This window comes from Stegodyphus dumicola, chromosome X1, assembly GCF_044657685.1.
Source record: "Stegodyphus dumicola isolate Sdum_Otavi_A_Nest chromosome X1, ASM4465768v1".
NCBI lineage: Eukaryota > Metazoa > Arthropoda > Arachnida > Araneae > Eresidae > Stegodyphus > Stegodyphus dumicola.
In genome coordinates this window covers 66,195,477-66,267,565 of record NC_140780.1, presented here as the reverse complement: position 1 = coordinate 66,267,565, position 72,089 = coordinate 66,195,477, and the positions used below count along the sequence as shown (strand labels likewise).

General features: G+C 32.0%; 1 protein-coding gene across 1 annotated transcript; it reads right to left on the bottom strand.

Moving 5' to 3' along the window:
• Window positions 1-19,102: 19,102 nt before the first annotated feature.
• LOC118184354 (uncharacterized) lies at window positions 19,103-44,221 on the bottom strand. The gene is made up of 2 exons (XM_035354009.2): window positions 43,870-44,221; window positions 19,103-19,932 (listed from the first exon to the last, which is right to left on the bottom strand). Exons 1-2 carry the CDS (start codon window positions 44,219-44,221, stop codon window positions 19,274-19,276), a joined length of 1,011 nt encoding a protein of 336 aa, XP_035209900.1. The 3' UTR covers window positions 19,103-19,273.
• Window positions 44,222-72,089: the final 27,868 nt, after the last annotated feature.

Below are 72,089 nucleotides of genomic sequence, written 5' to 3'. Positions count from 1 at the left end.
ATACAGCATAACATTAAAATCCTTTCAAAGTTTACTTAGAAACTTCAGAAAGACTCAAGCATTTTTGTTATTTTCCCATTGTACCCAGATGCATCTAGTGGACATAACGCAGATGTCATTTTTATGCTGTAAATGTCATGTATACGAAAAGTTCAAAAAGTCTGATACAAAAAAATTTAAAGTGCGATATTTGTAAGAAAGAGCACAAAATCTCGTCTATCCCTGGGCGAAGAATGGATTTAAAGAACACTTTTACATCACTTCTTTTGCAGTTGCCAGTAGCTTACATTCGCACTTTGAAAGAAGATGGGAACTTTTCGGAAAGCTATGGCCTTTTATTTCCGAAACACTGGTCACTCTATATTTTGAAAGCATCATTTTTATTTTAAACATCCAAATTGTCACAGGGGCTGAAGTTTTGTGATTTCTTTTTATTGATATCTGAGTAGCAGGAAATGTTGAATATTTTGTTTTTTCTTTTGTATTTGATTTAATACACCGCATAAATGTGTACACTTTTGAAGAAGAGTAAGAAAAGTAGAAGAGAGAAACTTTGTTAATCGAATTAGTCTAGTTTAAGAAATTTAAATAGAATATCTGGCTGCCATACCTAAGAAAAAGCTGACACCCGAAAGAAGAAATTAAATATCTTTCAATAAACGGATATCTAACTAATCACAAAACATTTCATGATCACGTGTTTCATCTTATCGTAAATCGTGAGACGGAGGAGAATGCTGCTTTACAGCGATGGGCAGTGATTGTTCCTCCATTTTATGACGATTCATTGTACAATGAATAATATATTCTCAGCATAATATATTCATGTGAACACTCTAGTTGCATGCATATAATTTGTGTGTCTACTGTCATGCATAGCCCTACAGTGGCCGAGAAGTAAAATCGATGAACAATAATAAAACAACTCCGGATGAAATCCCGGCAATTGGGTTGGCAACAGCGGGGATTTCTACAGTTTTCTACATGTTTAAAGTGAATAAGAGCAGTTAACTTCAGAAAATTCTTCCCAAAAGCACCTTTGCCTTAAGCTGTCAGCCTTAGTATGCTTTGCTGATGAAATGGCTGAGTTAAACTTATGCGTAAGCTGGTCTGTGAAGTTCATTTTGTTAAATTAAATATCTACGAGCATTAATGATAATAATAACATAATTATTATTGTTATTGAAAGCGGTGTTCTCAAAGGTATTCTTTGAGTAGGTATACAACATACTAAAAAAAGGTGCACAACGAAATGTGCCGGGAGATTCGTTAGGCTTGCAAAGAAACTTCTAAGACATTGCGATGTTGCAGGTAAGATAATATTACTCAGTGTCAAATACAAGGGGGGGAAGAGAAATGTACAGGTAGCCCTCCTACAACACGGCATCCTGTAACACGGTTTCGCTATAATACGATTCATAAACTGCCAGAACCCTCCTAGTACACGATTTTCCTATAACACGGTTTCTCTCTAACACGATTAAGAAAATTGTCCAAGCAATCCGAATAAATTTAATGAACTCCGCAAGAAGATTTTCCATATTGAACAAAGCACCCGTATAGTCATTTAACACATAAAAATCCTCGTTTCATAAGTTCTGCCGGCTGTCTTCCAAGATCCGGTACCCTTAAGAACAAATGTCCTTACGGAGACGTGCCACGTGGTGAAGAGCAACCGTTGAATTTTACGGTAACGGAAGAAAATCGTTTACTTCCATAATCTTCAAAGTACAATTGCACAACAGGAAATAATACCCAATCTCAAGAGAGCACAATCGTCAGATAACAATGAAGAAACCTCACTATCGTAGAAGGTGAACAACATGAGCACGCTCGGCTTCCAAAATTCGAATTCTCATCTTCGTGGTCTGAAAACAAAAGTGTATATATAACTTTTTCATCTTTAAGACATTAAGTTTCAGTCCCAAAACATGTCTGATAAAGATAAAAAATAATGTTTAAGAGGAAATTCATTTCATTAGAAGAAAAGATACAAATTGTATACCGTCGTTTAAAAGGAGAAAAGGCATCTCACATTGGAAAATGTTTTAATTTGAATGAAGTAACAGTCCGGAATATTAAGAAAAATGAAAAAGAAATAAGAAAATGCAGTTACTGCAGGATCTTCGACATTAGCAAAACGTGCAGTTTGCCCTCCCCTGGGCGCCAGTAATAGAGAAGACGGAAAAGGCACTCAACATTTAGATTAATGATAGCTGTCAAAAAAGAATTCTGCTGGATGTTAATATCATTAAACAAAAAATACTCAAAATTTTCAAGCACTTTAAAGAACATAGAGAATCTTCTGTCAACCAAGATTTTCTGGCAAGTAAAGGTTGGTTCGAAAATTTCAAAAAGCGTCTTGCAACTCAAAGCATAAGAATTCAAGGAGAATCTGCATCGGTCGATTATAAAGCCGCCAGGAAGTTGGTTATGAAGCTAAAGCTTGGCTTTTAAATTTTTTGTGCCAGACGCTAAACGTTAGTTACAGAAAAATTTGAGCTTCAAAGCTCTATTACTATTAAATAATGCTCCATGTCCCCCACAAGATTTGAATCATCCCAACGTCAAAATACTATTCCTACCACCTAACACTACTTCGTTACTCCACTGGATCAAGATATTATTTATACCTTTAAAACATATTACATAAGAAGAGCATTACAGTGGGTTTTGGACGAAACCGATTCAGAGTCAATGTAATGGAAGCTTGCAAGACATTTTCAATCAAGCACTGTATCGACATCGTATCTTTGTCTCTGAAAGAACTGAAAGCATCAACGTTAAATGCAAGTTAGAAGAAATAGTATATCCCTCTTCAGATGAAATAAAAAAACGTGCGTGAATCGTCAAAAAATGAAATTATTGGAATTATTGAAAAAACTTGCTAAATCAATCAGAGGTGAAGGTTTTGTCGACATGGCTATTGAGGACATTCAAGACTTATTAGCGGAAGAAGAAATGGACAAAGCAGCTTTAATGGAAATAGCATCCGAAGCCGTAAATCAAATCGATTTTGAGGACACTAGCACTGATGAAGCTAGTGCAGTTAATAATTTAACATTAGAAAAATTTTAAAAAGGCCTTATCTGAAAATCTCGAATCATTTTTCTTGAGTACAGACCCTTCCGCTGAAAAAAGCCGAAATTTGAGCTGCAAAACTGTCTAGCTCCATATCGAGAAATTTACATTTACCCGGTAAGGACTAGTAAGGAAATAAAATTACAGATTTTTTAAAGAGGGAAGAAAATGTCAGAGCTTTTAAATGAAGAAAGAAATTCCGAAAGTCAAAGCGATCTCATTCCACCGAAAAAACGTTCTCGGTTGATTATACTGAGCAGTCACAACGAAAAAATTTATTAAAGTTGAGTTAAATTAAAATATGTAAAATTTTTTGTTTTGGGTTGTACATATATATATATATATATATATATATGTTTAATAAAAATTAAGTTGTTTACGTAGAATTAAAAAAAAATTAAATAAGTTTTGGGAAGGTAAACCCCCGTTTTTATACTAGCTCTGGGTCTCAAACAACACGGCATTTTCTAAGAACCTATCTACCGTGTTATACGAGGGTTACCTGTATTCAGGATCTTAATCACATTTATTTTTCAGAAGATTTATTGGATTCCAAAAAAAGATTTTAGTTGTTATAAGAAACCTGAGTTTGCCATTTTTACAAGAAAATCTAATGGAACTGAAGACAATTCATAATGGAACATTAGCACGTATTTTTGTATAATTGATAGAAGTCTTACAGGCTTCTCATCTTTAAACTAAGGCTTGGATTTATAAACTAAAGCTTGGAAAGTTCTGCTTAAAAATTTGCGTAACGCAGTTGCGAGAGATAGCCAAACTAACATCTGACATGGATAATAACGTGAATGGAAAATCACAAACTGTAAAGCACTATTGAAGGAATTCTGATTTTGTAACAGAAATCAACACTATGAAGCGCATAATAATTGTTAGTTATTTTCTGTAATAAAACCACACTTAACCAGTAGTTGACTTACCACTGGTTAACAGTGGTAAGTCAACCACTTGAGGGTAAAACTTAAGCTTAAAATGATTAGGCTTAAATTTAAGCTTAAAACGGTTTGGTTTTGGTTTTATTAGATTACGGCAAAGCACTCGAGGGCTATCTGCCTTAAGGGAGGGTTGCCTTCGTAGAGGACTTTCTAAGGGAAACTGGCTCGTATACACGTTACACATGAGGAAAACCACGGAAACGCCCATGCAGCCAGTCCGTTCGCGGGATTCGAATCTCGAACCGAACTACCAGTGTTCAGCGACTTTACCGCTCGGCCGCTGGTGGGCCTTAAGCTTAAAACGATTACTATTTTCAGTCTAATCTAAACACAGACGAAACCATAAATGATAAAAGAAGTGAATAGATTACGCCTTTAAGTAATGATTCCCTTTACGCATTTCAGTAAAAGATGTGTAAGGAAAATTAAAGTACTTATAATGCACGAATCTTTAGATGTAAACAACATTTCTCATCTTTTACTTAATGAATTTTCATTTAAAAAAGAAAAACACTGATAATTAAGTAAACTCAATATGTGCGATAAAAATAGATGAGCCTTACGTTAATTTTTTAAGCAGATTTTAATCAAAAGTTAATTGTAACAAGATATTGAACTGGGTACGTAAACTATTCCGAATGGATTGTGCTTTATAAATTCGTGTTTTGTTACATAAGAATATAACAAATTGAAATTTCATAAAACTTTACTATTTTATCTATTTGTTTACTTAGATAACATTTAAAAATTTCAAATTTTCTTAGTTTCCTTGGCTTAGGATCTTCCCCTTCTGTGGCAAGGCCTAGTGATTTTAATTTTTTTATTTCATACGTATGACTACCTTTTTTATCTTGCACCTCAGGAACAAAAGTTGATTACAATACATTTTAAAAGTATTTCATAATAAAATATTTTTAAAAATAAATCATTATTTAAATAAAAATGTTTGTTAATTAAGTTGTCGAGTCATTAGGTTATTTTGAAGTAGGATATAAGAAAAATGTACAGTGCCCTCGCCAGGAGTCGAACCTGAACCTCATGAATACGCGCCTAGTGCGCTACTGTTACACCACGGAGGCATGCTGGAAGCAGAGAGAATATACCTTACATACTCCCCCTTTTAAAGGACGAATGGGGATTACGGAACCTAATCGCCAAATCCTAGTGGTGACGAATGACTGTCCACAACCATTTAGTTCGGGCGCCACTGTAAAGTCATTAGATGATTTTGAAGTAGGAGGTGTGAAAAATGTACAATGCCCTCGCCGGGACTCGAACCTGGAACTCTCGAATACGCGCCGAGTGTGCTACGTTACACCATGAAGGCATGCTGGAAGGATCGAGAAAATACCTTATAAAGTAAAAGATTGTAAGGAAAGTGTTTTGAACATATCTCCCTTTAAAATAACAAAAGAGTATTTTTTTAATAACCTTAAAAATGAAAGTAAAATTCTAAAGCCAAATTAAAAATCACGTTTTCAGAAACCCTATTTTTAAAATCAAAAGACTCTCTGCACACTAGTATTCTTTCATGGATGTTTTATCTAATCACTTTGCTATGTTGTATATGCGAAATATGAGCTTTAAAATATTTATTTTTTGTCTAAAATGTCTATTTTATTTTCCTTGATTTAAGTAATTTTATTCGCACGCATTCTAAAGATATAAGAGTAATTCAAACCGCAAAATTTCTTATTTGGAACTCAGAAATCCCCAAGGAGATAGAGAAGAAAGCAAATTAATAGGTTAATCAGTTTCGTGTTCTAGTGCTAGATCCCAATGAAAACTTGTTAATTACTTTAACTTGTTCCATTTAATTATATTCAAACTTTGCTTAAATCTTCTGTTTAACTCAACTTGGACCGTGCTCAACTGAAGGTGGTGTATTTGCAAATAACCTACTGTCACGATATTCATGATCAGTTCTTAGTTTCAATTAGCTTCAGTAGCTTAGAAATTCTATAGCAACTTTGCCAAGATCTGCTTTAATTTCCTATTAAGTTCAAGAGAACCTTGTTAGTAGCTTCCTACTGTTTTATAAATAGAGAAAGCACCAGATTTTCTAGATTGTCACTTTATATTACCCTAATTAGATATGAACATGAATATTGAGATGAAACAGAAATTATATATTTCACACAATTCTCATTTCTTTTTGTTAGACTTAATAATTTTCTGCTTTCAATCGCGTTATTTTCCGCTTGAGATTAGTTTAAGCTTAAAAGTTAAATGCAAACGTATTTTTCCTTCATAATAGCAATGGATCGGTTCATCAGCTAGAGATACTTCTCAAATTTTTATGAAACAACTTTTACACATTTTATAATTTTATTATTGTATTTGGTAATAGGAAAATAAATAAATAAATAAATAAAAAGACATGTACAATAAGGGGGGAACTCCTTTCTCAGACTTGTCGTTATTTTATTTTGAGAATAAAACTAAAAAGGGGGCTAAAAAAAACTACTGAGTATTCGAGATTCAGTCTGGGGAATAGAGCCGTATATGTATTACCAGGTTAACATTAAAAGCAGAGACACGCGTTACTTTTATTGCATTCTTTTTCACCTTTCTGTAATGCGTTTTGCATGCGGTGCAAGACATCTCTAAATTAAATCCTGGAAAATAATGATCGAGAACTGTATGTCAAGCAACAAAGAGGGAGGAAGTAAAAAAAAATTCAAAGCACAGTGCTCTGGAATACTTGGGTGAATTATGACATAAAAATGCTTCCAAAACACAGAGAAACTACTTAAGGGACTTGGAGGGAGCTCTTTGGAAGGTAACATGGTTTAATCTGGCACTGTTATAGAGTTCACAAAAAATAATCACAAGTTGATAAATGAAAAAATATAACACCACAGGAGAGATAACACATTTTTTGTATCTCTAAAAGCATAAGACAAGTAAAATTAAAGAACACCTTTTAAGGGCTAAGGTCACAAAAATAAAATAACTCGATTTTCACTTGCAAATTCATATTTATTGTTGTTTTCGGACGGCAAAGGTTGTTTAAAGACTTTAATGCACTGTAACCCTTTAAAAAGAGACAGTGTTTTAGGTTATATATCATAATTGTGTTATCTAAGCAGGAGCCATAAAAGACATCGCATATTTCAACTAATTGGTTCAAACTTTCTGGGCTGTTCGATATGGCTCAACGAATTGCATAACAGACATACAGAATGTCTTTGAAATCTGACTGTAAAATACACTTGATAGAGATATATAGTAAAGAACAAATCAAAAGAAGTTTCTTTACCTAGATGTGTAAATTCTCTAAAAGCGGATTGATCATCAACCTTAGAACAAATAAGTTATGTGAAAATTAAGCAAAAAAGAAACTTTAGCTTGGCGTAGATTTTGAATAAAACTCTATCGATTTCAAAAAAGATCAAACACAAATCCCTCTTTTTAAATTTTTACTTTGGCATATTTCTTTTCCATTTAAGTCATGTTACTGAGATTTAAAGAAAACGCAGCATAATGGAACGGGAACGCTGCACAAATTATGAAGATTATTTCTACAAATACTGTTTCTAAATTACATATTTTATTATTATTTATTTAATATAACCAGGTCTGTAATTCAGCCGGAGCTAGTTAAGCCCGCCTTCGGCACTTAATAGTTAATAGTATTTTCTATTAATTTATATTATGGATTAATCTCTTTCCTATTCCTTTTTAAATACCCTCAAATTAAGCACGCACGTCATCCCCGTTATTACGCCGGTATATCGAGAATTGACTGCTACTATACGCAATAAAACTTTACGACATATGCCTCTGAATATAAATAAATATATCGAAGCATATGTAAATATAAATTCATTATATACAGGGTTATTCAAAAATATCTAATAAACAAGAAATATACGAGGTGATTCAAAAATATAAAAGCAGGTAGAGGAGACTGAATAAGCATATTTCTAATGCGTGCAGAAATGGTGCGTTGAGGTGGTAGATGACGCTGTTGAGATCGGTAGATAAATGCAGTTAGCTGGCAAGAACGTCAGGCGAAAAGTGAGTGTCTCGACGAGAATGTTCAAACTTCTGTCCTCGCGCTATGACGAGCGCGCCTGCACATTGCTCAGCAAAAATGGATGTTGTCACTCGCGGCCTATACTTGTCCTTCTTACTTCAAAGGGTTAAATAAAGTTGTACATGTTTTTAAAAATGTATTACAAACATTCTCGTAAAATATGCAGTCTAATACTATTAAACATTAGTATCATTGTTATTATACACCATTTAAAGTAGATATATCAAATTTTAAAAAAGCTCAAGTAATTAATACTTTTCTAATATTAATCTTTGAGAATTATCTTCAATAGAAATTTATCTTAGAAATTAAAACAATTTTGCCACAAATAAGAAGGTAACAAAAAAGTACATCAAATATATGCAGGACACATGAGAGATTAGTAAATGAAATATTTATTACCTACCATTAGATGGACTTGGAGAAAGCACCAAAAATACAGATGGAGTAATGCAATTATTTCAAGATTTCTACTAATAGTTAAACGACGTTCCATAGGAGTTGAGATATATTTAAGAACAGTATAACTCCTCTCTCCCGACTGCGCTAAAAAACTTTTATCAGGCTTTCCTTTCAAAGCAAAAAATAAACATACAAATAAGGTAAAACTTACTTATCTGAAACTTCGAATGAATCGATATTCTCGATAACTCGAGCTTTTCTTTATTGCCTGATTTGTCATGCAACGTAACAAAACATCACTATCTGCATTGCAAAACATACCTTCTTAAATGATTTTTTTTAGATTAGTCAAATACGTCAAGTTCAGTTTTTTCTACGGGAAGTTAAAACTTGCTATTATAGTGGTGTAAAATTTAAAATTTATACAATTGAAGCAATGAAAAAAATTGATAATAAAAAGAGGCAATGAAAAATGCAAAAATGAAGAATGATAAAAACTATATATTAATCACACCTACTTAATGTTTATATATATATATAATTTATTATATGAAAGAAATTTAGATATTTTTACCATATTCACAAACAAATTTCAATGGTTAACTGCTTTCTTTTTTTCAAACGTGGCAGTTATGCAAGTTTGTGGACTGATGCGATCGTATGGCATACCAAATACCAAAAGCAGAAAAAATGAAGTAGGTATCTTGTATTGGCTTTTGCAGCTTTATTTATGACACTCTGTACAAGACAAAAATGAAATCTCTTTTTGAGCTCGAAAAGCATATCATGTAGTAATATATTACATTTTACATGAATGGAAGTATAACCAACGTAGCGTAAATGGAAGAGTAATAACAATGAGGAAGGAAAAAATACCCGTCTATTAAAATAAGAGTTAATTATTTCATAATTAAATCTTCTTCTGAGAATGAATATAGCATTAAATGGTAAATATGTTTTTACATCTACTCCTACATACAGTGCACTGGTACAGGAAAATTATAATTTTATCTTCAGTGCAGAGAGAATATATCAGGATTAAAATTAATTACACAGATATTACAAAGGTACTAATTTTTTACAAAATCACTTACATTTTATGGGAAGGAGGACATGTAAATGAAAAAATTTTGAGCGTAATGGCCTTGTAAATGCCAAAAGCTTTTATGTTAGTCAACCTAACTATTTTATCAGCTTGCCTGTAGTTTCACTTTTGCTTTCTTCCGATACCAATATTTTTTTTGTTTTTTAGTTTGACAGAGAGCATTTTAGCAGCTTTTGCCGACAGTTAATCTATTATACTTTCTTGCTGCTTGAAGTGATTTATCAGCATTAGCCTTGGAAAGCCGCACTTCTTCACGAATACTTAGGCCTTGAACTAAAGTTATTCAGGCTCGTTTTAAATTGTATTTCACATTTAATTTGAATTGAACGTTTGTTATGCTTTATTTGCAAGGTGCAAAAATTGTTTTGGTTATTGAGTTTGTGTAACCGCTACGTTGATGTGTTAATAAATAGGTTTAATTTAACTCTTCACTTTGTGTCTGCTATCTTTGCAGTTAGAAGGTAAGACGGGACTCATCATCATCTGACTCATTAAATCATCTGACTGTATTTATGGTTCCATCAGATTGGCATTTTGAAGCAGAGCTGAACAATATAATATTTCTTTTATGCATTTAATTGAAACTTATTTCTGCAGAATTCTTCTTAAAGAGAAATTTGACATATAAGTTACAATTAAAATGTATATTTTCTTCTAAAAGTCCTTGATTTTTTTATATAGCTAAAGGAACGAAAGGACGATATCCCGTCCCGAGTCCGGTTTCTGTTACTAAACGATTTGACTGCATTGGATGTTCGTAATTTTCCCCGTGTGTGAAGTTGATATGAGCCAGTATTTTTCCTTGGAAGTTTCTTCAAAAACATATCTGTCCCTCCGACAGTTAATCCCATCGCATGTTCCCACAGTTAAAGAATCCTCTTCTTAAGTTAACTGGACTAAAGGGAAGTTTAAAGTAATAAGCTTCAAAAACTTATGGAGAAATTAACACAGAAATAATACTTGTCTTACTGCTCTGATACTGAAATTAAAAGTGTCTTCAAATTAATAAGACTTTTTATTATCATTAAGACTATTTAATTACAAAAAATTACTAACACTCTTTTAAACTATTTAAAAAGAAAAAAAGATTCTTCATGTAAAAGTTGCAAACCTCTTTCTGTCACTAAATTCTTAAATGATTGCTATATATTCTTCGTAGCGTCCATCCTTTAAGTCTGGTTATTTATTAGATACATTTTGAATCTCGAAAGAATTTAATGAATCGAAACATGAGTTTTTAAGGAGATAACTTTATTTTGTTCTGAGAAACCAGTGTGCATCAAGCCCTTCAATATTAATACAGTTAATTACATATATATTTCAATAACGCCAAAAGAGATCAAGTCGTATTGTTAATTTTTTAAATTAAAGAATTCGCTTCTCTTTCAATCCATAATCGTTAGGTTTTTGAAAAAAAAAAAAAAAAAAGTAGTAAATACTCCAAGGACTTCTGCTACGTCTTTTTTCTCTACATGGCTTGTTTTTAGCTGATTGGGTCATGGAATCGATGAGAATAGAGAGTCAAAAGGGTATCTTAAGTATTGAATACTTACGAATATTCATTATTTGACACTAGATTTAAATCTATGCATTAGTGCATGAAACTGTGCTGCTGATTACAATAAATGGCTAAAATAACGTTGAAGGAAATTTTTATTGAACAATGTTTTTCAAAATGGTTATTTGGATAAATAATGTAAATAAATATAACGAACCTAATAGAAGAAGTCAAATTTTCAGCCATAAATTTCAAATATTTAGTTAATTTACAGAAATAAACTCGAAGAAACACCTCGCAGTTAGTTGATGTTTTTCTAGATTTTCAGACCAACTCAACCTATACTATGTAAAATCTACATACTTTTAATGGTACATATGTTTCTAGTCTTTTCAAAACATAAGTTTAGTTGTAGAGTCATTAGGTTTGTTTCAAGCAGGCCGTCATCGAGATTAGAACTCTGAACCTCCTGATATTAGCCGAACGTGCTTCCATTTACTCCAACAAGACATGCTGTAAGGAGGGAGAAAATAACTTACTTATCCCCCACTTAAAGGGAGACTGGGGAGGGGGGACTCAATTGCCAACCTCCTAGAGGTCACGAGTTATCCTTCACCACATTTTAGTTCAGGCGCCACTGCAGTCATTAGGTTTATCGAAGCGGATGATGTGGAAAATGTGCAGTGCCCTCGTTGGGAATCGTACTCTGGACATTCGATTGCCAGCCAGACATCTTTCCAACTCCACCACGAAGATAAGTGAAAGAATACTTTACATAGTTAAAGTAAGGAAATATTTTTTAATTGTTTCTGGATCGCGTTCGAAAAGCTGCAAATTGATATGAACATATGAGTGTAATTCCAATTAGGAAACTTTCCAACTAGAAAGCCGAAAACTAAATTAAAGAAAATTAAGGAAAAATTCTTTAACATTATTCAGCTTTTTAATGAAATTTGGTAGAAATAATTTGAATCTACCTAGCTCTTTTTCTCTTTACGAAAATATATTTCCTTTTACTGACAGTGAATAATTATTAGTTCAAGTTATTTTTAACACTCAATTATTATCTATATTTTCTTGCTGTTGGGGTCCAAATCTGATGTTAAATAGACTGAGTGAAGGAGGACGTGGGCACCACCCCTCTACCATATTGGTTAATTGGTATAGCGTCTCGTCCACCCTTATCTAAAGCAACCTTGGTACATTTTAGGTACACATTGTTGAATGCTTAGTACACATTACTGAGAATTTGAAAGTAAAAACTTGCTTAATTATAATTACTATACATTGCTGAACACATTTCTGAATGCTTAGTACACATTACTTAAGATCTGAAAACAAACACTTGCTTAATTATAATTACTATACATTACTGAAAATATTATTGAATGCTTAGGTGCACATTACTTAGGACTGAAAGTAAACACTTGCTTAATTATAATTATTATATATTACTGAACACATTGCTGAGGATATGAAATTTAACATTTGCTTAATTATAATTATGCTATTTACACAGATATGTGCACCTATTCGTTTGGAGACTTATTTTATGCGTACAGCTATCTACGGATTTAAATTTATACACTTGCAAGATTTTAGCACAGTCCTATATATACTTTGTTGTGCACCTGATTATTGGATGCCTACGGAAGCATAGTACACGTTACTGGATTGAATACTTAGTACACATCGCTGGAGATTTGAAAATGTGCGCTTGGTAATTTAATTTCATGCTGTATGCACATTGTTGTGTACCTATTATTTGGACTCTTATGTAAGCGTAGTACGTTCTTTGGTACACATTGTTGAGCCCATTATTGAATATTTAGTACATATTACTAAAGATTAAAAAATAAACACTCGCTGTATAGTATTAATGCTATATACACATTGCTGCACCTGTTGGTACATTATATTAGTGTATTATTCGCATTTTTGCATCTGTTGATATACATTACAGAGTATATATTGAGTACTTGGTATTATTTGCTTGGTACTCTTGCAGTATTGCAAAACATATTTTTGAGTACTTGGTGCTCATTGCTGGAGGATGAAGATGTACTAACTATTTAATATAAGTGCTACACACACTGGTGAACCTGTTCGGTGGATGTTTATGTAAGCATAGTTTATTCCACAGTTGCCCCACATATGCAAGTGTCCGTATACATAACATATTTGTTAAAGTAGACCGGGAATGGCCCATGGCCCGAAACATTGTTGAGGTTGTATAACAAGACGTTCCGAATCTACTTTGGGGATGTGATAGCAGGTTCTCCTGCCCTTTTCACTCGTGTCCCATTCTATCTGCCATTTGGATTTCGATATTTGTTGGAGGTTCCGTATTAGATGGGCCATTTGATGGAGATTGGGATTGCCTCATTACCTTCTGCTGCCTCCTTTGCTAATCTGTCCGCTATCTCATTCCCATCGTGCCCTTTGACCCACTCGAGTTGTATGTTTGAGGATCTTACGTCCCGTAATTCCTCTTGGATTTCCATTATGATGGAAGATGGGTGTTTGGGATTTTTAAGGGCATAAAGGACTGACAGACTGTCGGTCTTGATGGTAGTAGTGATCCTAGTGCTGGTATTGCAGTGTTTTATGGCTTGGGCTGTTGCGACAGCTTCCGCCTGTAAGACACTGTTGTTCTTATGGAGGTGTCCTTTTCAAGTGTGGACTACGTTGTTGCTAATTATGGAAACAAATGCGCTACCTACATTATCGTCGATCTTCCAGCCATCCGTTGTTGATATGATCTAGCAAACGGCATTGAAGAGGAAGATAATGAAAACAAGGAGTTTATCTATCGCTATGTGGCGAGGGAAATGGCTTTTTAGTAGTCTCAGAATGCTTAGCATCATGCTTTAATATTTATGAAAACGCTGAAGAAACACAACACACAGAAAGCGAACTCCTTACCACAGCAGATGCCAAAGCTATGGATATGTGTGATTAATAAGTTGCAAGATGGTTCAGATGTGATTGGCACTGATCCCCCCTTCCCCCAAAAAAAGCCTCTACTGCGAATGAAAAAGTTAAACATGTCACCCTGCCAGCTTACTTTCCAGAGTCGATGCACAGCATCAAACCAGCAGAAAGATTAATTTTGTCTTCAGAAATTCGTCAGTACGTTTTGGTATTCATTTTCGATAACTTTTTATTTTTATGGACAAAACGATTATTCGTAATTTTAAAAGTGTATTTAATAAGAAGACCTGTAATTGGGAGAAAGAAACCTCACTTTTATGCCAAGTAATTTACTAGTGGGATAAAACTGAAAAAAAAAAAAAAAAAAAAAAAAAAAAAAAAAAAAATATTTGCAGGCAACAATAATTGCAATTAACCCTTAGAATTATTTTTAGTTATAGCAATTATTCCTTTCCTTTGGGACAATGTGGCAATGCTAATCAGTTCATTTTTATGCTTCATAATTCAATTTTTACCTAGTTTGCTAGATGATCCATTTTTTTCTTTATCGAATCGGACATAACGAAAAAAACTTGAGATCTGCAGTGGCTCGAAATTCCGGGGACCGACTTTATTAAATGGAATAGAAGGGCCGTTCAGACTAAGCCTTTTCTTGACTTATATGGATCTGGTACAACCGACACTGCTCCCCGGATCCCCCATTCCAGTTGAAAAATCTTTGAACGTACAGCAGAGCTAGTCGACACATGGAACCTACTTGGGTAGGTCTGATAAACCCCAGCGTAAACAGTCTTTGATAGTGTCATCCTTTTTCTGGTTTGCCATGATGTTATGGAACATACGTATGAACTGTATGTTACAAAAACAATAGAGTTACAAAAAATATGCTATTTAGTGCGAGTTTAAAGGAAGCTATTCAAATTAGAACAGATGCATTAAAACACCATTTTAAGATTACGTGTCAACGCAGATTTAACGAAAAAGAGAATCTTTAGTTAAAAATGAGATTGAAAGGATTTAAGAAACAAACTTATAAATGATTTGTATTTAAGCTTCATTTTTACCTTTTGATCTGACGCTACATCCCTTTTTTACTTCCTTGTGCGAAGTAAAAAGGAAGTATTGTAATCGCGAAAAGTTTCAGGCAGCATATTTCAACGAAAATATCCATTTTGACCGTTATCAAATCAATTTAACGATGTCTTTGCGTGATATCTGTACGTAAGGACAGAATAAAATACTCTTTTCCTTCAAAAAAATTATAAAACTGCTTTAAAATTAATTCTGAAGAGAATTTTTCGTGGCGTCTGTACGAACGTATGTATGTTCGTGCGTACGTACGTATCTCGCATAACTCAAAACGAGTAGCCTCAAGAACGTTGAAATTTTGTATATAGGACTGCTATAACATGTAGATGTGCACCTCGTAGTTTGGTTGCAATCGGCCGCACCAAACGTATATAAATATATTTATATATATATCCACTTTGTTACCCGGCTCAGTGATCTCTGTTTCTTTACTCTTATATGTTGGTAAACTGTACATTTTTTGCTTTAAAAATGATTGAATTATGTTGTTTTTATCTTCCGGTTAAGGATTTTATGCCTTTAGTAAATCTGTGTGCAATATTTTTAGAATTATCAGCAATTTTAAAGTTGTTTAATTGCCGCTAAGCCTTTTTTAATGGCGGCCATTGGTGTTTACATTTGAAACAGGAGACTAGTGGATTTGTTGCCAATCTAGAGAAACTTAGCTTCGCAACAACAAAGATAACTCCTTCAATTATTATTTAAATCATGCTTAATCCGCTCTGGAATTTTTTCGAGGAAATAAACGTTTAAGATTTATTTCGTAATTTTTAATATAGATATTTTGAGTTCTTATATATTTTTGCCTTCTCGCGAAGTGAGAACTGAATTAATTAAATGAGAAATACTCAATCGTCTGTGAAAAACTGTTTCTTTTTTGTTTTGTTTGCTTAATTTCTTTTATACAACATTCTAGCTTTATTATAGTATTTGAATAGAACATGTGGTAACGATTAGATAATTCTATTCTTTAAATGATATAAATTTTGTGCATTATGAGTTATAATATGAACGAAATATATAAGTTAACTGTTATATAATTATTGGATTATATAACAGTTAACTTAGTTTCCGTTATAAAATTATTATATAAGTTAACTGTTATATAATTATTAATACTGTTAAGTGAATCTAGCGCCAGAGTGTCGCTATCGTAAACAAGTACTAGAGTGAATTTTAAAGAATGCATTTATTCTATTGTGGTTTATGCGCTGTCGGCGAAATAGATTTAATTCAATCCAATAAGTTTAAATGAAATGCAAGAAAAAATGCGTATAATTTAATATGCCAATACAAGGAAGTCATGTGGTGTACACATCAGTTTTTTTTTTTTTTTTTTTTTTTTTTTTTTTTTGTAAATATTTACTGAAATTTAGAAGCTTTCAGTTGTTTAAAGTTAGAAAAATGAATTTCTTTTTTAGCTATAAATGAAGAAATGCAAATGCACCAATTAGAGCACAGAAGTTCATAAATTTCAAACTTCAAATAAGAAAATAAATAATCTGCTGTAATTATAACGCATTTGAGTTTGTTATAATGAAAATGATGGTATTCCATACTAAAGAAAATTTTAAGCATGTACATTGGAGTGATACTAAATGGAAGAAAAAATAACACAAATGACTGGAAATGAAAACTTTTTAATTCATATTCATGAATATCAAGTACATTTTTGTTTTCTGGTTCAAAACCTACAAAAGATCATTTCATATTTATTTATTTATTTACATATATCTATATATTTTCTCTCACAACTTTCTTTTTACAGTTTAAGTTTAGTTTAGAATACTTTCCAAGCGTTTGAAGATATATCTATAAATTTCTCAGCGCCTTCGTAAGAAGCTCACAAGAAATATAAATAAATTCAAAATGACAATGAATGATGAAATAAATAAATGATGATTATATGAAATCAGTGAATCACTATATACATTATATACAATTTTATATGGGAATATATAGCAAATTTTTTGTTTAAATATATGGACCTGCCACAAATATATTTTAAGGAGTAAAATACGATTTTAAGTGCGCAATTAAATTACAATGACACAAGTTCCTTAGTTTTAAAATTTATTCTTGGTTTAAAATCAAATAAATTAGTTAATGTATTATGCGTTTTACGGATGCCACTCGAAAATTTGCCTTTACTTAATATAATACATATATTTTCTTATAACAGCAGAAAAAGATGAGTGCCATGTTAAGAAGCCCTGCTAGCAAAACTTGAGCCTGGTTTCGAATCCCGGAGAAGGATGTCGAAGATATGCAAGATCCAAGGATCCGTCCCCCGAGAAAATGGGACGAAGCTGGGCTAATTTACACTGTCACCTATAAGGTGTGCAAGGCCTAAGCCAACAACAGGCGCATCAGTTGCCTGTAGGCCACGATGAAATTCGCGGGCTTAATTTGATATTGCTATCAGCGGTATAAGACAACAATTGTTAGTGTCACATTTTTCTGCAAGTCAAGTCATTTTCTGCAAGGCAACACATTTTTCTGCAAATGAAATTCGCAGCATTTCATGCATTACGAACGAAAAGAATAATTCAATTTAAAGATATTAATGAAACAGATTAAAGATAATAATGCAAATTGTACATCTGCAGAGATAATTTTAGTGTCAATATAAAAGTGTTATTTTATTCTTCCTTTTCGAACTACTTACAATACTTATTAATATATAATTAACCTATTAATATATAAATCACCATTGCTTACCCCTTAAATTTTAAAGTTACATATTTAATTTATGTCCGCAGCCATATTACGGAAAAATTCATTTGCAAATATATTTTAAATTTCACTTAAAATGAATTAAAATTCATTGAATACTTTTGTAAGATAAATCTGAAGCGAACATTCAAAAGAATGTGCTAGGTATCAATAAAAAAATATGTCTGAAAACTAGTAATTTAAAAGCTATATAGGGTGGACGAGCAAGGAGAGACATTAGGTTAGGTTATTCGAATATGGCTATGTGCCTAAGAGGACAAACTGGCTCGTATTCATGTTACATCATGCACGAAAACAGACCATGCAGCCAGCACGTTCGCCCAGGATTGAACCCAAACCAGGTCGAACTACCGGTATTCAGTGGTTTTTAACCATTGAGCTGAGAGGGAAAAGTTCAGTTTTGGCAGAAATTTCTAAACTAAATCAGCTTTTACTATCTAAATCACAAACTTTACATTTTGTTGCTTTCATTTTAAATAGATTTCGTAAGCCCTGAAGACTTGGAAATTAATATAATTAGAGAAAATTAAACGGTAATACTTTTGTCATAGGAGCCAGAAGTATTGAAAATAATATTGAAAAGTTATTGTTTAAAGAGAAAACAGATTTTTTTAAAAACAATTTCGGATATATTTTTTTCACGTTAAAGTTCAATTTAAGAAAGGAAGTCGTGTTTAATGAGCTGAACTGTGCTAGTGTGAAATCGCATTTATAATACTGAACAGGAATGTAGCAGTGGCTCTAGATTCGGATATTAGTAACACGTGAATGTAAAAGGTTTGGAATTTACATAATAACTTAAGGCTAAAAAGTTAGAACTAAAGGAAGTTTTGGGCGGCAACTTTTCAAAACATTTATGCAAAAAATGAACGTACGGTTATGAGACAAGCAAAATCACTTAAGCTCACTATTTTAAATCACGCCGTTCGTAACATGTTTCCACCCTTCAAAAGTGTATTTCAACTACATACGCTAAGCACTCAATCTTCGCTCCTCATAAAACTGATAACCATTAAATAATTTTCATGAAAATGCAAAATTACATAAATTAAAATATTATTCTTTAGTTTACTATTTGCTGTTCGAAAATACACAAAATTTGAAGCTTATTTTTTAAGAAGCAAAACGAATTTCGAACAATAGTTTATATATCTTACATCTCTTAACATCACTTTTGATTTATATTCAATAAATTATCATTAACATAATCGAAATCACTGAAATCATGCTTTATGTATTTGAGAAAATTTTAACTAAAGGAACTTTTGTATTAATTTCTTACTGGCTAAGCTTTTTTGCTATGTAAACATGACATTCTTCACGCCTTTCATCCTTTTCTATTATATTATACATCATTAATAGATGAGACTATATATAAATGTATATATAATGTACTATTTATGATACTATATACAATATTCATAGATTTTATATTAACCCATTCCTGATAGCGTGGGTCGTACAGCAGTGGGTTGGACAGTAGCATAAGGTGGATAAAACAGAGCTGGATAGTTTGGAAATGCAGTTGCAGCTGCAGTCACGACAGGCAACCCATTACCTGGTATAGGAGACGCCCCGCCACTGGAGGCTACACCTCGGTCGTGGTACAAAATTGGTACTCTAGTAAGTCTTTGCGTAGCGGCGGCATGTAAATTGGCTGCTTCCATATCTGCTGCCATTTGTCGCTTCCATTTGTTGCGGCGGTTCTGGAACCATATTTTAACCTGCGTTTCAGATAAGTGCAAGGAAGACGCAAGTCCAGCCCTTTCGGAACTAGAGAGATACCGTTTCATTTCGAACGTCGCTTCAAGTTGATACACTTGGCTTCTTGTGAAGACAGTTCTTGTTTTCTTTTTCCGTCTATGAGTTTTTGCTTTTTTGTCATCACCATTTCCAGATATTTCTCCTGAACAAAGAGATTTAGAGCCCGTCTCATGTTCGGAGTCTGAACCTTCGCCTCCAGAATCTTGTCGGAATTGGGATGCTGAAGCGGCAGTTGGACTCGATGATCTACTTGAGGTATTTGGATCCAAACGGTAAGGCGAGTGGAAGGGAGGGGAACCAGAAGCTTGATGTGATGGTAGTGGACTTTCTGCGAAGAGAAATTTTATCATTCAGATTTTGTTTAATAAAACATTTTCAGATATTTTTTTACCATAAACTGACTTAAAAAATTAGAAACTATAACTAACCATTTGTCTAGCAGAAGTAAATTTTTCTCAGTAGAAAAAAGGTACTGAGGCTATAATCATTGCATATATGTTTATACATTTTAAACATTTTGAGTAAACATTGAATAAGCAATGCGTATTGATTTGAACTGTCTTAATTTCTTAAGACTTCGCTTCTGAATTTACTCCCAATTGTTTTTTTAACTAAGTGTTTTAGTACGAATATAATTCTTAATAATAATTAATTTCAGTCGTACTTGATGGGAAGCAAAAGCATCTAAGAAATAATATTCATACTTTACTAATTCTGTATTTGCTTTTCGTTTAGTTTTTTAACACAAATGCGAAGGAATCTAATTGTAGTATTTACATTTCCACAGTTTTGCTTTGGAATTACTTTAAAGAGGACACCTTTTAAATTCATGTTTTTGCTTTGACCCTTTCCCTTGACAACATTTTTTTAAAAATAATTTCTGGTCAAATATCAGTATTTAATTTAGTGACATTTATAATTCTAATGAGTCTAAAATATTTATCAAACAACATTTCATTTAGTGCTTTAGTCAATTAATATTTAAGCTACCTTTCGGAACATGAAAACCATTATGGGGCATCTGAAGAGGGATGGGATGGGATTATTCAGTTATGGCAAAGCACGCGAGGGCTATCTGCCTAAAGGGAGGGGTGCCTTCGTGGAGGACTTTCTAAGGGAAACTGGCTCGTGTACACGTTACACATGGAGAAAACCACGAAAACGCCCACGCAGCCAGCCCGTTCGCGGGATTCGAACTTCGGACCGAGCTACCAGTGTTCAGCGTCTTTACCGCTCGGCCGCTGGTGGGCCCCGGGGCATCTGAAGAATAAACAGCAATGTTGAAGTTTCTAATTATAACTGCAATGGCGAAAGGTGTAAGAATAAGATTAGTTTATCTTCATTGCCCTATAAATTGTAATCCCATAGCAGTTTGATAGTTTATCTATGCAGGAATCTGTTCCTCTGTGTCTTTTCATGGTCTTTCATAGTACGTAAAGGCAACTTCTCTTCGAATTTATCGAAAGTATTTTAACTGCTTCTCTGTATTCATTGCGCACCTGTTATTTACAGCCTCAAATAATTTGGAATCATTATTGCCATAATAATTGTTATAAAGAAACTTCTTAAGAAGTTTTTAAAATTGCTTTACCCTTCATCGGTGTGCATGCTTGAAGCTAAGCTCCAATGATCGAGATTTATAAGCATGTTAATACAGTAGATGCTTTGAAGCTTGTCACAATATATCTGGATTCCAACACCTTCCTGCATTAATCGATATCCACCTTAAACAGACATTTAATACCGAATAACTGCGTTTGAAACAGGTGTTTTCAACTGATGGGCCACAAAACACCATTTATGGATGTTTCAAATTTTCGAACACCTTTCGTTGCCTTTTTCACAGTAAAAAAAAAAAAAAAGCTTTGGAGGGAAAAATTGCAAATTTAGAATACAATTCTCCCCCGATACGTAAACGTTTCTGTTTAATCTCAATATATGAACTACAGAAGTCTTTATACTGTTCCCTTTGTTGAAAAATAAATCCTTTAAGAAAGAGACAATCTGAGCTTTTCAAATAAAATTTCCAGTGCAAACCAAATTAAGAATATTTTAGTAGATAGAGCTTGCTATTCAGATACTGTAGACAGCGTAATATTGAATACAGCAAGTGGAGTTTGAATACTCTTTATTCAGTTTTCATATAGTTTTTCATCATTACTTTTCATATAGTTTTACTCCGTACTTTTTACTATTTCTTTCATTTGTAAAAAACCTTCTTATTAGCCTTAAGTTTTAATGAACCGTAACATGTCATAACAGTATTATAGCCAAGAACTGCATGATCTTGGGACCGAAACTATGTATAACCAATTGGCGCAAATTTTCGCTTTCTTGAAAAAAATATTTAGTTTAGACAATTCTATAAAAGATTTCTTTTAATTTAATATATTTTACTGTTTAATGCACATTATTTCAATCAAAAAGACGGAAGAAGACAAACTGAAAATTGGAAAAAAAACCAAACACTAACGACATGACCATAATTGCAGTTTTATGTGAAATTGCAAGAAAACTGTGGCCGAAAAGTAATAGTATCAAAAGGCCATTTAAACTTCGAAAAATAAAATAGAAATAAATGAGTGAAAAGCTACATTTTTCAAAAGCTTTCGTCTAAAAATGCTAGTTTTGGTTTGATTTTGCAGCTGATGAAATATTACACTTCACACTTCTAATTCATATAACAGGAAGGAGAAAAAAAAAAGGGGTACATGCAAATAGCATATTGAAAGAACACCCATGCAACGAGCCTTATCCTAGCGATCAACGCTATTCGGAAGCAGTTTACCAGTTTTCGATTATTATCTTAGTATATTTAATATTGCTGCTCAACCAGGATAGTGGTTAGCGACTCTGAATGCCGTAACGAAGGGTCCGGGTTCGAATCCCGGAGAAGACATGGATGTTTGTAAATGTATAGTGTCCATGCGGCATGGGGCATTCTAAATATGCGGAGAGCTGAAAATCCTCTCGAGAGGTTGATGGTAGGGAAAGAGCGGTGGGAGACACGGTGCTACTTTGGTAGACGCTTGCACGGATTTTTGGCGATTTACTTTGGCGCAATTGTTGGCGCGGTTTTAACAATCGTCAGCCATCTTGAAAAACGCTGTTTTTACGTATTTTGCCCGTAGTAAAGTATTCGAAACTTTAAAAAAATATCGTTAAAAATAATGGATTAATTTTTTGTTTAAAACGTTGTTTTTTAGGATGGCAGGTAAATGTAAATAAATACATTTACTACGTGTATAAAATACTAACGTAAGGTTAAATTATTACTTTCATATAGCAATGAAATAGAATAAAAACACCGCTATAAAAACATTGCGCCAACGTTTAATTGGATTAAAATCTTACTTAAACTGAATATCGAATTAAAAACCATCAAAATTCCTTAAATCCAAATACTTTAAAATAAGTAAATAAGAACGCTTCGTATACTAGAGCTAAAATGACAGCAATTAGAAGTTTACTGCCGGTAAAAAAAAAAAGGAATGTCTAATACTTTTTTACCGTTACAGCGGTTATTTCTTCCTCCGTAAACCACAATACCATATACTGCCGTCCTCAGAATCGGCTCTTTTAACGATCTTCATCTGTGATCAACATTTCTCGCACTTCATTGAAGAAGCAATTAGCGAGATTTCTTCCAAAAATTTAAAATAAATTTCCTCTGACCCTTGCAACAATTTATAAATAAATCTTTAAGAAAACCAGGTTGCCAAAATAAGGTCTCAAAGGACAATTTTTTTGATTCCGATACCAATAATTCTTGGTACTTAATAATAACAACATTAATCTTTGAAAGGGACATATCCGTTCCGTATGAAATGTAAGAAATTCGAAGAGATGAATAATAAAATTTTAAACTGGCGCGGTAATGTACAAATATTCAGTAACCAATCAGGGAGCTGATTACAGCTCGTTAATGCACAAATACTCTGTAACCAATCAGGGAGCTGATTACATCACGCATAAAATTAAAATTATTTAAATAATCATACATAATAATATAATTTTTCAAACATAAATGCAAAATTAAATTGTATTTTAATATTTAACAGCCATAAATAATGTTTAAAACATTAGATTAAATTTATAGATATTAAGGCCAATTACTTTTAAAGAAATGGGACGTCAATTTTTTCAAATAAAAATGCAAAATTAAATTGAATTTTAATATTTAGAAGCCATAAATAATATTTAAAACATGGAATTTATGCATAATAAAACGCATTATTTTTTAAATAAAATGACAACAAAGTATCGGTTACCATAAATAACTTGTCTAGCAATGGGTTTACCATATGTCGTATCGCTCACCCACCCCAAAAAAACGCCAAAATCCGTGCAACCGTCTACCAAAGTAGCCCCGGAGAAACTGACCCTTCCACGGGGTGTTCTCCACCAAAACTAGAGGCATGATTAAGCAAAGTCATACTGTCACCTGTGTGGTGCTCAAAGGGGCTTGTTCTGATGCTACTATTAGACACGTGAGATAAGTCACAACAACAACATATTTAGTACTGTATGTCTAATTATGCTTGTTTATATATAGTCTTATAGTTAGTTACTATGAGACATTTTCATTTTTTAACTTTCAAATGAAAAGTTGCTCGCTGAAATGCTAAAATGTGCATATTTTTACATACAGTAAACTTATGAATAGCAAATGCAAACCCCCTCTCAAAGTACCCGTGAAGGTCACGCCGAACCTTACCCTTCTAACTCTTGAAGATAAACATTATACAAAAACCTTGAAAGAGCCTGATACAAAACTAACCAATCACAGATAAGCAAACACGAAGTGATATCCAGACTTAACTGAATATATATATACAACTTCTCCTATTCACATTCTCTAATTATGCATTAGATGATTTGAGGCTTAAGGAATAGCAGAAACAAATGTAAGAACAAGAGAGGTTCAAGTTACTGTGATGTAGAAATGAAAATACCTTATTAGATATTGTATTGTAAAAATTTCTATGCATTCTTATTGGAATGTAAGTTTCTTTTTAAAAAATAATATTGTCATAGTTTTTTTTTTTTTTTTTTCTTCCCCAATAGTGGGCACTTTCCTATAATGGCATTGGCCACTGCTAAGGCCATAAGTGGTGGTCATTTTATTGCGGAGGCACCTAATAGGCGGCCACCTATAAAGGGACAGACAATTTTACATCCAAATGCTTTCTCTGGGATTCGAACCCGGGCCCTTCGATATCAGAGGCAGGCTCTCCTAACCACTATACCGTCTAGGCGGCGTGCCAATCTCTCTCACTCCGAGAGGCGTGCCGTCTCTCGGAGAGCCATTAGACATTGCCAATCTCTTATCTTAATAGTTGCATGTTTTTTAACAGTGAAAATTTCATTATACAAATTTAAGAAATGTATACGATTTTCGAGTGTTAACTCAAATATAAGTGCTACATTACACTGCATAAACTCATAAGACTCGACACATTAAAATATATATACAAAAGTAAAAATTATCTTTTTTAAAACCTATATCTCTGAATTAAACGTATGTTAAATTTTTACATACACATGCATTTGTGTTATAACCTAATGCATCACAGTATATTTAATGCATTACAATTGCCAAGTTACGATTCCTTGTACCCCAAACGTAGGGAATTTAGTAACAAAAGCGGATTTAATTTACATTCACATTATTTAGAGAATTGTTGAACCGGTCTTTTTAATGGAACAATAGCTAAAATGAGCAGTCATTGTAATGAGTGTCAACTGCTTTATTATGTGCACATACATTTGAACTAAAATATTATATAGTAATGAAGTGCGATCACAGCATAGTAATTTTTAACTGATAAAATAAAATTGCAGTTTAAATGTTAACTCCAGCCCCATTGTCTCTTCTGCTTTCATGTGCTTTTTGAAAGGCAAAATTCAGAACGCAACTCAAATAATAAGCACGGAATTCAAGATATAATAATTGTATCAAATGTTCTTATCAACAAAATAACAAAATTTCATTACTGCTTAAATATTTTTGAAATCTAGAACTAGCAGTTTTACCATCTAAAAGTTAGTTCAGTTCCAAATGAATTAAACATCCGTAGGTGTATTAAAGTAAGTAACCATTATAATTAATGTGCATTGATGGAATATGCGTATGTACTGTTATATCTATAATGCCTTCTTAAAACTGTGATAAGCATGATGAAAAAAAAGTTTGCCGCTATATTCGTTATTTCATCGCACATCATACTCCTACTTTTATCCCGAAAAGATTACATTTTTCACACTAAAATATAAGTTTTCCCTCTTTAAATTAATGCAATACTTATAACATATAGCTCTGTCGTTGAGAAATCATTTTGAGAATCTGAAAATTACAATTCACTCCTGATGTTGCTGAACTAATAAAGAATACTTTAACATAAATCAAATACAGAGAGACTATTTCTGCTTACAATAAAATGTCTCAGTCTTATCTGATGATGAGTTAAAATTTAGTTGAGTATGTTATTTAAAGCTAATTACCATAATCACAGGTAAAACACTCTTCAAGTCCGATAGCAACATGTATGCATTTTAGGCTATTATTCAGTATAATGGAAAGGTTAATGATACATCTTCTAGTGCCATATTACTTTTCTGAACTAAATTGTATCCCTACAATTTAATCGCGTCTTTTATGGGATGGATATGGGGAGGGATGGGAAGTATGATTTCCGACATATCTTTTTTTTTGGAGGGGGGCTTATTTTTCTCACGAGTATAATGCAGCGAGAGTCAGTTAAGAGAGGATGCCGAGATTAAGGGATTAGCAGAGAGCCTCAATGATAATCTTAACGTGAAATCTTGTCGCTAAAAGCACATCTATTGATGTGCATTGGTACCCCACGGTACCTTCTGCTGATTTGTATTGTACGAAACTGCTCATCGGTAAGCTGATGAAAGGAATCGTTCTACAAAAAAAGGGAGGAATATAGAGGAAGTATAAGAGGTTTGTAATAGCTAACCGAATGTGCAATTGTTAGCCGCTTTAAGTTTACTGAATGGTATACTTTTTGTTGTAGAAACCGAATATGGGAATGCTGCTAGTGAACATCACATAAGCAACTTTCTGTCGCCTGGTTTCATCTACAACACAGAAGTACCATTTGGAAAAAATACCACAGAAAGATTTCCGCTTAAAAATTTGTATCAAGATAAATATTGAACAGTTTGGTTAAATGGAAATTTGCTACTGGAGAATTTAGCTGAATCAGTTTAATTTTCTTTCTAGGAAAGAACATTTATCAATAAAGAACAAAATTTTGCTAAATGAAAGTGCTACGTTTCTTTCCTGAGGAAGAAAATTTACGGCATGCCAGTTTTTAATAATAATTTATTAGATCTTAGTTCATATATAAATCTTTACTTTTGAATTTTATTTGTATTGCATTAATATTTTGACTTGCATTGCATGGGTTACAATTAAACAATCTTTAAATCCAGTTTCATGCTGATCTTCTAAAAATATGATTATGTAGACATAAGATTATTTCTTTTTAGCTTCCAATAATTTTAAAGGTATCTGTTATCAACCTTCATAAAAAGGATCCGTGTAAAATAATTCGAATAAAATTTTAATTTTAATGGATTCCCCCCCCCGCATAATTGAAATATAAATCTAATAATTATCTTTATCGTTGACCTTAAATAATATAATCTTGCTCTAAATACTAGGTCAGCTATTAATGCAGTTATAATCTAAGTGATTAAAGCCTGAACTCGAATGAAAATACCTTATGAATATTTGATTTCCTTTAAACAGAGTTAAATCGTTCTAAAAGCAACCAATAATTTTTAAATCTAAAAGAAATGAGAATCATGCATGCAACACAAAAGATACAGTTTCTAAGGGTATGTAAGAGAATATTGGTTGGAGGAAGAAAAAATACACATTTCTTACAGTAAGATTATACTTTACTAATATCAGTTCCTCTCGGGGGGGGGGAATCTCTAAATAACTCAAAATATCTTGAGATAAAAACTTGGTGTATGTTAAACTCATTAAAAAAATTTCTAAATAGCTGAAATCAATACAGCAAAAAACAAAGTATTAATAAATTGTCCGTTACCTTAGAAAATATAAAATAAGGCCACAAAAAGAGAATCAATCTCCAAATTTTCCCAAATCACTTACTCCTGTTCGAGACGCTTGCTACTAATATTTAGAGTAAGGTAGAGTTTATTTTAAATATCAGTGCTGCAATGTCCTCCTAATATTCATACATATACTCCTAATAGTCCTATATATATACTTTTTAACATTCATTCATTGCTTAAGAATTACATCCTCTTCTGCGGAGTCCACCGGCATTAATTACATAATGCATGTAAAAAGCGGTTTTTATAAATGCATCTATTTCCCTAAAGTATTTCATATCATAAAACAAAAACCAATAGACAGCCTTTCTCTATGAATATCTCATATATTGAGCTATTTCAAAATTAAATTCGTTTGAAATTTATGTAAAATTATGTTATACGATTGTGAAAGGTCAACGGGATATTTTTATTAAAGCTATTAATTTATTAAGGGTATCTAGCAGAATATTAATTTCAAATATATTCTCAGATGACTACAGACAAGAAATAACTGAGGTTCTTCAGGATGTCTAGCGAAAAAATAAATCATACATAATACTTTTTCTACATCTCACTTATAACTCATTTCCTTTATTATGTTAGGAATTTAAGTAAATGCATTAACCTTTAAAATGGAAAGCAATAAAACTGACCAAAAACTTGCTGCAAATTTTAAATTCTAAAGTTCTTCTTGATAGGCATTAAAATTTAAAAAAGTGATTGTTTAATTATTCTACGGAATACTCGGAATATTAGTTACATTTTTCCAAAAGGATTACAGTTTTTTTTTTTTTTTTTTTTTTTTTTTTTTTTTTTTCTTGCACGAAACATTTAAATGCACATTGGATGCACAAAAATCTTTTCCGATCTCTGGTCATCTTGCATATGAAAACTGTTCACACTGAAACTTACTAGTACAAAAATACTGAGACATTAGCAAACCATAAAATAACTTTCATTTAAAGAGAGAGTTACGTGGCAAGAGAACAGAAAGTCTTAGTGCCATATGCATTATATATACCTTCTTTATATATATATACATATATTTTGCACTTAGTATACAGTGTTCTGAAAAAGTTCGCTAAGAAAGCAGGAAGGCAACACGTAGTGAATCAATAACCATTAATTAATAATTTAATATTAAGTAATACGAGAGATAGTCCATCTCTCTTTCCGATGATGTATGTTGAAATTAGACAAAGTACTGTTTAGTTATTTGTTTATTTATCTATTTATGTATTTGCGAATTAGCTAGTATATGATAGCAAACGGAATACCGTCTTCCATTTCTCATAAAAGCTCCAAAAACGGTAACATTCAACCTGAAAACATACTATACTCCCTGAGTGATTCTTTCTTTTCCTAACTCGTATTCGAACGATATTCTCACTGCTAATTTAATCACTCGATTATCACCGTTATATTCGTTGTTTAATTACACTCAAAATACTCGGAATATTATGTCGATTTACCGCCAACTCCAGACGTTAAGAAATTTGCATTGAAGAGATTAACCGAGGCTTTTAACTGATAGACACGACGCTAGTTAAATTAGAATAGATGGAATCCAATACCAAGCGATTTTAAAATAACAGCTGTAGACGTTCCTGTATGGCTATTTACGATGTAAGGCTATTTACGATGGCAAAAAGCGCATAACTAGTCATTCTCTTCTAGACATGTTTGTGAAATGCCGCTCAGAATATCAGATAAGTCAGACTAATCCGGATACACTCAGTCTTCAACATCGAGAGGAGTAGTTCAGTTTTGGTTTATTTGCCAATGGTAAAAACTACGAGGGCTATCTGCTTAAGAAAAGAATGCCTTCCTGGAGGGCTTTCTAAGACAACTTGTTGTCATCCATATTAAACATGGAAAAAACGCGAAATCGCCCTTGCAGCCAGACCGTTCGCCTGAAATCGAACTACCAGTGCTCAGCGATTTAACAGCTCGTCCACTGGAGGTCTTATGAGAGAAATAGAAGTCGCCATTTCTTTTCCTTATCATCCACATCCAGCGTCACTCTCCCACTGTAGGAAAAAACTGTCACTAGATAATGTTTTATTTGAAAAATGTTACTTCGATTTGTATTTATATTCTTTTACATATAATTTTCTAGATTATATCCGAATGAATACTGCTGCATAATGTTTCATTTAAAGCAAATAGCATAGATATAGAATTATAATTACTGCAGTTTCTTACGAGCTACGCTTGAACAATTACAAACTCGACTCAACATAAAATTCAAATAACGTAAGGTTTGCGGAAAGCATTACTTTTGCGAGTTAAAATATGCAAATTAAATGCTCTTAAATTTTACTTTAAATACGTAAGATAGGTAAATAATATTGCAAATAAAAGACAAGAGTTTGAATTCATTTACGAATTGATTTTTTGGGATGAGTTTTTTAAACTTTCAATAGCGTATAAACGCATGTACAAATTATTATGGATCATAAGTCCCCACCTCTGCAATTATGTACCAAATGAGCCATGATAAGTTTCTTTTATTACCCCTCCCCTTGGTCCCTTGGTACCCAAAGCAAATTTTTATTTTGCTTGTTTAGCCTTATATGTAAACGACTATGAAATAATTAACTTTTAGAGAATGACATTCAAACGCTTCAGCTTAGTAACTATCAAATAATTTCGTTATTATAGTTCATGATAATAGCACATATGTAATAATATATGATCATCCTATATGTTTTTATATGCACTTCTGAATATGCTTTGATGTACCCTGAGGAAAACTAACAAGAAAAATTTGATTTAAGGCGAAGTCGGAAATTTTGCCAGCATAAAAAATTTAGGGAAACTGTTATACTTCGCAATTAGCTACTAACCATGGGAAATTTCCCTCATATTTTCAAAGATTTCAGGACAAAAGCCTTAAATATTGTTGTAGAAAGGCTACTTTTGAAGTGGAAAATCTATATATATATAGTGATAAAGTAAAATGGAAAATATCGCGTGTATAATTTCACTTAAAGGTGATTCAAAAGCATGTAGTAAAAATATAAAGACAAGTAAAGACCGCAGAAATAAGAATATTTCCTGATGGAATAAGTGTGAGGAAATGACGCTTTGAGGTGATACAGCACGCTGTTAAGCTATAGGTAAAAATGTTCTGCAGGCGTAAAGCGGCATTCCCTCTGTGAATTTCGAGTGGTATGCATCACACTACGAACGCAGATCTCACCAACATACATTTTATCTAATAAGGGGTTGCAGGCGGAAATGCAACGGCAGCTCAAAAAAGTTACTCGGGAATAGTTTCCCTGCACTTTCTTGCTGCCCATCCAGTATAGTAGTTAGTGACTCTGCCTGCCGTACCGATGGGCCCGGGTTCAACTCCTGGTGAAGAAATGGATATAAGCGTATAATGTCTGTGCAGGAAAGGGAGGACTCAAAATACACGGTGAGTTGGTAGTGGGAAAAGAGTGATGGGGAAACAAATGGGACTGGCCACTTCTATCTGTAATTTCTTTAAGTAATTGCTCCGTTTTAGCAACAGTATCATAGGTATCAGTTGCTGATGCATATCATTCAGAGAAATAAGTTAAGAACAACTAAGAGATAGTGGGAAGGTTGTATCACACATTGAGTTTTTAAACTATTTTACGAAATATTTTATTAATACATTTTAATTAAATAATTAAAACAGTTTATTAAAACCAACGGAGTACGTTCAAGTTTTGTAATAAAAACTAGCGACATAACTTGTTCTTACATCATATCTTGATCAGCATTCTTATTGCTAAACTAACAGTTTTTGAAAATGCTTTCCTGACCCCTTTCATTGCTCATGAAAATTGGTATTTCCAGAATTAAAATTTTTCTGAACTAAGAATGCTGGGGCGGTAATTAATGCCTTTAATGAACTCGGAAATGATGCAAAGTGGGGGATAAAGTATTGAAGCATAAGAAAAGAGGTGACATTTCTGTCTTCAAATAAAACTTTACAAAAAAAAAATTAAATCAATTTCAATTAAAATAACACAAAATTAGCTTTCTTTGAACAAACTGAACCATATACATGCAGATGCAAAACATACTCTCATCTCCCATATGTTTAAAATGTTTTGTGCCATATGTTTGGTGCAAAATGTACCGCCGTTTGTTTCTATTTCTACAACCCTTATCTGACTCGTTCCCGTCGATACTGATGCCCAAGGGGGTAGCAGAATGGGATTTGCAGTGGATAGGGTACAAAGTGCTAGACTTTTAACCAATACACTTCATTACAGATATATCCATATATCCTGGGTATATAAAGCAGGAGGATTAGAGATGCTATTTGTAGTATTTTTCTGTTTGTATTATATAAATATCGCATCATCTGAGTACTCAGTGTATACTCCTTTAAATAGTACTCTTTCGTCTTAATTCGTGAATAGTTTCTGAAATGATAATATTCTCCCTTACCGCCGATCTCACGATTAAGTTCCTAAGAAAATACTGTAAATAAACAGCTTGGCTGTATAGCTGAAGAAAACAAATGTACGTGGAGAGCAGATACAAACATAGCCTTATTTTTTTAGCGTAATTAGTGTGATTCAAATTCCGGAATTATTAGGCTGTATTTTGTGACTAATTACACTGTACTTGTTTGTCTGAAAACTACCTTTGTCATTCTATATCCTGAGTTGGATTCCTGTCAGTTGCAACATAAAAATTTCAAAATTTGTTCTTGTTTTTAAAATTATTATCTGTATTTTATAGCTTTCGCGATTGTTGCTAAAACATATTTTTCATTCTGCTCTTTTCTTCTTAACGCAATAAACTTCAAATTTCTGTAGGATTTTCACTCCTATGAACAAATAATGAATTCTGGGTTTTAAAATGCAGTCAATCAGCTGCAGTAGTCAAGTAAAATGCATTTCATCAACAGTCGTAAATATTTTTGTTGTGTATAAATTCTCTTTTATTTTTTTGCTCGCTCATATTACCAAAAATTAAAAAACATTACAGACGAAACATTTAATTCAGTCATACACATTTAACAAAACTCTGTATTAATAATAATAGGAACAACAGAAATCACACTGAAGTATGTCATGTAAGAATATATACGAATTTTTATGTTTAGATGTAACTGAAAATTCACACACAGCACAAAAAATTCTAATCACAATGATTAAATCTATAAAATTATCTTTTTCTCTTTTTGCACGATTTAAATAATCTCGTGAGCTCTCCGACTGTTTTAAAGGTGCGATTTTCTTTGATTTAAACCTTTATCTCCCTCCATCATCCTTTAAATAGAAATTATCTTCTATATATCAAGAACCGAGGAAAAGTCGCGAGATCAGTGTTAAAATAATAACTGGCCTCTATTTCATGAAACTATTTAGACTCTTCAAAGCTATAGAGACTAAAATCTTGGGATCTCCCAAGGTCCGTAATGACTTCTTGAGTGCCAAAGTAGTTAAGACCTTACAGTTGTATATATTCCACTTACGCGACTTGCAAGTAATAAACATAAAAACAATTAAATATAAGAATTATTAGAACTAACGCAAACAACAGGAAAAACATCAAACAAGAGTATATGCTTCTTAAATGTTAAAAATCATGCGCTCCCTGATGTATATATATAAACACAAAAAGTAAAAAATTTAGAACCTATTTTACACAAAAGAAGTGAAATTCAATACCAAAAAAATTCAAAATACCTTATAAATATGCAAATTAAAAATTGCATATTTATAAGGTATTTGGAAACTAAGAAAATGTGAGATCTACATATTATAAGTTTTCTAGATATTATAAGTCCTTATAATATCTAGAAAAGAATTAAAGGAATGTGAAACTAAAACCTAAAAATTACGAAAACCGGAAAAAATACAAAAGAGGAATTCAATCAAATCTGATATAACGTCATTAAGAGGAAAATACATCAGACTCAAATACAATCCTCCTTCCACTTGAATACCGCTGCGTTTCTGTATCCAAAATTAGCTAATGAATTATTCTAAAGTATTTAATTAAAACAATTCATCCGAAAATTTTGAAATCCCCTCCTACGTAGCGTAAAATTTTTAATGTCAAATCAAATAAAAGAATTTAATTAGACATTTTTAGCGAATTTAAAATTGAAATGAAGTAGAAAGTAAAATTACATATAAATAAACCGAGAACACAGTTTAAAACTTAGTCTGAGGATGAAGAAGCAATCCGGTAGAGAAAAATAAAAAAATATTTTGATTTTAAATAAAAACAAAATTTTGTGATACAAGGCATAGCAAAGAGAAAAGTTCTACTGTTCCAAATACAATGTAATGTAAAATTAATTAATGTAATGTAAAACGTAATGTAAATTAATTGTAAATGATGTATATATATATTTTTGAATTTTACGACAAATATTAACTTTAATTCTGTCTGCTAAATAGACCTTGCGTTGTTCATTATTGCAAGTTTTGTTCTTTATTCCTTTGCCGTACGATTTTGTTGCGTGAAAATCACAAACTTGCAATTTTTTTAAGGCCTAAATCTTCCGACTGTAGGCGAAATGAAATGGTTAAAACACTAGTATTACGTTCCATATGCGTAGGTTGGGTAACTAGCAGGTAAGTGTACGTTAATTTTCTGCATCTTCTATTTCTTCCATCGACTGTCACCAGAATGCATATTAGATTTGATTAAATTGCGAATAAATTTGTAATTTTGAGAATGTTGCAGCTACCATCCTGTAAAGTTAGATGTCTATTCAGACCACTTGTATTTTTAGCGAGTAAAATTTTATATTTGCTAGAGTGAAGGAGTAGAATCCTCATTTGGAGCCGAGTTATTAATAACTGAAAGGTGATTTGAATATTGTATATATTTCAATAGAATAATCATGAATCTTTTTGTATGTATTATTTATGTGCAAGTCATGGAAAACGCGCGAAACCGGTGTCTATAAAGTATTGTGGAGTAAAAAAAAACACGTATTAAGGAGCGATTAGGCGTGTACCGGAGCAGAAAACGTGAAAAATGAGCATTGAACTCTTTGGGATTCGAACTCCAGACCACGAAAGCAGGCGGTTAGGGAGAAAATTCCTTATAATATTTGTTAGCTTTGAACTGTTTTATTTTTCTAAACTTTTTTTTTTTTTTTTAATTTTAGCTCTTGTCTGTATCCTCGATAGTTAAGCTTATATTTAGATCGAAGACAAATATTATCAAGGAAAGGGATTATTAAATATTTATCAAGGAAAGGGAAGGTTAAACGGGGATAATTAGATAACTAATTAGGTTAACAGACTGTCAAAAGCAGTGCAGACACAGAATAAAAAGAACATTTACGTCATTTTTCACTTCATTTGAAGTCACAGCATAAATTGACATAAAAATTCCAAAATTTTAATTAGTGTTTACAACTGGTAATGGGAAATCAGCCTACCAGTATGAAATATCGTATTTGAATGCAACCTTACCCGCATTATTTCATAATGCTTGATAAAGTTTATTATTTTATTATCTCGTCAATAACAATGATACACATAATACTATTAAATACCTTATTCTCAATAAAACTGAAACCAATAGTTATCATTTACAAGTTGCGAAAAGGAAATATTTTCAAAATTTATATATCCCCCCTCCCGCGAAAGCATAGGAGGTTTCCTATTCACCACAAAACTGTAGCACGTATACACTATACATGCAAAATCGCTATTATTATGGCGAGGCGTTATTGAAAATAGGGACTAACATACAGAGGATTCTTTTTCAAACGGAATACTGGGATCTAATAAGACTTCATAGACCCACAAATTCAGGCCTGCGGGCTGAGATTTTATGGAATTTGAAAATCATCTAATTCCTCACAATTCCTTCTCATAAAATTAATGATAGTGAGCCGTGGGACCACTGAAAGGATTCTGTGTTTAAAGGCCTCGGTCTTTTTTTAATCGGGCACTGCAGAGTACATAAAAAAATAAAAATATAAAACAATTTTATAAAAGAAATAGTTTCTCTTATTTATCCGTAATAGTCTCATTTCAATTTAAATTTGCTGAAACAGTACATCCTCTGGTTTGTCCAGACTCAGTGTGAGCAAAAGTGGTTTATGCAACTAGTTTCTCTACGCATAACGACTATGCTGCAGAATTCCGCAGCTGAAACTCTCAAGTTCCCATTCTTAAGGACTTTGCATTTGGAGACTGTAGAAACTCGAGAAAAGTCCTTAGGAAAAATTAAGAATGAAAAGAAGAAATCATTTATACTCATATAAAAATTATGTTTTCTCAAATTTGAGTTTTTTTTTTAAATCACAAAACAATGAAATGGAATCGTTATAAACATTTAAAAAGAAATATTAAAATAACATTGAACGATTTAGAAATGGCATCAAATATTATAAGTCATTATGTTATCAAAAAACAGGAAATTTTGCTAGTCGAATATAATCTGATGTACCCTTTGTTACACAAAATTGTGAAAAAGGTTCTGTTGAAATGCAGAATGAAATTTCACAGGCCTAAGAGTTTTCAGATTTTACAATGACCTTGAAGTTTCGTTTAGATTGTATACTTATTGTATTACAGTTTGCTTCCAACTTGTGCTATGCTTACCCTTAGGAATGCTAAAGGGGAAAATTTAGCAGGACGCCGGTAAAAATTGAATAATGGTGCGAAAAGGCACATTTTTCATTTCTTCGAAAGAGCGAAAAGAGAAAATCTTGATGAATACATGAATATAGATTTTCATGCGTAGGAAATAACGAGAAATAGGAGTCTAAAAGATGAGTTCTGTTTAGTACGTGCAAAAGTATTATTTAATGACAATATGAAACATTCTTTATGCTTGTTTTATATGTAAAGAAAACGTGTCTGCTATATACTAAATGTTTCTGCAAGGAGGGCAGGTTTTACGCAATCTGGAAAACTTAATACTAAGAAATCATTCTGTTTTTCAGTTGCCTTATTAAAACTTCAGAAAAATTAACACTGTAGTATACTGAATGAATTTTAAGATTTTTTTTTTTTACATACTTAAATTTGATTTAAAAAAATGCAATTCTGCATTTTCCCAAATTTGTGGTTTGAAGTTTCGTTTAAGGCCAAAACATTTGTTATTCCTTTTCAAATATTATTTCAAAACATGCTGATGCTTTCGATTATTTAATTAAAGCAACAAACGTATATATTTTTATCCATTTTATTGCATCTCTTTTATATACTTTTCATCTTATTATTCCAATGTCTTAAAAAATATCCTACTTTAGTAGAGCCCTATGGCCGTCATTGCGGTTACGTAAAAACTAGGAAACGCCATCACCGCGGTTACATAAAAGCCAGCAAAATCCTTTACGCAACTAACAATACTTCTTCATGGGGAAAATTATGGAAGAATCGGGGAACGTCTCAAAATTAGATCTCGAGAAATGAGAACTGAGGTGGTCTACGTAATAATGTCAAACCGAAATACAAGTCTAAAGCTGCATTGGAGGCAAACTGTAAAAATAGCAAGAAAAAAATTCTTTTGTGTGTTTGTAAGCGGCAATGAGCGTCTTAAGCATTTGATGATTGGGAAACTCAAAACTGAAGATTCTTCAGAAATGTAAAAATTCTACCCGTTTCCTATAAAGTTAATTGCAGGGCATGGATGTCATCGAAACTGAAGTAGTTATGAAAGTGAAAAGAACTTCCTCCAGAAGTGAAAGATTGTATTCTTAATTGATAACAGTACTACACACAAACAGAAGTCGATAATTTAGAATGAATTAAGATTTTTTACTTGCTTCCAAATGTAACTTCGATGCCGCAATCTATGAACCAAGGCGTAATCAAGAGCTTGAAGTCCATTACAGAAAGCGACCAGTTTTAAGCATAGTTTAGAATGAATTTAGATTGTTTACTTGCTTTCAAATGTAACTTGTTGCTGCAACCAATGCGTAATCAAGAGCTTGAAGTCCATTGTAGAAAGCAGTTTCAAGTATTTTGGAGAAGTACAAAAATCAAGATGAGACGTTTCATTTCTTGATGGAATGCTAGTACCAAAAAAAGTCTTGGTAACTTGTTACAGTAACTATAGGTACTTGATAACTCCCCCCCCCCCACAGCAGGCACTATTTGTCTTTTTTCAACATTGGCCACTCCTAAGGCCGGAAGCAGTGGATATTTTATTGTGGAGGCATCGTTACCTCCTTTGAGGGAATGAATAATTACAACCGTACCTTCTCCGGTATTCGAACCCAGGCCCATCGGTATCGTAATCGGCTTCCCTAACCACTATATTATACAGGTGGCGGAACTTGGCAGCTATTGGAACTTATTTTCGTTATGCTAATTTAGCAAAGAGTGCTGAAGAGGGAGATTGTAAAAATGAGGAGCTTGAAGATGTGAAATGGAAGCTTTTTCAGCCATGCTATAAAGATTCTACGTGCTATGACCCGAAAGATGATTACATTGTGATAGAAATTAAGATAAGAAATGCTGAAAAAACGCAGTGCATGGAAAGTGAACCGAAAGGGAAGAATTAGAACTATGTTATTTGTAAAGTTAACAACGCATATCGCAACTAGAAAATAGGGAAAAGCGATGTTATATACCATGAAGCACGAAATATTTTAAGGCATGAAACGAAATTCAAATGCTTCGTGGGGCGACGGACGTTGATTGTGACATAACCGATCGAGAACAGCCCCATTTTCCTGTAATCAGATGGGACAAAGCTAGAGCTTTTGAATCCTGCTTCCTAATGATCACTAACTGTAAACAGCAGAAAAATGTGTACTGATTTAACCTTGTTCTGAACGTCAGAACATTTTTAAAGCCAGGAAAAATCTACTCTAACACTTGAGATTTGAGATACATTGAATGTACTTACTTCATTTATGGCATGTATTATATTCGTGAGTGATATTATTTTTTAAAAAAAGCGTAACCAGAGCAGTTCTGAAATAACAAAGAACATGGAAGCTTCTAAACTTTGTCCAAACCCAGGTAGCCAAATGAATCCTTTAAACCAAGTTAGTTAACTCACCACACTACATTGAATTGAAAAAGATTGCGATTAAGTGGTTTAGGTGCAGGGACTTCAAGAACAGGTTGCATTTTCCACTTTTGGTATACTTAAAAATTATAGAGTTAAAATTGTTCATAATTGGAAGATAAGTATCGTGCCTAACAGCCAACATGAATTCATTTAAATTTGCTAAAATTTTAGGATTAATTTTGTTCGCAATTCAATCTTTCAGGTATAATGTCATTAAGTGAGTAACACTATTACACAATGAAGTAAGCTTGGAATAATTGCTGTATTCATAATGAGATTCCATTCGGAATGCAACAAATCTGCGCTACGTCGAGATTGCATCTTCAAGAAAAACAAAATACCAGAACTATTTCACATCCTGATTTTCAGGACATTCTTCAGTACACCTGAATTTAATTACGATTTCAAACCATTTGAAAGAAAATTCGTAGTCTCGTATATGATTTTAAAAATCAATATATAATCCTTGCTTACACCCATACCTATATTTTACATTATAATAGTCTTATAGACTGAAATAGTAACTTTGTAGAAGATGAAAATTCAACCATTTTCATCCCTGGAGTAAAATTTAAATTTATCACATTTGATTTCATTAAAAACAATAGTTAAGATTTTTTTTTAATATAAAAAAAAGGTTAAATTCAGAAACCACTTCAAAAGTCTGGCTTACTAGCTTTCTTAAAAATATTGTTAGCAGTAGTGCTTTAAGTTTTTAACTCTTACTTTTCAGTTATTTAACTGAAAATGAATGAATGATATGAAGCTATTCTAAACAAAATCATACTTGATCGAACTGTTCAAGATTAAGGAAATTACTGGGCATATAAATGGATTGATGTATATTGCCGAAAAATGAAATAAGCTCCAATAAACAGAGCGTTAAAAGCCACGAGTCGATTAAGAAACAGACAAAAAAAAAAAAAAAAAAAATCAATTTTCCCCAGATCAGCCAGAAATTCACAGATCAAAGCATAAGCGAAAAAATTTTAATTTAAAATTTGTGGTTATTTTTTTGAAAAAAATAACTTAATGTGCTCATATAATCTTGTAACGTGTGTTCGGGGAAGGAAGCGGGAGCCGCAACACAAAGGTAATAGAACAGCTCTGTTTCAGAACTATGCAAAGAATAATGTAATAATGCCAAAAGTTAAAGTCACTAAAAAATTCTAAAATGAACTAAAAAATCACTAAACAATTCTATAGTTTTGAATATAAAATAGTCACTTGTTCATTAATGTAGTCTAAATCTACCTGATGTAAATTCGACCAAAATTGCCCCGTAAACCAATAAAATAAATTCAAGCGAGTTAGCCGTAGGATGTAGTGATAAAAAAATCTCACAAAAGAAATAAATCATTTAAAAGCAGAAAACCAGTTAGCAAAATAATTTATAAAAACATTGTGATAATCAAATAAAAATTGCAAGATTCTGAAAAGTGATCAGTATAAAAATAATACTGATTATAAGTGATTAATGCAATAAAATAAATCCAAAAGTTAAATATATTTACTGCAAACCATTGAAGGAAAAAATAACAATAACTTCTGAAGCACGCGTTTTTTTAATTGTAGCAAAATAGTGAAAATTCAAAACTTTCTAATTAAAAATAGAATGAAAATTACATTTACAAATAAACGTAAATATAACTTTAATTAAATTTTGAATGAAAATGAATATAATAATAATATTTTGCCTGCGTCTTGCCGGTAAGCTTCACATATAAGCATGAACGCGAAATTGTCGATGCACGTGTAAGCGTCTGCGAAGTTACAGTTAAAGAAGCAGAAAAAGAAAATATTAAGAGAGGTTGATTCGTTTCATAACACCATCTGAGGTCTTGAAACCAAAATAGCCTATGAGTTAGTAAAAGAAGACGAAACAGAAACTTTTAAAACGGGTCATTCAAAAGCCATAATATTTAAAGGTGATGTGTAATAATATATTGCATCCCTAAAACATACTTTTATTACATTTATGTGTTTGTAAGCCTGAAATCGAATAATTTCAAACACATAAAGTTCAGTAACACTTGCTGCGTAGATTACAAATGTTTCATTCTTGTAACGAATAGATGCGACTAAGTAACCTAGAAACTCGATTAAGCTTTTTATTCATTTGAAACAAATTAAGCATTGTATCTACTTTTCAAAATATGTTCACTTATGCAAATTACAAAACAATCGACAAACAAAAACAAAAGTATGTGTTTTTATAATTTTATGAGTTTTCTTTTTGTGAAAAAGAAATGACAAAAAATATTAACTTTATAAATCTCAGTTCCTCAGTTTTCTGTAATTGGTTTAAAAACTGGACGAATTAATTCATAATTTGAGTATGGCAAAGCACACGAAGGTTTATCTGCCTAAGGGGAGGAATGCCTTCGTAGAGAACTCTGTTTCATGGGGGAATTGTGTATACACCTGGGTACCTGGGCCGAAGGCCCTACCCCTATCGAACAAAATTAAAAACTACTAATTATGTGTGCATATTAACACAAAAAAAAAATTTTTAAGTTTTAAAAAACAATTGAGTTATGCGAAGAAATTTAAGTAACAAGTTACATAATAAATTTTATCACAAATAACTTTAAGGTAAATCGTTAAATTATAATAAAAGGGTAATAAAGATAAGCAAGATATTAACATTAAACTATTAATAACAAGTTAATATGAGATAAGAGTTTAAAGGTGTAGTGAACTAGAGTCGACTAATGGGGGAGGCATCTGGTGAAAGCCTTTCGAGCCGGTGTCAAATATCCTGAAAGGGAGACATACAACAATTGGAAGAATAAACAAGAACTCCTTCGGTGAAAAAGTTATACGGGGTAAAGAATAAAAAGGCGGATAAATAATGGATAAGTTCGAGCAATTTAAAATATTAAATAAACACTGGTCCTGCCAAAAGGCATAACAAGATACAAAATTTGTGCATATATGAGAGAAGATGTATACATAATATAATAAGCATGGTTACAATATATAATAATAGTGTCGTAGAAAACTTTCTAAATGAAATTGGCTCGTATTCAGGTCACACATGGGGAAAATCATGAAAACCAACCATTGGCTTGGGACCGAACCCGTGTTCAATGGTCTTACTACTCGGCTACTAGGTGAGGCGAAAGAATTAACTATGTGAAGTTCAGGACAATCGAATACGAATACCTGTCTATATCGATTCTAGCTAGTCTTTTCTTTACAATTTTTATATTAAATTAAGGGACAAAAGAAAGTGCCATTATATTTTAAAGTGAAAAAAAAAAAAAGGGCATATGTCAGCGCATTCTAAAATACAACTTTATTTTGAAGTTATTTGGTATCTCTCATATATTCTTAATCAATTATCTTACATTTTTTTCAAAGATTTTTAAATTTAAACTTGAGATTTTGGTTCTCTAGGAAAGTGGTCTTCGTGGCTACTTGCTTTAGTACTATAAAATGCTAACTTAAAAGGAAACTTTAACACGATTATTTGAACATATGAATTTAAAAGAAGAAAATTAATAAAGTTTATTTGTAATAAATTTGTATGACTGACTGATAATTTCTTTTGGAAAGCACTTTCTCAACTAAATTTCATTTGTCAAACTATAAGTTTTTCTGTTTACAGACTTGAATGAAAAAAATTAAACATAACCAGTTGCACATAAATTATTTTCTTACTTTATTTCTTTAAATAACATAAAAAAAAAAAAAAAACTAAATTGAGAAATGTAAACTATTTATATTTTAATGTTGACTGCTTGTTAAAAGAAGACAACTTCTTTCCCTTCTTCCAAAGAAAATGGGCAGATTGAAAGTGAGCAAAATTAATTATATAATATTACAAGTATCTTTTGCGAGTTTCCAATTAAAAGAAATGGGAAGAAAGCTTCATTGTAAGTAATTTTTTATAGATATATGTCTTCATATTTTCGTAGCTTAAATATAAAATTTTTATTTCTGACAATACTGTGATCAGAAATGTGTTATTTTAAAATATATTAATTTAAAATGGTATTAAATAAAAGTTGCATAAACTAAAAATTAGCGTATGTACAAATATCAAAGAAAAGTACTGAGTTTTTTAGGAATTGGTTCACTCATATTGAGTGTAAATACCGTATTAAATTTTTACTCGTCTAAAATTTCGATATACCACTGATGAATAAAATCTGTATGTACTTTTTCCCTTGTTGCACGTAATACCAATAATTTTAATTTTATAAAAATTTTTCGTTCATTTCTTTTATTTTAGTCTATAAATAAATCGATTCAAAAGAATTTGCTATCAGTCTTACAACAATTTAATGTTAATGATTATATTAAGCAGTTTATTCATTTCCCGATAATATGGAGTTTTGAAAGGATTCCGATGCTTTGTCTATTCGAATAAACAAGCATTTCATATCCATTATTGACAAACCATAGCAAATTATGCATAATGATTTTGTAAAACTGATCACTAATAACTTAATAATTGCATTCTGCTTAGAGTGCTTATCGAAAGTTTGCTTAAAAATCAGAAGAGAAGGAAAAATTAGCGAGTTTGTGACACAATATGCTTTGTAAACATAAGATTTATGAGCAAAACGTTCAACGTTTAGCATTTCACTACGAAGTAGCAATTAACTTTCCAGTTCAAAATATTTTGCATTTAATTCAAATACTGATTTGCATGTAGTGCATATTACTTTAACACTTTGGAGTGCAAGAATTGTAACGAGCCACTTTAATTTTTATGTAGGTCTTAGAATACTGTTTGAATAATAGGCAAGTCTTAGAATACAATTAGAATGCTACTTTAAAGAAGTCTTAAAATACTATTTAAATTACCTTTAAGCAAGTCCAAAATACTACCTTTAAATTTTACGATGCTAATTAAACAACTATATGATAATCATTCGATTCTTAACTTTTGACCTAATTACAAAAATTTCTTATGATTAATATAATTTCGCTACGTTTCAATAGCTAACAACGCTTCTCCCAAACTAACATTATGGAAATCACTGATTTCTAGAGATACTCATAACATTCTTGAAATGAGAGTTACTAGCGATAAGATGAAAAATTCACTTTCCATTCTGCAGTTATGATTTGCAGTATAATAACTCAGCTTTCTGGGTTATCGAGATTTAAATACAAGTAAACATTATTTTGAATTATTGTTATAAATGTTGCTTACCTGAATTGTTCCTATTTTCATCTCGAGGAGGGACAGGATTCCATGCGTAATGAGGGTAAATCTGTTTCACCAGTGCATGTTGTTGGTGATTGCAAAAGTTCTGTGTATGTCGCATGAAAGCCACTCGAGGCTCGAAGCCCATATTCTGAAAGTTTCGTCTGGCAAGACAAGCGTTCATATCGCTAGGAATCACGTGGAATTCTTTCTTTGGATCATCTCGGCTGAGAATGCTGGCAATAGAAAACGAATTTCGCGCCATTACTGGCGGAGGTGCTTTTATATCTTCCAATGGAGCTTTGGCATCAGAGGAATTAGATGAGCAAACAGTTTTTTCCTCACCGTTGTCAGACATAAGGATTGACATTGAACCTAGAAACACAGATCTGAAGAACAAGGACCGAAGGTTAAAAAAATTGCATAACTGAGATTTCCATATCCTGGTACAAAAAATTTTTCAATGAGTGTCAGCAAGGTTGTAAATTTCGAAGTGATTTCACGATTTATTCCTTTCCAGTTTGCTTTAAAATACTCAACGCAAGCATCCGTCCGAACTAAAACTGTTCCAAAACTCGACCGTTAGTGTTGCTCGAAGTTAGCCAGAGTGTAACAAAAATTTCAGCCCCGCCTCTTAGTACTGTTATTGTATCATTTAGCTGAGATAGGTATCTCCCTCTAGGCAACCCCCATTGGTCGATATGGGGGCCGTAAGTAACGCCCCTGCTGATCGCCAATTGGCTCGCTAGTTGCTCCGCTTATACGATGCGATAATTCCATCGCAAAAATGTTTCCCGCCTTGGCTTTTAAATCGGTTCCCAGAAGACTAATTTTACTGCGATATTTTAAAGTCATCTTTTATTTTCCCCGAAAATAGAATTAATAGGGTTATTATTAGTACGTCAGTACTTGTTGGCTGATGGGTGTTTTCTTTTGCAAAAGGTGTTCTGAGGGACATTTATAACAAAGAAAAGTTTCCCTTTTCGAAAGGGAGAAATACATTTTTATTAAAGGAAGAGAGTAGTTTTCCATATTTTATTTAAACCTATTAATACATGCATGTTTATCTTCATTTATAGAAATTTACGAATATGTCTTTTGTCGTACTCAGTTAAATTATTTCCGCACTGCTGCATGAACCATTAAAATACCCCCAATTGACTTTTTATATGGGCTAATTATTGCTTATATACTAATGTTGTGAATTATTAATTTTTAAGATGAGGTGCATAAAATGGCTGTCATATCAAATTACTTGGTAACATTCCCGTATGAATGATATCTAATAGATTTCCTTAATTTATTGCTTTGCTTTAATTAAAAAGGGTTTGACAGAAATTATCCTAATTTTGAAAGACTGAGGAGATGACAAAATTTTCAAATGACATTTAAATTGTTATTTAATTTTGTTATCTCTAATAGACTATGAAAGAGGCTCCAGAAGACATTTATTCAATTTCAAAGTAGCCCATATATCCAGAACTTTGACAGAATAATCACGTATGCGAAAACAATGATTTTTTTAGTTATTATTAGTAGAACTCGGCAAAAAAAAAACTTTTCAATAGAGAAAATTACGTAGATAAAGATAATCCTTTTTGACAGTCATTAAAAATTTCTGTCTTTATTGATGAGTCAAGGCTGTATAAATTTTGCTTGAGAAAGCATTTTCGTTCCCCATCAGGGAAAAAAAAAAAAAAAAAAAAAAAAAAAATTGCTTTTGCTTTTCAGTTAGAAAAATGGGCAAATTTCTAATGACTTTGGACAATCACAAATTAAAATGGCTTTGTAGTCTCATGTACTTTATTTCAAAATAAGACTAATGAAAAGATTGAGAATGCAGTCAAAAAAATAACTGAACACGTAATTAAAATACAATAATTAAACATTTAGACAACTGAACATGTGGTACTCAAGAGTGATGAATTTCGCCAAACACTTTCTTCCGAATTTCATAATCTTTGAAAGGGCTACATTATTAATTAAAGCACACGAGGTCTATCCACCTACAGTTTCACCCGTGAGTTTTAACACAGGACACAGAGTGAGGGGAAAATCTTAAATGTCTCGTGCAGCCTTTTTCCTGGAATCAGGCTTAGGAGCGACCGAGCTTTAAAAGCGTTGAGCACCGGTAGTTCGAATTGGGTTCAAATACTAGCGAAAGGACGGGCTGCGTGAGAGCTCTCGTGGTTTTTTCCATATGTAATATGAATACGGTGAAGAAAATTAGTTTTTTTCCCTGAATGTATGAAAATGATATTTATGAATAGAAGTAGTGTTTTGCAAAGGAAAATGTGAGAATATTTTAGTCGCAAGGAAAATGATAAAATGATTGCAATCGTGAGATTCTTTTAACTTTTGAAATATTTCTGTCACTGTGCTTTGGGAAGGGGTTGGGAAATACTAGACCTGATAAATACAACAAACCTGATTATTGCAAAAGTTCGTACATTGAATTTGCCGAATGTTGTAATTGTTAGAAGCAACCCTCCCCCCCCCCCCCAATAATAGAACTCATTGCAACAATCGCCAGAAGAATATAAAGATGCACTGTCTGCTTAATTGGAGCTTTTCTGCCGTTATCTCCAGAATTCCTAACGGTGCCTGTTCCTAACAATTGAGTGTGCTTGAAAAATTTCAGAGTGTAAGGTGACCTTTATTATCTTGTCCTTAGGATTAGTTATGCTGTTGTCAGTAAGTGTTTCGTAAATTTATTTTCATGATTTAATTTACTATTTCTAAAATTAACGAACTTTGTTTTCACACTCGAGATGAATAGGTTTCTTTCATACTTAAATCTAGAACTGTTTGCTTTCACAGCTTGTGATATTCTTTACAAATACAAAAGGGTTCAGCTGTTAATAATTTAGTAACGTATTTAAATGTACTTATATCACTAATAATATTTCGGTTAATGAGAGAATTTAGCGACAGATGATTTTCCGAGTTTGATTGAAATACGTTGTTACCAGAGCTGGATTAAATATTAAGCAAAACAGGCACGTTAAATGCTTAAGAATTCAAGGAAAGAACGGGCCAAGGCAGTGCCTCCTAGATATAAAGCCGTCGGACTGGTCTGTGACGTCACGAGCACTAGGCCGTATAATATGAAACGGCGGAACTTCCGATAGCGATTTCTCCGTGCATACGAGTATGAATTTGCGTTAAATAATGAACTCTCAGAATAATCCAGAAACTATATTTCCGCAATAAAAAATTTATTTTCCTATCGGAATATCTTTGAACATTACAATGCAAGAGCAATAAAACTCATAAAGATGCATTAAAATTTCATATGTAATGTAATAAGATTTGATACTTAGTCCAGCAAAACTTGATCTTGAATATCGAATTTGGCTTTATAAAACGATTAGTAGATGCTGAATTTTCAAATCATTCAATTAAAAATTAGTTCTGAAAACCAAAACTCCTCAATATCTTAAAAATTTCTGATATGTTGTTTTTATCTCATCTATAGACATAATATCATGTTTTCATAAAATCATATTCCTTGAAAATCAGAATTTAAAATTTCATCAAGGAAAATTTACATTTATTAGTCTTAAATATACTCTCAAATGTGTGGAAATTATATATATATATATATATATTTATGATATAATTAAATACTCTGGCTATGTTAAGAAAGGATTGGTGGACAGACTTCTTGATTTTCAAGTAGAGGATCATAAGGCAATTTTCCATACATTAAATAAGATTGCGGGAATTTTGCAACACAATGAGGTGTATTATTACATTATTCAGTAACTTGAGGTAACAATTTTGTCCATGCAATATTAGCCTGATAAGAATTTAATTTACAGTTTAATTATATTTGTTTGAGTAACTCGTTCAACTTTACCATTAGTTTGAGGCCCGTTAGTAGTTAATAATTGTTTTACATTATGATTTCTTAAAAAGTGCTTAAATTTGGAAGAAGCAGCATTTCTATCACTTAAAATTTTCTTTGGTACTTGAATTTGAAAAATTTGTCTTAAACTATTTATGTAACTATCTGTAGTTACACTTTTAGAAGCAAAAAATCCATATTTAATGAGTAGCATGATCAATAATTAAGTGAATATACATTTTAATATAATTATAATAGTTTAAACCACCAACAGTATCAATAGATAATAATTCAAAAGGTTCACATTAAACCAAATCTCTTTTGTTTACTTTTCTTATTAAACTGACATACTTCGCAATGTTTACAAAAAATTTTAGCATCTTGGACAGACAATTCCTGACCAATAATATTGACAAGATTAATATGAGCCTTCTAAAGTAATTTAGTACAAAGAGAGATTGCTATTATGATTTTGTATAATCCTTGCTTTTTAATAGTTAACACATCATTAATTTCTTTATACTTAGGATTATATACATTATCTAAATTTTGATGCTCTTTAATTTCTTCTAATGAGAATAAATTAACTTCCAAACTTAAATGTTGACAAATAGGATTTCTAGTTAACATATCAGCTTCAATATTAGTAGAACTATTTTCATATTTTATATCAAAATCATGCATAGATAATTTTAAAGACCATCTAAATAACCTACCTGTAAGATCTTTAATGTTCTTAAGCCAAACTAAAGCAGCGTGATCAGTGTGTACAGTAAAATAATTACTGAGTAAGTATTAATAAAATTTATCTGCATCACCAATACAAAACATTCTAATTCAGTAATTGCATAATTTTGCTCATAAGACCTTAATTTTCTAGAATGAAAACCAATTTGGATATAGGTTCCCATCCTGGTGCTTCCAACAGCTTCTTCAGATGCATCTACAAACACATAATTACATATGTAAGATATAATAAAATATGATGGCTATGTTAAGAAATAATTGGCGACCTTAAAATTGACTATCCTAAATTTTATTTTCTCCCCCCTCCCCAAGTTCATCTGTTCTCCCAAATTCAAGATCTTTCCAAATTATTCAATTATATTTCCGAATTTCTGGGTTTACGCATCCATATGTCTAACCCTGTGATTAAAATATCATGCATGTAAATATATACACATAGTACCTACTAAGTTTTCTCATCGTACAAACTTCTAATATATCACATATATATAATAATATACAAAGATTACTTAAAAGTAACATCCAAGCATACAGTTTATATTTTAAATGAAAAAATATTTTGATGTGAAAAACATTAACATAAATCTAAATTAATTGCTGGTATGTAATGGACAACTATTGCTGTTACCTATATAAAATAATACAGTACAACAAATGAAGTCTTTAAAATTATTTATTTATATAACATATTTAAATACAATTCCATAATTTTTTAATATTTTAATACAGAAACAAGAAATTAAATTACAAAAATAATAAAATTACACATATATTTACTAATGCATGTTTAGAGAGCAATTAAAATTAAAAAAGTGAAATGCACTAAAATTATTTTCAGGCCAAAAAATTATATTGGTACATTTCTAATATATTCTTTGTTTGTTATGCTTACATAGCAAGTGTTTTTAGTTTTCTTTTATCTGAATATTTAGAAAAGCTATCATTTTTGAATTTACAATAATTGTTTAAAAGAGTATTTGTGCATGAGTATATAAGCAGTTGCATAATTTTACGTGACAAATGGTTTTTACAGGAAATAATTTTAATTTCCTTACACATAAGAATTTCTAATGTCATAGTGGATATTAAATTACGTTGGTTACATACTTGGAGGAAACTATTTTCATATTCAGGGCTTATGAGCTTCTGTATGACAATAAAATTATGCAGTATTACATTAATGACATCAGCAGATGGGTACTTTAACCCACCTCTATCACAATTATGAATATGTTTGAAATTGGGAGGAATTATTAGTGGTTTTTCAATAACTAAATTACCTCCACAGTCATCCCATTTTAGCCTATTCATAACTGAGTGGCAACAATATCCAGCCAAGTATGCAATTAAAGGTAATTTATCAACCATAGTTTCAAGATCATTATCTGTGACATTAATATGCTTGAAATTATGAAAATATTTTACAATAGATTCATGGGAACTATCATTAATCAAATCAAAAGAGTTAGAAAAGTCATCGATAACAATTGTCCCTTTACTTTTCGATATCATAGTTAGATTTAATACAGAACATGCACGTAGTTTGTTTTCTACTTCAAAAACCTGTCGAAGTGATATATGATAATTTGTTCCAGCCATCCTGCGATATAAACTAAAACGATGTTCCAATTCATCTGTCTGAATTTTACCGGGCAAAAAATACGACATGTTGAGTTCACCTAGACAATACCTACACATTTTTATCATACACGTTGTTGTTAATATAAGAGCAGAAAGTGTCTCTTTTGTCAACCTACCCGTATCACTCTTCATTTCTTTCCATTTCATCAACCAATCAAGAAAATTATTTAAAAATACAAACTTCTTGTCTGATTCATTCCATACTAATGGTTTACAGAAGTCATCACAAGAATGTACCCCCTTGTTTGGTGTTTTAACATTCATTATTGAAAACTACGACGAAAATATTTTAATATATGCAGATGTTTCGTGAAAATTTAACAAATTATGCTTTACTCCTAATTCTTTCAGGCCTTGTGATGTTTGATCGTTGAAAATTTGTAAAGCCAGTTTCACACTTTGACGTTCTAAATTTGTAGGCCACAGAGCTTTACGAGATATTGTATATCCATATTTTAACAAATTACCACTTTCAGCTTCATACATATTTTTTAAAGTAAGAAATGAAGAGGTACATACATTATTTGAAGACAAGTCAAAATTTGGAAAATACATAGCTTGTTCAGGGTTTTTCTGGTTTAACCAATTGTTACGAACACTTTTAATAATATGAACAGAATCAACTGCATAAAACAATGGACGAGTTGCATCAACAGGATGAGGAAATACAAAATTTGATAATGGATTATTAAACAGAGATATACATCTTCTATTAATGGAATTATTGTCACTAACAACAACAATTACTTTGAAACCTATTGCTTCAAGACCAACAATTATTTTTTTCAAAACAGTGAACAAAACTTCAGCTGTCATTTTCTTCGATGGTAATATATGGACAACATCTTTAAAGCAGCACAAAATACTCTGTATCATAAATACATGTGCACTAGAAGCTAAGTTGTCAACTTCCTGGCCAATTCCAACAATATCTCCACTTTTGTAATCAAGAAAAGGTCTGATGTGAATTTCATCCATCATTAATGAAACATATAATTCATGCTCTTTAAGATAGCAAGCTTTTTGCTTAGCATATGCCAAAAACAACATATCATCTGTTTCCTTTTGGGGATTTACATTTAATTTAGAACTTATTTTATGTATAGTACTTGGATGAGGCAAAATTAAATTACCAGATTGTCGGACAAATTTATATGCTTGGGGCGATAACAAATAAAACATAGAAGCTAAAATTAAGGTATTGGATGAATATTGACGATTTTGGGGCTTACATTTTACAAGAGAAAGTTGTTCAATCATGAACTCAAATAAAATTTTATCACCTTCATTTGTGAAACTTAAAGATTTCATCAGGTTGATTATAATTTCAATCGAATTCATTAAGTCTTTAGTTTCTAACATTTCAATATGATCAAGTATTTCATGAATTTCGTTAATATTACTTACTTTTATAGGTAACTCATTATACTTACTACTGATATGAGTCAATAACTTATTTTGAAACGATACAGATAATAAAAGATCTGCAGTAATGTGGACTGCATAAAGCAATTTTACACATCCATCAGTGCATTTTAAATTCAAAAACATCAAGATATTGTCTTTGTGCACAACGTTCCAAAATGTAGAAAATTTATATTGCATACAACAGGTTAAAAGTTCATTAAAGTCTGAAAATGTCCTCGATTTATAATACTCAGCAGCTGATAATTTACTATGAGCAATAGCTTTCATCATGAGGTTTGCTTCTCGTTCCATTTTTTTCTCATTCGGACTTTTTCTCGAGCTACCAGCTTGTGAAGATAAATACGATGGACAGCCATCAAATATGCTAGGAAAAGCGCCTTCTTTTAGTTTTGGTCTCTGCAGTGAAGCTTTAATGATTTTCCCATTTTTTTCATCGAAAGCTGATGTTTCCCAGATGAGGTCATCAGGTTGAAAATGTTTATGGCACACCTATTAAGTAAAAGGAAGACATCATGTAACTAACTTCTTAAAACAACCAACTGTAAAGCAAGATTGAATCACTTTCCTTATAAATAAAAACATTCAAGCTTTGGCAATGCTTTGGGCAGGTTAAATTTTAAATGCATATATGCAAATTAAAATTTTTTTCAAATATTTAAGGATCAGTTAACACTACATATAAAAAATCTGATCATGACAGCATACGACCTCCTGCCTATTCTATGGCTTATACAGCAACGAGCTTCGAAGTATCATTAGCCCTTGATTGTTTGTAAATTAAATGTAATTTGTTGATTCATCAAATAGAAAACTATACACTGAAACCTATTTATACATGTTGGCGGGAGGTAAAAATTATAGCTTGCAGAAAGTTTCCATAGCAGACTAAGAATATTCTACCAACAATTTATTGAATCTTAATAAATTAATTAGGATTACACCTACCCGAGAATATGGAGCTGCTGAGAAGTCCTTCCTAGGTATATTTCTTAGCCACCTCTCTCTAAGAGCATCATTTTTGGGAAAGGAAAATGTATGCACCTTTTCAGTACCTTTATAATTTCCCCGACAACCTGTTACACAGCATTTAAATGGCATATTTTCTGTAAAAACAGTACAAAAATCAGTTATATAAATACTAAATGTTATAACAATTTAAATTTGCATAATTATACATTGAAATTCGATACACCATAAACCAACGGTGTAGAATTTCAAATGTCATTCAAACATTTGAATAAATGAGACTTCAAGAAATTCGTATCTGAAGAACACCTAAGCTTCTATTAAGATATCTATTATTATACTGAAATTATTACTTGCATCAATGATGATAATTTTGATATTTAAAACATGCTGAAACAGTCAAATGAAAATAATATCAAACTTCAGGCGAATCATGTTTAGAATATTTAGAATATTGAACAGTAAAATATATACGTGAAATCTGAAGAAAGACTTTGTTTGGTAAACTAAACACTATTTATGGAATGTTAAGATGAATTTACTGCTTTAATATTTAAATACATTGTATGCAAATACACAGTATAAATTTAGAAACCACATAAAATACATCTTTCAATAGTGATAAGTTAATACATAATTAAATTCACAATAAAACAAACGTTTTTACTAGACTGTTCTTCAAATACTGAACGCTTTGATCACATAACTTTAAAAGTTTGCCATTCTCACTTATACTTACACTCATTATACAATGCACTCACATATTAGCTATACATATTAGCTATTATATTTATTCTACACACTCACATATTAGCGTACATACGTTTGTTAACTGATATACGTAATTATTAATTTAACTAGATTTATTGTATAGGTTTACTTTCAATTACATTTTTAAAAACTGTTAAGCTTTGTATAAATGATTAGGTTAAAAATTCGTAAAACAGTAATGAAATAATAAAAAAAAACTTTTATAAAAGAAAATACGTAACATTAGATACTGCACACATAAAATTAAAACTTCGGTGATGCACTTAAACAAAATATATTAAGTAAATTCAGAAATAATATTAATAATAATAATAATGGCTAATCAATACGGAGATAAACATAATAAGTATACGTGTGTTACTAATAATTAAGCAATTAATACTTAATTTAATTCAACATTAGTAATAGCAAGCGTTTATTTCAATGAACAAAATATAAAGTTACATTTCAATAAATACGAACTTACCAAGTATTTCTTCTCCCCGACAGCACGTGCTAACATTCCAGTCTATGTACACCGCAAAGCAATGGCTTCCCAATTGAGAATCCAAACCTCGAGAACATCACGTGGGCCTACTAACTTTGACGTCACACTTGTTTCTACAACCTGTCCATTGGCTTTATAATCTAGGAGGCACTGGCCAAGGTTAGTAGATAAATGGGGTTGAGCTCTTCCCAATGTTGACATCACTTATTTTCAAAAGTGGGAGAAAATGCCACAAAGGGATTAGTTGTTTTTCACCAGACAAGGGATTAGCTCTTTTTCACCAGACAAGGAATCAGTGATGACACGTAAAAATAAACCTTGTAGTACAGTAACCTTGAAAGGCACCACAAAAAAGATTTTAGGGACTTAAGGAGAGGGAGCACAGCAAAAATTTCCAATTTTCTGTTTTTAGCAGTACCCAAGTTTTAGCATAGATTCTGTGGTGCAGCTAACCTAAATTTGCTCTGGTTTGATTGATTATGACTGAAGAATAAAATGACATCTTCCATATACATGGCAGACATTTATTTAAGCTATGAAGACGTTGAACAACAGAGTAGAAACATATTACACAGCGCTAAGCACTTCTCGCTTACATGCGATACTCACCATTGACGTTAGCTAACTACACAGAAAAGTATTACGCAGAGAACTTGCTTATCATGCGCATGCGCTAGGGGAATCAACGGCCCCCCGGTTGCCAACATACCCACTTTCGCCGTTGATTCACCTATTCCCGAAAAGTAAAACAAACTACATATTAAACAGTATTCAATCCTACAATTGGTACAACAGTTTTGATGTTTAACAGGAGTCAGGGATTTGGGTAACATATCAGCTCCCATTTCACTGGTAGGTTTGTGCTGCACATCCAATTCACTGTGTTCATATACTTCACGCACAAAATGATGGCGAATGTCTATGTGCTTTGTACGGGAGTGAAACACCGAGTTCTTCGTAATTTTCTGAGCTCCTTGATTGCCGCAGTATACTGTTGTTGGGTTTTTCTATGTTGTAACCCAGCTCTTTCAGGAAACGAAGTAGGTAGACTGTTTCTTTGGCAGCCTCAGACAGAGCCATATATTCCGCCTCAGTTGAAGATAGAGCTACACTGTGTTGTTTCCGCGATTCCCAGGTTATGGCTGAACCACTTAATAGATATACAAAACCTATGTAGCATTTTCAATCATCGACATTTGATGGCCAATTTGCATCCACAAAGGCGATGAGTGGTTTTCCTGTTTCATAGATTTTAATTTTCGTATAAATTAGTTTTTGATCTTGGGTTCCCTTTAGATATCGAAGTATTCTTTTCGCAGCATGCCAGTGCTCTTTTCCGGGATTGTTGTTAAATTGACTTGAGAAATTCACGGCGTATGTGATATCTGGCCTAGCAGCTACTGAAAGGTACATTAGTGATCCGATCAGATTTCTAAATGGAACATTTTTCATGTCAGCGATTTCGTTTTTAGGACTCATCCCTTTTGATAAATTTTTGCTATTATCTATAGGTGAAGAAACGGATTTTGCATATTATACCGATTTAAAATATCATCAACGTATTTCTTTTGAGAAATTTTAATTGAATTCTCATTTTGGTAAAATTCTATGCCTAAGTAATAATGTAATTTCCCCAAATCTTTCATTTTGAAAGCAGAAGCTAAACTATCACGAATTGTTTCATACGTTTGCTTAGAATCGATAAAAACGATAAGATCGTCTACATAAACGATTATAATAGTTTCACTGTTAGACTTTTCTTAATATAAACACAATTATCTGAATTAAGAGATTTAAATTTCATAGATTTTAATTTTTCATCCAACCTTTTGTACCACTAACATTCTGACTGTTTAAGACCTTATAATGATCTCTTTAAACGACACACTTTATCTGAATTAGTTTCCTCGCGAAAACATTCGATAATTTCCATGTACATAGGTCATTACAAAGTCTAATTGGTAACTTTTGAGACTGTTTTCTACAGCGTAGGATAAAACAGTTCTTATGGAACTTAATCTAGCAACAGGGGAAACGTTTTCAGTGAAATCAAGACCAGGGATTTGAACACACCCTTCAGCGACTAGCCCAGCTTTGTATTTTTCGATACTGCCATCGTGATTATATTTTAATTTAAGAACCCATTTACTACCAATAACTGTCTTGTTTTCAGGTCTTTTTACTAATTTCGAAGCCTTTTCTTGAATAAGCGAGTTATATTCTGACAGCATGGCATTATGCCAATTTTCAGCATATGGTCCATTTAATGCTTCTTGCACCGTAGGATACTAGTTAAATGTACTTATATCACTAATAGTATATAAGTACTATTGCTATCCTCAACAACATTTTGAATTTGTTCATTTTTATTTACAACTGTATAGTGATATTCCTTTTTAGGCCTTCCTGGCAAACCTGCTTTTATTTTCTTGGGTAGACCAGGCCCCATTTAATCAGGATAGGATGCATTGATTCGCTATCTAAATAATTTGCGCTTTCCTTTTTAGAGTCAAGTGGCGACTCGCTGCCGTCCAGCGGTGATGATTTATCACAACATGCTTTATTTATAACTTTTTCCTCCGGAGCGAAAGGCAGATATATTTCTTGCTCTGAGTCATAACTACAGCAGTTTTCAAAATCATTAATAAATTTTACGTCTCTGCTTATTATCACTTTACGTGCCTCAGGATTCCAAAGTCTATACGCTTTTGATTCATCAGAATAGCCAATAAAAATACATTCTTTAGATCGAATATCAAATTTGCCTATTCTTGGCCTTTTATTTAGTGAAAATGCTTTTTGGCCAAAGGTTCTGAAGTGAGAGACAGCTGGTACTCTGCCAAATATCATTTCGTAAGGTGTTTTTGTTTCGCCTTTTAAACCTCGCGTTGGGCAGCGATTTCGAATGTAAGCAGCCGTATTTGACGGCTTCGGCACAAAATTTCTGAGGCAGATTGGATTGCAATAACAAACATAGAGCCATTGAAACTAAAGTGCGATTTAACCTTTCGGCGACGCCATTCTGGGCTGGCGTGTAAGGAGTGCTCATTTCGTGTTTTATTCCCGCGTCATTAAGAAATTTATTAAAGGCTTTTCCTAAATATTCTAGCCCGTTATCGGTTCGCAGAATTCTGATTTTAGAGTTAAGTTTCTTTTCAAAAGATGCTTTAAAATTTCTGAAAGCTTCTTTAACCTCATCCTTAGATTTAAGAAAATAAACACGAACATATCGAGATTTATCATTGATAAATGTTGCAAAATAAAATGATCCACCTATTGATTCAGTTCTTAATGGAGCACATAAATCAGAATTAATTAGATTTAACAATTCAATACTTCTATATTCAGATTCTTTGGGAAGGGGGGTTGCGGTTTGTTTACTCTGAATTCATACCTTACAAGTAGAAAAAGAGTCATTTTGAGAAAAAGAAAGACCTCTAACTATGTTATTTAATTGAAGTTTTTTAAGATCATTTTCATTTAAATGGCCAAATCTTATTTGCCACTGATCTATTTCCTTAGCAATTGATACAGATTCAAATATTGGCATGACAAAATAAAGATCATTTTCGCGTTTATGTAAAATTACTGTTTCGTTATTAGAATTAATTATTTGAGCACATATTTCTTTGAAAATTACTGAAAGATTATTTGCAGTTACTTTAGACAGTGAGATTAAATTATTTTTTAAATCAGGTACACACAATACATTTTTGAGTTTGATATCTTCGGTTTTAGAACCTATACGAACTTTAAATTTAACAGTTCCTTTTCCGATAGCTTTAACTATTTTATCAGCAGCCAATTTAACATAAGTATCACCTACCTCGTGAATTCCTTGGAACAGTTCCTTGCTGTTACACATATCCGATGTTGCACCACTATCCAGACAAAAAAATGTCTTTAGAATTACTATTTGTACGATATTATGATACGGCATTTTCTTGCTCCAGTGAATTCTGATTTTCTGCAGACATCGCAGTTTCACTAAGGCGTTTGTTTTTAGTTTCTTTACTTTTCTTCCAACATTCCGATGCTCTATACCCATAGATATGGCCGAAGTTGCATCTGTAGTTAACTGGATACTGTCTTCGGTTTGCTGACTTATCTGGTTTCGGTTTAGGAACCGGTCGTTGAGTACACTTCCGATCTTTTGAATAGAACGCATGTTGTGGTTCAGAAGACGATGAATCTTTATTTTTGCGAGCGTTAGCTTCTTCCAACAGTTTAATTTTCAGCATTTCTGGAGGAAGCAGTTCATCACGAGATTCGATGGCTATTCGAAAGCTTTCATAAGAGTCCGGTATGCTATATAAAAGCAAAATCATCCGCAGTGTTTATTTCCATTTCTTTCAGTTTGTCCACAAGAATGAAAAAATCATTTAGATGAACAGTCATTTGTTTAGAATCACTCATTTTTGTAAAAAGCAATTTTTTTAAGAATTGTTGCCTTTCTAGCCAGTACTTTTGATTCGTAAATAGAATGCAATTTACTCCATAGTTCATGAGATGTTACACAATTCTTTACTTGTGAAAGTTCACTGGGTGAGATGGATAGGATTATATCCGCTCGTGCTTTTTGGTCAGTAGTTTTCCATTTAGTAAATCCTTCATCACCAGGTCCTGGTTTCGGAATTTTCCCAGTTACCTAGTTCCAATGATCATTTTTAATCAGTATTTCTTCCACTTGCAACTTCCACGTGTCAAAGTTGTCCTTGTTTAGCTTTTCAATTGAAACTGTATTTGTCGTCGTTATTTTCATTTTAGATGACGCAGCTTGGCTTGCTGAAAGAATTTAATAATGGTGGTTGGGCTGCACAGTTAAGCACTGTCTGGGCCCATAAACAATGAAGAATAAAATGGCGTCTTCCATATACATGTCAAACATTTAAAACCTCTAAAAGTCTTAATCTGGCCCTGGTTGTTACATTTATACTTTTTGTAACCCACTTTGCTGTTCTGAGTATTTTGAGTTTCATATTCTACAGCATTTCTGTTTGAATGAAATTAAGCATATCATCAGTGATATTCCGCTATTTTCCCTTCATTGTTCAACTTATTCTTAAACGTTTAAGGCCATGAAGAAATTTCTTAAATCTTCAGTTATCTTAGACAACAGGTGATCTTTGCAATAGACATGTCCCAGAAAACTATTAAAAAAGAATATTTGGTTGATCTTTACATTATGGTAACTTGGCGATTTTTTGGCGAAAATTTGGGGACCAACTCTCCTACAGCAACCCTATTTTTTTTTTTTTTTCCCGCCGCCATTTTGTCTTCACGAAGTAAAGACATGTTTCTTTTCTTTTTATCTACTGAACACTTCTTCCAACAATCTACTAGCCGAATTACACTTATGCTAGAAATTTTATCTAACAAAACTGCTTAATCATGACAAATATTCACTGCAAAATTGGGAAAAAGTGCACAATACCATACTCCTTACGTGTTTTTCAAAATAACACATACACATAAACCATGTACACGTCGACTTATTTTTACTTAAAAAAACATCCCAGAATTACACAAAAATGGCATTGCGCACACTCTTCACTATATCCATGTACACTGCTTTTTTCTCATAAATTAGAAAAATTTCATGAAAATACATGACAATTTTCTGAATCTTTAAACCCGGTAAAAAGAACATATATGAAATTACCTGATCGCGAAAAAGTATATACCCTTTCGAAATATGAACATTTCCACGTATAAAATAAATAAAATATCCAAAAACTTTTACCTCTAAATTATCTATTATATTATAAACGTCACCAACGAATTCATACCTCAAACATTACAAATGGTTACAAATACTTAGTGTCAAATATTTAAATTATTTCCATGCACCTTTACTTCCACTGAAACGCATACCAAATTCCTACAAACATATAATTCACAAAATAACTATCATTTAATTAAAATATAATTAAATTCAAAAACACTACTTAAATATAAATAAGCACATACATTAAATTAATAAAAATTAGCTTACAATCCTAATTACTTTAAATCATTGCTAATAACAATTTTCCAATAATACCATAAAAATAATATCCTCAAATAATTAAAAATACTAACTTACCTAATCTTCTTCAGGATCTTGATTACGTGGCCGATAAACTTTTCTTATTTCTTCTGCTAAATAAAAAGCAAGGGTATGTGCGCCTGTTTCAGGATCTTTAAAATCATACTTATAGTTGTTTACAGCAAGGTACCAGGTAAAATAAATAACTTAATAAAACATCTTTACTTCTATATCGCACAACCTTAAAAAAACACTTATTACTACCCCTTTCAATCCCACTAAATATCCATTTCGAATTCACTTTAGTTAGGGCCATGGGATCCAAAAATTAATCAACACTGTTTCACACAACACAGAATAAAGCTAAATACAAAATTTCCAAATTTCCCCCCTTTTCCGATTAAAGAACCGTAATTCGTCCATTAATATCACATGACATATCCCATGATCTCTCATTTCCCTCACACAAAATAATGCGTAATCGGAACTGAGTACTGCTCACATTATTACCAAAGTCCCAGGTAGTAACCTTTATCGCCTCCAAAATGTCGCCAAACTACCAGTTACCATATTCTAAAGATCAGCCGAATATTTATATTTTATTTTGCTTGGTAAATGAAGTTAATTATAAGAAGAAACACATTTGCAATTATGCGGTCAATATTTCTTTTCCTTGGATTATTACTACAATATTAGAAAGTTAACAATATATTATTACAGTTTAATATGTTAAACATATTCATGACTGTAAGTTAATACTAAGGAAAGAACTAACAGTTTATTCCAGGATAATAAAATAATGTTAACAAAATCTGCAGGCTTAAATTTGATAAATGTATTTTTAAAGTGCAATCTCCGTATGTACAGATTCTTTCAAATGAATTTGAGAGTGATTAAAATGAAGTTTTCGTTGAAATACGATACCTAAAACTTTTCTCGATTACAATACTTCCCTTACTTCGTAAAAAAAGAAGCCACATGACCTAGAAGATATGGAGTCATGCTACAGAACATATGGACTGATTTCCATTTCCCCTTGGATACAGGTCATGCAGCCAATGAGCCACAAATAGAACACATGTAATGACCGCCGAAAGCTTGGTGAGTTTTCTGCTCTTTTTAGGACTATTATTTATTCTAAAAATGGAAAACATGCAAAATCTGTCACATTATAGACTGTTAAAATCGTCAGTTTCATACTAGATCCGACCAAAAACTATTTTATTTCTTCCGTGCTAGTATGCAATTATTAGCCTTTAAGAACACCATAATCTGTATTTCTACTTCATTTTTTTTTTCATTTTTTATACAGTAAAAATTAATTCCCATACCAAAACTCTGCGTATGATCATTGCAAAAATGCTAGTGTCTTCAAACGATTTCGTCTTTGTTTTGTTCCACTTTGAAGAACTCTTGAGTGGCATGTATGTTTGACGCTATTCTAGCTACCATTATTATCATTTACTTACGATTTAACCAACGAAACAAATTACTGCTTGCTGTGTTGCCACACGACGATGAGTAACAAATACATTTCAAATGTAACTGTGGACAACAAAAGTTTAAAATAACCCTTCATTTAAGAGATTTTCTGCAGAAGGGAATGCTATACCTAATTCATTTTTTTCCTCCAAATAAGCAGACACCAACATATGCACTATTTAAAACATTGAAAAAAAAAAAAAAAAAAAAAAAGGAAAAGAGCTAAGCACGTATTGTAGCATTTTTTGTTTGTCTGTTTTTTTGCCTTATTCCGAATTTCGATCGGCAACTTTAATGTAATATTTTAAATTAAGTTTTCATAATTTATCCTTATTAAGGAGGCTGTATATCTTCGAACACTTTTCTTTTAAATTTTTATGTTTATATATTTAATTTTGGTTTTAAAATAATTAATGATGAAAAAAATGAAGAAGCTGAGTTATTAATTCTGACCATTAATTCTGTATTTTTGGAGTAAAGTAAGAAAACAAGGAAAAAAAAAAAAACCAGCAATATTTACAATAAATCAGAAACACTGTGATAAAAAAGTGTAGTATATTTTCATATTTTGTAAAATTCAGACTTATAACAATAATATTCTCAAGGAGGCAGACTATTATTTTAAAGCTAGGAAGTTATTTAAAAATTTTATAAGCTATAATGTGCAATATAATAAAACAACAAAAAAATTCTCATTAAAATTCATGTTTAACACCTTATAAAAATGCATTTATCAATTAGTAAATGGGCTATCTCCGTACATGAAATGTTCGAAACATGTATACTAAATTTCATAAGATTGCAATTATAATTTTTAAAGATATTGTGTTTCATGTTAGCATTAAAACACGAAAAATGAAAAACGAGATAAACGCATTTAAAGAATTCAAACACTCGATTACTTACTTTTAATCAGTTTGTAAACTTAAAACTGCCGTGCTTTATAACTTATGCCCTCTTTTGTTTCAGAATTTACATTTTTTTGCTTTCTTGCAGCTTTTAAAAATTTTTTCTCTGCTTTTTAAAGCCAATCGGGAAGCGTCGTTTTGCATTGTCAATGCGGTTAGCATCAAATTTTTCATACTCGTTTGCAGTATAGTTACCAATATCTATACCTAATTTTCTAAAGATATTATAACAGCCTCTATAGCCATCATTGAATTATATAACGGCATCATACATTCCAAATTTCATTGTTTTCAGGCAAACGAAAACTTCTTTTGATATTCTTTGGCAAAGAACACAGTTAAAGCTCTCGTTTGCATTCTGAGTCTGTCTGTGCAGACGTTTGGACAATAATAAAATAAACAATATTTTATACCATAAAAATACTTTTTGGTCTTTAAAATGCAATTAAATAAAGCTCTAAGCCATCAAAATAAAAGTAAACAACTCTGACACACCCACTTCGCCTTTTAAATATGTACGTTTGGCGCACTTCTGGTATGTTTTCGAGGACATGGTGTCAAATAAATTATCATAACTCCGATTTAAATGAACGTAGGAACAAAATTCAAACAGTTTTGGAAACATAAGAAATAAGACTTTCATCGAACGTAATAAAAAAGGGGGAGGTTGACAAAAATCTAGGTATACAGCCCCCTTAAACGGAAAGAAAATGGCAGGAAATAGCAATAATGAAGTTTCCTTTTATCCTACTAAAGTGTTTATTTAAGAAAATTCTTAGTAAAAAATAAGAGTAATCATAATCAAACACTGAAAAATTAAGTTTCAATTTCTTTAATATTGCAAATTAGATTTTTTATATGTGAGAAAATCTTGTACTCGGCTGAGAAAATCATTCACACGCAAACTCAAAACCCATTCTTGGCTCCTCTTGCGGTTTTTTAAGTTCCGCTCAATTTATTGACAAGCACCGAGTACCGAAGAACGGTGCAGGGAAATTCTCCCTTCCGTACCTAAAACGGACGGGGGAAAGGGGAAAAGAGGAGAAAAAAGGGAAATCCAATGGAACTAATGCTGGGTGCAAATCCGGATCGCATTTCGTAGCTTTGATCTTCACTAGAGGGTATTTTTTGCTTTTTATGTATACCTCTTTGCTTGACGGTAGTATACGGACCGCATTAAATAGCGGGGTAACGAAAACAAAAATAATGTTACACTTTTTTATTTGAAGAAGGTAGATACGAAATGAAAGAGTCGCACTTTTTCGTACAAGTCCAGTGACACAGATTGAGCTTAATTGTATTATTTAACTTGATTAGAAAAACGTGTTACATCATTGCCCTTATATACACATTAGAATGTATTTACAGCAAAGCAATTTTGTTCATTTTAACAATTACACTTTGCTCGTTTATGTAAAATATGTACAGATCTCAGCATTAGAGCACAGCACCAGATTACTCAAGCAATATTAATTACATACCAATTTGATTTTCAGAACTGAAAGACTGCATTGTGACATGAAAAATATAGGTTTAATTCGCAATTTTTTTGAATATATCTTATAATAATAATAAGTAATGCCTGTTTATCTGGAGAAAGCATTTTTAAGTTATACTTTTGTATAATTAGATAGTGTGATTAGTACCACCAGCAGCTGCGAGGTAAAGTCGTTGACCATTGGTAGTCCAATCTGCTTCAAATCCCAAATAACGGGCGGCTGTATGAGAGTTTTTATACTTTTTTCCATGCGTAATGTGGATACAAGGGAGTTTCGCTTGAAACTTCGTCCACGAAGGCATCTCTCCGTTTGGCAAATACTGTTGTGTATGTCATCATGGTCAAAATAAAATAATACTCAGATTAAAAATTGTGATTTATATTACATACTTCTAAAGCTATATATATATGTAATGCTTTTGAAGCGTAGTCGTGACGTCATAGTGGCAGGCTGGGAAAACGAACAGATGACGCCGACACAAAAATGAAGCAGACGAATTCCCAAACTTTATTTCCACGCATATAAAATTATCTCAGTAGATATTTATCCAATAATAATGAAAATCCGATAAATTTCTATGATTGAATCATAATGAAATATGATAAATTTCTATGCACATTGGCTTTTAAAAAGAAATGAAGTAGGCAGTTAAGCGAAGGTAAAGTAACGCGATGTTGACAGAGCAGCAGTCAGGGAAGGGAAGAATGACGCAATTAATTTGCCAGCAATACTTATACAAAGTTTGATGTTAATTATAGAGACAAGCTATGATTGGTTAATTTGAGGTTGTTATATAATGATGGAAGGATCTCGAATTTGGGAGAACAAATCAATTTAGGGAAGAGCACCAAATCTCGAATCGTTAATTTTGAGGTCGCCAATTATTTTTAAAAGCAGCTAGCCGCCCAGACGGTATAGCGGTTAGGGAAACCTATTGCGATACCAAAAGGCTTGAGTCCGAATCCCGAAGAAAGCATGTATGTTTATAAATGAATAGTGTCTGTGCGGCGTGAGGGCTTTAAATATGTGGAGAGCTGCAAGTTCTCTTGAGAGGTTTATGGTAAGGGAAGAGGGTTGGGAGACCCTCGGATCAATCCTCGCGGGGTGCTTTCCTTCAAAACTGGGGGCGAAACTGAGCGAATTCTTAATGTCTCCTGTATGATGCTCAAGGCTCTTGCCAGGAAAATCTATAATTCACACTAGGAATAAAAAAAAGCTATATTTTGCTCGTATTCTTACCTATTAATCTATATATTCTCATGAAAGGAAAACATTTAACATGATTTGTTTAAAAGTTGCTGCATGTAAAACTGCTATATTGATATATTACTGTGACTAAGAGCTTCTTTCTAAGGGAAAGAAGGATAATTCTAATTACTGCGCTTTTGCAATATACTATAGCAATATTTTCACAAGATCACCCGTACAAGCCATTTTAAAATGATGAGCAGTCTCTCTTGAGAACTCGAAGGGGGAAAATGAAGAAAATAAAAGAAAGAGTTTTAGAGAAATTTGTTATTTGCATTTTCTAAAACCAGGTCTTAATTTCTAAAATTAGAAGTACCGCAGCCCTATGGAAGACCGTCAGCAAAGAGGAACAAAAGTAAATAAATAAATAAAATGACTATTAAAATCATTAATAATTTAAAAATTAAATATTTAATTATCATCAAAGTAATTATTAATTATGTAATCAATATTAATAACTAATATTTATTGATTATTATTTAATTAAATAACAAACTAATTAATCATTATTTATTTAAATAATTAAATAATTAAAATTAAATAACATGTAAAGAGATAAACTAAAAATTAATAAGCGACTTTTTAATACAATTTTATTGCAAAAAATAAAATTTTCAAGACCAAATTTCTACTGAAATTGTTGTTCAGTTACAGAAAAGAAGTGCCGGAGCCTTCTTATTTAGGGCTCTGATGCGCTCCGCCTACAATTATGATTTATCCCCAAAATTAAGAAGTACCGGAGCCGGGCTCCGGCGCAATTTAAGCTCTGTCTAAAACCCTTTCCAGAAAATTTTCTGAAATATATCAAGTATCCAATATTTGTAAAAAATATTTTCAATTTTTTCTCGTATAAATGTGCATAATAGAAATATAAGCCCTTATGAAATAAAATGTAAATGCAAAGCATTATACTAGCAAAAGTTTCATCATAGTCTTTCTTGGTTTTCAAGGAAAAAAAAAAAAAAAAAAAAAATTAAATCTATTTCCAAAGAAAAAGAGAAATTCTACAAAATAGCGAAAAATGTGTTTGTGGAGTAGAATCTGAATTGAAAGCTTAAGAAAATTAAACTATTATGGTAATCATGAATATAGGAAATCAAGAGTTCAATGCTTTTGAAATAATTGACAAGAGGACAACAAAAATGGAGTAATTACAGTGTGTATTGCCTAGGTCTAAAATTACTGCCTATGAAAAATGAATCCACCTTTTTGATTTCTAATGATTTTGTTAACCAAAAATTTTAATTGAATAGCCAACACAGTAATATTTGTCTGTACTTTTTAGGGTAAAAAGTAAATAAATATGCAACAGTAGATATTTAGTTTATTTCTTTGATATGTACGTAATGTTAAATTTTTGATGTTTTCAGGTTTCTTTCTTCATATGGAAGAATTACATGGCAAAATTAAGCATAAAATAAAACTAGATTTAAAATTAATTAAACAAATTTTACCCAATTTTACATTTATAGTCCTTTTTAGCTAAATAAATTGCATAATATTAATTTAGTACTTTTCTGTTAAGGGGGTATCAGTCGCCAAATAAACACCAAAGAGTCAAACGTGGTAGCCTGTTTACATTGTATCATAAATAGCTATGTAATGTTTGATACGATGGCACACCAGCGGCTGAGCTTTAAAAGCCGCTGAACACTTGTAGTTCAGTCCAGTGTTCGAGTCCTGACGAAAGGACTAGTTGCATGGGCGTTTTCGTGGCTTCCTCCGTGTGTAATTTGGATAGGAACCAGTTTCCCTTAAAAAGTCCTTCACGGGTATCCCTCCCTTTCTGTGTAGTGCCTAAGGGCGAAGCGTATAATAAATAAAAAATTGTTCAATGTGCGCAATGCCAAGGCTGTGCTCGATACCGAATCTGTGCAATTCTCTGACTGTTCTGCGAACAGCGATTCTTCCCTTAAACACAATAACCTGTTTTTATTAAAAAAAAAAAAAAAAAATTAAAAAAAATCAAAGAATTGCATTAATTCGTCACTGCGAGCATTAAACATTATATATATTATATTATTTATAATGCATATCATATATACCATCTAGTTAAATTTCGTCCTAACGTTTATGCTTACCGCTAAATGGTGCCCCATTAATAATTTTGTTTGAATACATAAACTGGATATCGCAAAAATGTAGAAGATATCCGGATATTTAAATAGACGTTTATGCAAAATCAAACTGGATATAATTATGTAAAATATTAGCAAAGCAAAACATTTCTTTAGTATTCTCGTGAAATCGCGAAAATCGCTTTTCTTGAGAAAAGAGAAATACCACTAAATCTTAAAAGCTCGTGATGCATAAAATTTTATCTATATATGCAAATATTCTTGCATTCCTTCCATACATATGAGGCTTTCCACCAGCAGTTTAGGCAACATGTGTTAGGCAAGATGTTAACTGGCTTGTGAGGCTAATTCCTCATTCTATAGCTCTATATAATAGAAATCTTCCAACTCTGGCTGCCACTGTTGACATTTGCAAGAAATACATAATATAAATGGTTTACTTAATTATGGCAAAGCACACTAGGGCTATCTGCCTAAGGGGAGGGATGCCTTCGTAGAGGACTTTCTAAGGGAACTGGCTAGTATACACGTTACACATGGGGAAAACTACGAAAGCCCTCATGCAGCCAGCCCGTTCGCGGGATTCGAACCTTGGACCGAACTACAAGTGTTCAGCGACTTTACCGCTCGGCCGCTAGGGAGCTGTGATATTAATGATTCGAATTCAAAACTCTGGACTCGAAATCAGTCCAACTGATTTTTGCATTGTTTGAAAGATAGAAATGTAACATTCTAAAAATATTTTTAAAACAGATTAAAAAAAATTTGGTGATATTTCTATCCAAATACCAATGAAAGGTTTTAACGACATTTGATTTAAATGGAGCGTATAGATTGGGGACAAAGTTATTATGCTAATTTACATTTTTGAGAAAGTATTAAAATCTGAGAATTTTGCAAAATAACTGAATAGTCATCCCATTTAATTCTTCATCTTAATCCAGTGCGTGACTTCAAAAATCAAACTGTTGAATTTTTGAATAACTCTTGAGAGAATTCTATTTGTTTCGTTCTCGTCGTTTGATTATCTTTCTTTTTCCCCTTATACATTTTTTAGTACTCACTTTCCTTTTTCTGCTTGTATCTTGCCTTATCCGAGATACTCAACTTTCGAAAGTGAAGACCAATCTTACTGTTCAAGAAACTCATAAACCCCGATTGTATCCCTAAGGAAGTCCACTTCTCGGAAACACCTTTTGTTGAGCAGCAGCAACAATCCAATCCCTTCTGTTATTCCTGCGGCATCTGCTTATGTTTGTTCAGATGACAATAGAGACTGATTGTAGTAACAATATTGTCAAACAAAATTTTGCAAAATATGTTTCGTCTTGATCTAAGTTAGATAGTGAAGATTCATTTAAATAATATAAACTTACGTCTGATAAATTAAATTGCACTTTCTGATCTTACGAAATTCTAATTTCAATAAGTTTATAAAGAGATTTAATTCACTTGCAGAAAATATTTTCTCGGGTTTTCCCGGTTCTGCAACGTTTCGTGCTATATAATTCCATTTGGATTACATATTATGTATTATTATCAGCATATGGATTCCAAGTATAACATTTGTTCCAATCAGTAGCCGAATGGCTAAGACCGCTGAATACTGGTAAAGCGATCCGGGTTCGAATCAGGGAAAGAGGTTAGCTGAGTGGTTGGTTTTTACTGTTTCCCCATGTGTAGCGAGAATACGAACCAGTGTGCTTTAGAAAGTCTTCAGTGAAGGCATTTCTAACTTTAGGCGAATTTATGCTATTAGTTATATAGACTTAGTTCCGATAATTCTATCAAGTATGTCTTACATTTCACATCCCCCAGGGGAAAGTTATAGAAAAGCCTTCTACATAATTTTACCAGTTTTACGTTTCGCATGTATTTTTTTCGACTATGAATAAACGACACTAAAAAGAGAGAATAGACTGTAAAGTATTAGTAATAAAAATAAGACTTCTTCCTAAAGCTGGTTTTTGAATGAACGTATGGAAGGCGCCCCTAGGCGGGAAAAATCTGTTAAAATAATAAAAATTAAAATATACATGCCTCCTCCATAGACACATAATATTACAATAAATCTGTGCACTTTAGAACGCTTAGTTTTATTCAGTAGTGTTTAAAAATGTGAGTTTGTTGTGTCTTAGTTATTCTCTTTTTAGTGCATCACATCTTTAAAATGATATGTAGTCTTATGTTTCTTTTCACTACGAATATAAAGCATAATTGTTAATGAAATGCCATAGTTAAGTTGCCTTTTCTAATAACAGCTGTTTTTTTAAGTTGCATCAGTTATGTGCACAAATATTTAAAAGCACTAAGCAGACAATGTGAATACAAATATTTAAAAAGGCAACCAGACAATGCGGATACTTAGTGGATTTAAATATTTTAAAACTCTAAGCGCACTATGTGAATACAGATATTTAAAAAAAGCGTTATAGCACTTCATATTTGCTACAGAAGTGTGAATACGGTATGGAATAAAAAAGCATCTGCAAGGTGCTTTTACAGTTACTAATTCAAACAAAATTATTAACCTTGATGCAAAAAAATTAATTTTTTTTTCTCTGTGGCTTAACTATCTACTATTTAAGCCATAACTTGTTGCTTGAGTTAAAAATAACATGCCGAATAACCATTATTAAGGCAACAAGCGTCTGCATATATACCTCAGAAACTTGTGCAACAAACTGAAAAATTACGTCGATTTTTGTTGTCTTAGTAGCTCGAAAAATGTAATTAGCTATTTATATAACTGGCTGAATCTTAATAAAGTAAAAGCTTGTTTAAGAGGTTCCTTCTTAAGAAGTTTCACAAAGACAGAAATATTTTCTTATCGATAATGTTAAATTTTCTCGTATGAAACATTTTTATTTTGAAAGATTTCCCAGCTGAAGGAGTTCGCAGTAATTTTTTGAGGAACTTCATTTAAAAAAAATAATAATTCATTTATTTCAAGAAATTCATAACTTCTCCGTGGAACGGTGTTTGGTACACCAAGGTACCTGAGCGACAGGGCTCTACCCCTTGTTGAACAGTTTGCAAAGGCGAATGGTATGATCAAATAACCTAAAAGATATCTAAGGTAATTTGTTTTTCCTAATATAGTTTTTTAAATGAATAATTAATAATTTAGAATTTATATTTAAGCCCGAAGTTAGGAAATGCTAATTAAAGTATAAAGCGATGTCAAATGAATGCGGCAAGGTTAGGCGAACACTGGTAATTTGAATCCGATAAGTAAGACATAAATTCTGTGAACGTAAGACTAAAAAGATACAATAAGCATAGCAGATACAATAAGAGAAGATTAACATAAACCGTAAAGGCGTTATAATAAATATTACATAAGCGTAAAGCTAAACTATAGCCTTTAATTGCTCGAAACAGTGTTTTATCTTTTGACAACAAGTTAATCATTTATAAGTCCGTTCTCCGTTTATTACTATGTTATAGCTAGTCCAGTTTGGGCCTATACCAAAAAATGTAATATTAAAAAATTACAGAGTTGCCAAAATTCTGTCCTTAGGCAAATAGTTAAAGCGAAGTGGTATATCCGCAACGATAGAATTCATGAAGAACTGGGCATGGAGCAGCTACGCTTACATTATTATAAACTTGCTAAAAGTTTTCAGGAAAGACAAAAAACAATTAAGATTTGCAATTATGACTACAATGACCTAGCAAATATGGACAGGCCCATGGCCCAAATGAATGTATATATTATGTAATATTTATTATAATGCCTTTAAGGTTTATGCGAATCTTCTCTTATTGTATCTGCTATGCTTATTGCATCTTTCTAGTCTTACGTTCATCGAATTTATGTCTTATCGGATTCAAATTACCAGTGTTCGCCTAACCTTGCCGCATTCATTTGACATCGCTTTTCATTTTAATTAGCACTTCCTAACTTCTGGCTTAAATGCAAATTCTAAATTATTAATTATTCATTTTAAATCTTTATTATAAAAAACAAATTACCTTAGATATCTTTTAGGTTAGTTCATCATACACCATTCGTAATTTGCAAACTGTTTTACAAGGCGCAGAGCCTTGTAGCTCAGGTACCCTAGTGTACCCAATACCGTTCCACGGAGAAGAAAAGAGAATTGCTTAGAAAAGGTAAAACCATTAGGTCACACTTTCTAAATCTTTTAAAATTATATTGTCCTTTTCTGAGACATTAATTAAAAAATGTTTTCCATTTAATTAATGTTTTGAATTAATGAATAAAAATTTTAATTAATGAAAGACTTATTAAGAAAGGAAAAAAAAAACATTTATTTAATAGAATTTCAAAGATGGAAGAAAAATAATTTTTTAATTAATCAAAAAATTAATTTCATGAACGTTTTTAATTAATGAAAAGGTTCAAGAAAAGCATCTTAAAATATTTAAAAAAATACAAGATTTGATATAAATAATTTAAGTTAAAACTAAGGGAATTTTTAAAATAATAATTTAATATAAATTATTTTAATTTAATTTAAAAATAAATGAATTAAATTTTGAAACATAAAGCAAATCTATAAATTTAGTATTATGCTACTAGTAGACTATGTTTTGATGAAAATTATTTTGAAAAGCGATGTTCCCGTGTTTTATTTCAGAAGTGTTTTATTTGATCCCCTTGACCTTCTTAAGCGGTTCTGCTGTGACCTTTTATTTAATTGTAACAATGGCTTAAAATTGCTCATAGCTTTGCAACGAAATACCCTTATATGCGGTCAGGTCGTAAATTTAGAACCCCTTTTTTCACAGGGGGGCTGAAAAGTAGGGAGTAATCTTGCTCGGGGTCTTGGGGGTCGTTTAAACATCTAACTTCTCCACATTCAGTTTTATACAGAGGAAAATACAAATTGAATTCTTCGAATGAATGCAGTTTTGTACAATGAAAATGTATTACTTAATGATAAACTGTAAGATAAATAACATCTTTTTTTAAAGCCATAGGTGTAGAAAGACAGATATTTGTTACACGAATGAATTTGTAGTAAATATTGAGTTTTTCATTTCGAATGCTATGTTCCATGTATGCGAAGTAGCTGAGTATGTGAGATAATAATCATAACCGAATGGCTTTCAACCTTTTCACG

Coding starts and splice junctions, on each gene's coding strand:
- LOC118184354 (XM_035354009.2), bottom strand. CDS start 44,221: ATGTCTGACAACGGTGAGGAAAAAACTGTTTGCTCATCTAATTCCTCT. Junction 19,933..43,869: donor TGAAAATAGGAACAATTCAG/GTAAGCAACATT, acceptor TTCTCTTCGCAG/AAAGTCCACTACCATCACAT.